This window comes from Brachyhypopomus gauderio, unplaced genomic scaffold, assembly GCF_052324685.1.
Source record: "Brachyhypopomus gauderio isolate BG-103 unplaced genomic scaffold, BGAUD_0.2 sc96, whole genome shotgun sequence".
NCBI lineage: Eukaryota > Metazoa > Chordata > Actinopteri > Gymnotiformes > Hypopomidae > Brachyhypopomus > Brachyhypopomus gauderio.
In genome coordinates this window covers 73572-145660 of record NW_027506917.1, presented here as the reverse complement: position 1 = coordinate 145660, position 72089 = coordinate 73572, and the positions used below count along the sequence as shown (strand labels likewise).

At 41.2% G+C, this 72089-nt stretch overlaps 2 protein-coding genes and 4 long non-coding RNA genes across 6 annotated transcripts in view; 5 read left to right on the top strand and 1 right to left on the bottom strand.

The window, feature by feature from the left end:
* Window positions 1–11214: 11214 nt before the first annotated feature.
* Window positions 11215–13048, bottom strand: LOC143496513 (uncharacterized). The gene is made up of 3 exons (XR_013125622.1): window positions 12928–13048; window positions 11513–11618; window positions 11215–11351 (listed from the first exon to the last, which is right to left on the bottom strand). It is a non-coding gene; the product is annotated as an uncharacterized LOC143496513 (long non-coding RNA).
* Window positions 13049–20179: 7131 nt separating this feature from the next.
* On the top strand, window positions 20180–20707 carry LOC143496538 (uncharacterized). The gene is made up of 2 exons (XR_013125632.1): window positions 20180–20358; window positions 20577–20707. It is a non-coding gene; the product is annotated as an uncharacterized LOC143496538 (long non-coding RNA).
* A 2337-nt stretch (window positions 20708–23044) lies between these two features.
* Window positions 23045–25428, top strand: LOC143496571 (uncharacterized). The gene is made up of 4 exons (XR_013125656.1): window positions 23045–23184; window positions 23692–23749; window positions 23931–24734; window positions 24906–25428. It is a non-coding gene; the product is annotated as an uncharacterized LOC143496571 (long non-coding RNA).
* A 348-nt stretch (window positions 25429–25776) lies between these two features.
* On the top strand, window positions 25777–32763 carry LOC143496523 (serine/threonine-protein kinase pim-2-like). The gene is made up of 7 exons (XM_076992690.1): window positions 25777–28172; window positions 28701–28838; window positions 31041–31214; window positions 31325–31419; window positions 31767–31817; window positions 32083–32458; window positions 32558–32763. The coding sequence occupies exons 1-7, from the start codon at window positions 28085–28087 to the stop codon at window positions 32761–32763; spliced, it is 1128 nt and encodes a 375-aa protein (XP_076848805.1). The 5' UTR covers window positions 25777–28084.
* Window positions 32764–42228: 9465 nt separating this feature from the next.
* Window positions 42229–44061, top strand: LOC143496536 (uncharacterized). The gene is made up of 3 exons (XR_013125630.1): window positions 42229–42291; window positions 42670–42751; window positions 43967–44061. It is a non-coding gene; the product is annotated as an uncharacterized LOC143496536 (long non-coding RNA).
* A 24804-nt stretch (window positions 44062–68865) lies between these two features.
* LOC143496522 (serine/threonine-protein kinase pim-2-like) overlaps window positions 68866–72089 on the top strand; it is a 5802-nt gene continuing 2578 nt past the window's right edge. The window contains exons 1-2 of the mRNA XM_076992689.1: window positions 68866–69987; window positions 70504–70641. Coding sequence (XP_076848804.1) covers window positions 69900–69987; window positions 70504–70641 — 226 coding nt within the window. The 5' untranslated portion in view covers window positions 68866–69899. The remainder of the gene's footprint in view (window positions 69988–70503; window positions 70642–72089) is intronic.

Below are 72089 nucleotides of genomic sequence, written 5' to 3'. Positions count from 1 at the left end.
TGTGGTTGGAGTCATCACCTTTTGAGGTTTTTGGAAGCTGTGTGTGTGTGTGTGTGGTACAGTCGTTACCAGGATAATCATTGAAGGTCTGAAGCCAGTTTTAAGTATATGTATGATAATACTACAATGAGACCTAGCACTGCCAGTACCCCTGTGTTGGTATTTTAACAATTTTTACTTTATTCTAAATTGTGATTTTCTTAAAACCAAGTTATTAATAAAGCTGTGCATTTTAGTGTTATTTCCAATTTTACCTTTAAGTAAAAAGTTGTACACTGAACCAAATTTTACGTCTCTGCCCTTTTCTTTAAATGAACCTGTGTGCTTTTGGGTTATATTTCCTGGGGTGAAACTCCCCAGGTGGCGTAGTCGAGCTTACAGCTCACCTTAACAAGGGTCACATTTGTGGCGTATAGTCGGCAGGATTTGAAACAGAGACGTATTTTTGGGAGTTCAGTTGTATTTCTTTTGGTTATTTTGGTTTAAAGGCAAAACAGCAGTTGGTGTTGGTCCCAAGGATTTTAGTTGGGTACCTGTAGGGAGGTCCTTAAAGCTAACCCAGTGATTTTTATTTCCCACCTCTTCTCTATTCCACTTTTTTTTGTTTTACCATGGCCAGTGAGCTCCAGGAAATGAGAGAGCTGGTAAGACGGCTGCAGGCAGATAATGAGCGCCTGTTGCAGGAGAATGCTGCTTCCCAGTCTCAGCCAGGCCCCGGTAGTGGTGGTGAGTCTCAAGAGACTGTGAGTAACCCTGTTCCAGTTGAGAGGTTGCTGTATATTCCCCGTGAGCGTAAATGCCCAGTGTTTAGGGGCAGGGCTGGTATAAGTATCGAGGAGTGGAGTGAGGAGGTACAGGCTAGCATCCGTGCACGCCGTTTGGCACCCCTTGACCAGGCCTATTTTATGCTAGATCATCTTGAAGGAGAAGCTAAGGATGAAATAAGGTATAGGCCTAGGGTGGAAAGGGAGGACCCACAGAAAATTTTATCTATACTTCAAGAGCTATATGGGTGTTCAAGGTCATATGTTGCCTTGCAGGAGAGCTTCTTTTGCCGTAAGCAACTGGAAGGGGAGTCTTTGCAGGAATACTCGCATGTCCTTTTGGCTCTCATGGATAAAATAAAGCAGTGTGCATCTTATGTAGTGCCTAATGCTGATGTGTTGGTTCGTGACCAATTTGTGGAGAATGTTAATGACTCTGCCCTCCGTAGGGAACTGAAGCAGTTGGTCCGTCAGACACCAGAGCTTTCCATGCTACAGATACGGGCAGCGGCTATCCGATGGGAGCGTGAGAGTAGGCCAGATGATGGGAGAGGTAGGAGCCATTCTGTCCCCTCAATGTGTGCGCTGCAAATGTCTAGGGAGACTTATGGGGTTCGACGTTCTGCAGATAATTTTAAATCTTCTGAGATGACAGAATTAAGAGCTATGCTACTCAAACAACAAGAACAGATTAATCAGTTAACACAGAGTATTGCTAGCTTGTATGCTTCTCCTCGGCCTACTGGTCCTAGCAGCCGGCCTAATGTAATTTGTAGGCGGTGTCAAAAGTCCGGACACTATGCTAGAGACTGTGATAATGAGCGTGTTCCAGCGCACCCAATAGGGGCTTTCCATCCGGGCCGTGTTGCCCCTAGCTCTCAGCCGGCGGAAAACTAGCTCCCTCCAGTGTGCAGAGCCACACATTGGGAGGGGACAGTACTGGCTCTGCCTCACAGCACTCTCCACCTCAGTTTACCGCTCCATCCTTAGTTGGACAGTGTCCAAAAGTGGCTATCCGGTTGGGGGGAGTGGTGGTTAATTGCTTGCTTGACACGGGGTCGATGGTTTCAACCATAGTTGAAAGTTTCTTTCGTCAGCACATTCAGGGAGACTTGCATTCCTGCCAGTGGTTACAGCTTCGTGCCGCTAACGGGCTAGAGATACCTTATGTGGGCTACGTGGAGCTAACTGTGGACGTACTTGGAAAGTCCATTCCTAGAAGGGGTTGGCTGGTAGTTAAGGATCCTCCAGGTTCTAATACGTCACCTATAGTCCCGGGCGTTTTGGGTATGAACGTCATCAGAGAATGCTATCAGGAGCTCTTTTGCCAGCATGGTCCTGCATTGTTTGATCTTCCCCCAGTTGTACATGCGTCCTCACCTTGGCAGCAAGCCCTGCAGTACTGTCATCAGGCTTCTGATGGGCCCTCAACTGTAGACACAGGGGTAGCTAGAGTAAGGGGACGGAGACCTGTTCGAATACCAGCCGGTACGTTTAAGATGGTTGCAGCCACGTGTTCCAGTCAGCTCAGTGAGTGCAGTACAGGGGTCCTAGTTGAACCCTCGGATACTTTGGGTGCCTTACCTGATGGTCTGTTAGTTGCTGTCTCTTTGGTTAAGGTAGTTCGAGGGACCGTCTATGTACCGTTGGTAAATGTGGGTTGCTCCAGTGTTTCTTTGCCTCCACATTGTCCCTTAGCATCACTGACCGGTGTACAGGTTGTGAGTCTGCCGGCTGGAGTTACGGAGGTGAGTGAACCCTCTATGGTGGTTGCCCAAGTTCAGGCCCATACTGTTCAGTCCAGTCCAATACTGGAGCAGATTGAGGCTTTAGATCTGTCTGTGCTGTCTCAAGTAGACCAGGAGAAGGTACGGTCTCTTCTTTGTAAGCATGCGGCAGTGTTTTCCTCCTTCGAAGGTGATATCGGTTGTACTGGGTTAATTTCACATGACATTCCTTTGTTGGATGATGTACCAATAAGACAGAGGTACAGGCGTATCCCTCCATCCGATTATGACTCTGTCAAGGCTCATATTCACCAGCTGCTTGAGAGCCAGGTTATTCAGGAGAGTTGTAGCCCTTATGCTTCACCTATTGTCCTGGTTAAGAAAAAAGATGGTAGCCTCCGCATGTGCGTTGATTATAGGCAACTTAACAACAAAACTAGGAAGGATGCATTCCCTCTGCCTAGGATTGAAGAGACTTTGGATGCACTATCAGGGGCCCAGTGGTTTTCAACCATGGATTTGGCTAGTGGCTACAACCAGATCCCAGTTAATGAGGCTGACCGTCCAAAGACAGCTTTCTGTACTCCCTTTGGCCTATTCCAGTTCAACCGTATGCCTTTCGGGCTGTGTAATGCCCCTAGTACCTTCCAGAGACTGATGGAAAGGATGTTTGGGGACCAAAACTGTCAATCATTGTTGTTATATCTTGACGACATCATTGTATTTTCTTCAGACCTGGATCAGCACCTGAGCCGTTTGGAGTTGGTTTTGAATCGACTAGGTCAAGCAGGCCTGAAGGCCAAGTTGGAAAAATGCTGTTTCTTTCGACGTCAAGTTCGGTACCTGGGCCATCTGGTCTCTGATAAAGGGGTGTCTACCGATCCTGAGAAGGTATCTGCTGTGGCCAACTGGCCCCGTCCCACTTCAGTTTCTGAGCTACGTTCATTTCTTGGCTTCGCCAGTTATTATCGGCGTTTCATTCAGGGCTTTTCAAAGATGGCTGCCCCATTGCATCGCCTAGTAGCTGAAGTGGGAGGGACCAAGATTAGGAAAGGTCATGGGCCTAGGTTGTTAGATCTCTGGGTAGAACAGTGTGAGACCAGTTTTCAGACACTGAAACGTAAGCTTGTGGATGCACCTACACTTGCTTTTGCTAACTTCTCTCTCCCATTTATTTTGGAGGTCGATGCCAGTCACCAGGGCTTGGGAGCTGTATTGTCCCAGGAGCAGGATGGTCGAGTGCGCCCCGTTGCTTATGCGAGTCGTAGTCTAAACCCTAATGAGAAGTTGTACAGCTCAATGAAGTTGGAGTTTTTGGGGTTGAAGTGGGCTATGACGGAGAAATTTCGTGAGTACCTTTGGGGCCAGGAGTGTATTGTCTGGACAGACAATAACCCGTTGAGTCATTTGGACACAGCCAAGTTGGGTGCTACAGAACAGCGTTGGGTTGCCCAACTGTCGGCGTTCCATTATACCATCCGTTACAGACCAGGTCGTGTAAATAAAAATGCTGATTCTTTATCTCGGCAGAGAATTTCCGTTCCAGAGCAGTTGCAGGGTTCAGGATCGACAGGTGTGACCTTGCCTTTGGCCCTTCGGCAGCAAGCTAGTAAAGAAACCTCTATGCAAGCGGTAGCCCAGCTTTCTATGGCTGCTTTTCCGTCCCGTGAGCCGGGGGAGTTGAAGTGTTTACAGGAAGCCGACCCAAGCATTCATTCTTTTAATTCTTTTTGGCAGGGGGGCAGACCACCTAGTCGGGATGAGAGGGAAGACTTGTCAGCCCGGACTCAGGGGTTCCTGCGTCAGTGGGATAGAATTGTGCTGCGTAATGGCCTGCTGTATCGCAAAATCCTGAAGCCGGATGGTGGGGAGGAGGTCTTACAATTTTTGCTTCCGGAATGTCTGCAGGAGGAAGTGTTGCTACAACTGCATGACCATCACGGCCATCAAGGTGTAGAGCGGACCACATTATTAATAAGGGAGCGATGTTATTGGCCTGGAATGGCAAATGATATCAAGCGGTGGTGCCAGCAATGTGAACGGTGCACCCTTGCTAAACCCCCACATAAGCAGTTGCGTGCTCCAATGGGACACCTTTTGGCCTCAAGACCAAATGAGGTAGTAGCCATTGATTTCACTTTTTTGGAGCCTGCTAGGGATGGGACTGAACAGGTTTTAGTTATAACCGATGTGTTCTCCAAGTTTACTCAGGTGATCCCTACTCGAGATCAAAGAGCTCCTACAGTGGCCAGGGTGTTGGTTCAGCACTGGTTTTATCGGTTTGGTGTTCCTGCACGGTTACACTCAGACTGTGGTTCGAGCTTTGAGAGTTCCCTGGTTCGGCAGCTTTGTGATCTGTATGGGATACAGAAGACGCGAACTACCCCATACCACCCGCAAGGGAATGGCCAGTGTGAGCGATTTAATCGCACCATGCATAATCTGCTGCGCACACTATCCCAGGAACAGAAGAGCCGTTGGCCAGATTATCTGCCGCAGCTAGTCTTTAATTACAACTCCTCTATCCATCAGTCTATGGGGGAATCGCCACATTTTCTTTTGTTCGGGCAAGAGCCTCACCTCCCAGTGGATTTCCTGTTGGGTAGGGTTCAGGAAACTGAAGGTAGAACTGTGGGTGATTGGGTTCAGGAACACCAGAGACGTCTTCAGGTTGCTTTTAAAGGGGCAAGGGAGAGGTTGTTGGCTGCAGCACAACGCCGTAAGGAACGTCACGATCATGGCTTATTAGCTGACCAGTTGCAGGTAGGCCAGCTGGTTTATCTACGGGATCATTCAGTTCGTGGACGCACGAAAATTCAGGATGCTTGGAGTCCAGTCATTTACAGGGTGGTAAGGGCACCTGAACCTGGGGGTGTGGTGTATTCTGTGGCCCCGTTGCGAGATTTGGGACAGACCCGGCAGGTACACAGAGTAATGTTAAAGCTAGCTCCTCCAAACCCTTCTGTAGCTTCTCCTCCAGTAGAAATCCCAAGCCTGGTGGGGGATGCAGAACAGGAGGAAGAGTCAGGTCAGTGGCTTGTTGTAGGTGCTCCTCAAGCCCAGTCTCAGGGTTCCCTTCCTATTGTTCCATCAGGGGACAACCCAGTTGAAGTCATTCCCTCCTCTAGTGCCGAAACTAGTTTCGAGGCCCCTGTTGTATCGGAGGTAGAAGTTGGTGATTTGGGGCTAGACACGAGGCGACGAACAGCTCGAGTAACAGCAGGGCAGCATAGGAACCCTCATCGGTTGCCTATGTCCACGGCGCAGGTAGCTCCTAACGCTACACCCTTGGTACCTGGTTCACACAGTATGGCAGTAGCCTGTTTTAGACCTTGGGATTAGTCCCTTGTGTTAAGTTTTCGGCTGTGTTTTGTCGACGGGACGCCGACACAAAAGGTGGGGGCAGAATGTAACAGGCAGAGCTGTCACAGGGCTGCCTAGTGGTTTCTGGGCTTGGGCAGCCACCGTAGTTAGGGAGTGGCTTCCCCCCTCCCCTCTGTGTTGCGCGGGTTGGTTGGTCATTTAGCACCAGTATATATACCCAGTGAGCACGCTTTGGGCTAAGCTCGTGCTTCCCTTATTATTTGGGCCGTGTTACTGCGGGACTTGCTGCTGAGACGGTGTGCTAAGGTATGTCTGTCGTTTCCGTGCCTTGTATATGTTTAATGTGCTTTTAAAGTGACGCGAACCCATTGATGTATAGGGGATTCTGCCGGAAAGCAGGCGTCCTCCCTCTGTTGTCGCACCACGCTGCTAGCCGTTAGCTGCAGCCTAAACGTGGAACGTCGCGTATAAAGTGGCCGTTTACATTGATGTGAGTGCTACTGGCTGAAAGGTAGGCATTTGGAGTTACTTTCCACCTATTTGTTTGGGATTTAACCATTATAGGATGTACAACTTACAGCGAGTTACGTCATGTTTAGGTATATCCCTTGGCGTGCTTGAAAACGGGTGTGCTTAGAAAACCGCGTCGTAAGGCACGGGAATCCTGGTTTTATTATCTCAGACACTGGAAGCATTGCAATTGGAGCAAGGGGTCCTATGTAATGGTAAATCAAGCTTGAAGGTATGTGGGCTCAGTAGATGTGGTTTTTCATATCACTTGTTTAAATATAGCTTATTTTTAATTTACTTAAAATGTCGTTTTTAATTAGGAGTTCTGGAGTGTCGCCACGGGAAGGGCCTAGGTGGCGCTGAGCAGAGCCTCCCCTAGTCTTCTGCTGTTTTGCCTTGGTTGTTTTGTGGGGGTTAAATCAGCGTTATAATGTTTCAGTTATTTTGTTTATTTGATTATAATTAAACTTTTTGTGATTCTTCTGTTTATTTAGTTTAGTTCTCTTGATTTTGTTTCTTTTGAATTAACCCCTGAGCGGTATTGGATTTCTTTTCTTTGTTCTATGTGAACCTGATCTCTCTTTTTTTTAATTAACATTAGGGATACTGGCTGCAGTGAGTTTTAAAGTTATAATAGTGTATTAATCATTCATGTGTTTTATCTGTTCGTCAGAATACTTCTGTGCACGGGTGTTTCCTGGATGGCTGGTTACCCTTCGGGGATAATCATTCACTTTTACACTTGGTCTGCTGTGGTTGGAGTCATCACCTTTTGAGGTTTTTGGAAGCTGTGTGTGTGTGTGTGTGTGTGTGTGGTACAGTCGTTACCAGGATAATCATTGAAGGTCTGAAGCCAGTTTTAAGTATATGTATGATAATACTACAATGAGACCTAGCACTGCCAGTACCCCTGTGTTGGTATTTTAACAATTTTTACTTTATTCTAAATTGTGATTTTCTTAAAACCAAGTTATTAATAAAGCTGTGCATTTTAGTGTTATTTCCAATTTTACCTTTAAGTAAAAAGTTGTACACTGAACCAAATTTTACGTCTCTGCCCTTTTCTTTAAATGAACCTGTGTGCTTTTGGGTTATATTTCCTGGGGTGAAACTCCCCAGGTGGCGTAGTCGAGCTTACAGCTCACCTTAACAAGGGTCACACAAGCATCAAGGTTTTATATCTGATGCGTGCCGCTACTGGAAGCCAGTGAAGAGAGCGTAGCAGAGGAGTCACATGTGAGAACTTGGGGAGATTGAAGACCAGTCATGCTGCAGCATTCTGAATTAGTTGTAGAGGTCTGATGAGGGTGACAGGAGCACTGATAATCAGCTGCTGATAACCAAAAATCCCATAACGGTCGAATCTGAAATCCTGATGGTTGTCCACGGTGATGATGAATAGTCCACGGATGGTGATTCTTTCTGGCTTTCCTCACAGTTCCTTGCACACTGACAATGGTGATTGTTCTAATAATCCCGACGATCAGTTCTTGATGTTGTTAAGTCCTCTGGTCTTGATACTTATAGTCAAGACTCTTCGTTACTTTGATGCAGGCCACGGCACTAGCGCTGGCAAAGTGGTGAAGGGTAAGCTACAAATACAAAGAAAAGATTAGGTTGAAGGGACGTTGACAGTAGCATGTCCATTCTTACTGAAATTGTGAACCTGTTCCCATGACTCACCTCTGCATCTATCCAGTAGAATTGTTGAGCACCCACCAGTGCTCACTCTGCCACCCACTGTAGATGGACTTGTGCTGAAGCTTCACCTCCACCACCTGCATTTTATGGGTTTTGCATCGTCAAAGTAGCAAAAAACTCATTTTGGTCTGGGGGCCGAATACAACTTAATCGGACCTCAAGGGGGCCAGACCAGTAAACTCATTACAAAAAATTACATGGAACTAATAATAATCAATCAATCAATCATCAGTTATTCATATACAGTGTTGCAAATAACAATAATTATTTATAATATAATTATTATTACAATAATAATAATGCATTATTTTTAACAGTGTTAGGTAATGGCGTCATTTTGTCAGTAAAGGGATAATATAATTAATTACTTTTCCTGTCGTTACAACGCCGTTGACGTTACTGGTCATTAAAAGCGGTGCGTTACTATATATTGATATACTAACAGTAATGCGAGCGGACCGCTGCCCAGGCTAGTGAGGAGTAACAGATCTCGATAGGTCACAAGTTCTCGGTGTAACACCTGTTTAACTTAACAAGTCAGTAAGCGATTGGCTAAGGCAGCGTTATGGTAGCCAATCAGAGCCAGTGTTTTTACACGCGTGCCGAAGCACTCCAGTGACACGACACAAACGGAGAAGAGACAGAAATGGCGAGTCAGAAGTAAGCTGAAGAAAAGATGCGGCTTCACAACAATGTATACACTGAAAAGGCCAGGGTTTTCCCCGAAAACATGACTTAACTCCAACGATAGACTTCACCCATTGTTTTTTAATTTGTGCAGCACACACATGAACATAGTCCCTTAAACTGGATAAAACATTGGTAAAACTGTGCAGTAAAAGCTTAGCGGCATGTCTGGCCACACTCGCTGCCCCCGTGAAGTTCTCCCTTGAAAGATCCTATGCTCGGCATTTAAATGAGTAGCCCCGGCCCCAACTTTGTTAGACTCTACCACCTACGTTGGAGCAGGACTACATACGTCGCCATTGAAACATGTACAACATACACAAACATAACTGTATGCTATTGTTTGCTAAACATCACATTCAGCATTACAACTTTTCCTGTCCTCCTCCTACAGGTTCAGTAGGACCTGCCTCCCCCCCTTCTGCCGATGACCGTGGGCTCTACCGGCCAGCACCAGGGAAGCCCTGGAAGACGACCCTCCTCCCCTGAGGACGAAGGACCTCTAGTGAGTTATTCCTCTTATATATACACATACACAGTCCAGGTGATGGGTCAGGTCTCTGACCCCATCAAAGTCTTTATTTTGCTTTTCTGTCTCTTTCTTCCTCTCCATCATGTAGGTCTCCAGTGCTTCTTCCTGGAGTAGAGACCACAGACAGCTGTGCAACCTGATCTTCACCCAGACTTCCAGGAGAAGAGGAGTAATGCAATTTGTGGACCAGGACACAATGCATATTGCCTTCTGTCATGCAGGTATCACAATGAAGCAGTCTGGTTCTCTTTTTTTTCTTCATTTTAATTGAATAACACATTTTCTACTTCCAGCAATGTCACCCAAGTAGGTGTTTTCCCCTCATTTTCTGCAGATCTTGGAGAAAGCCGTTGCCAATCTGGAACGCATCTGTGACGGGCAGGTGTGAGCAACAAAAAGGAAGCGATCACGCCAAGTCTCAGGGAAAAAGGGTGGTTTAATATAAAGTGTGCAAAACCTAAAACCCGTGCAATAGATCCAAATTAAGGATATAATGACCAGCGGTCAACTGGTACAAAGACAAGACATATATAGGCAAACAAACGACCCTCAGGTGAGACGGATCACGGGCTCCGCCCACCTGAGGGACACACATGACGTCACCAGACAATAACAACAACAGCCGCTGTGGACAGAGACGGCCGGTAGGGGGCCGCCTCACCGTGACAGCATCGACTTTCTCCTGAGCTTAGGGATGGTCTTGTCAGAGGTGGATGGTGCTTCAGCACTGGTAGACTGGAAACCTGCAAAGTCAAAGCAAATAGACGGCGTGAGAGGGATGCTGTGTGTAGTCTTCCATGCTGTTGTCATTATTGTTGTTCATGCCCTATTAGTTGTGCAGCAGGAAAGACTACTAAACCATGGAAGACTACTAAACCATGGAAGACTACTAAACCATGGAAGACTCGGTTCTTTATAAATAATACTGTCATGAATTAAACTTCATGAAATACTAAAATGCGTACCATCTGGAATATGTTTGTCCACCACCTGGTCCTCCGTGTGAACATGCACTTAGTTTGTCCGTTTCTTTAAAAAGAGCAGACAATTTGATATTAAAAAATCATTCAAAATATGATTGATGGTAGCATAAATGTATGGTTGAAAATCATTCAGAAGAGCAGAGTCTAAAGCTAATGGTGTGACTGGGAATAAATACATTTTAAAAACAGATACCTTGAATCTCCGCTTCAGAAATCTTGGAAACCTGAACCACCAAGATTTCTTCTCCAGCCCCACGTCCACTGTCTGTGCTGCACTCTGCAGAGCGGAGCCTGTATGGTCCTGTTCTGTCCGAGAGATGGTGATGCCAGCGACATCACCGAACAGAGTGAGGGCAATCAGAGCTGACAGCTCAGAGCAGCATCTCTGTAGTGACAGCTTCACTTCCACGTCAGCCTCCGTCACAGATGCGCTTCTAGAACCGTAGTGATCAGTGTCAGGCTTGGTCCAGGATGTCAACCCAAGGCGTTCTTGGAGAAAAGTTTCTGAAGCAGTCTTCACAAATCTCCTCACGATGCCCGACTGGAGTGCCTCCTCAGAAAGGTCAGACAGCACTGACCGAGTCTCCCTGCAGCTCATTTGTGCCTTTACTCGGTCCAGAGCCGCAATCCTTTCCAGCATCAGGTTCCTCACTATAGGGATGAGGTCCTGAGCAACCACCTCCTTCACTGCCACTTTGACCCATGCTGAGATTTTTTCCAGCACTTCAATCAAATCCTCCATTTTCATCTAGTTAGGTTAAAGGAAAGTGTAAAAAGTTAATCAGTATCCAAAAGCTTAATGATTTTTAATTATTACTTTTTTTAACCTTAAGCTGATTATTTCTTTAAGAAGTAAAATGCTAATGTAAAGAACATCTACTGTTGTGAAGGTCTGACCAGACATGGCCAAAGGCTCATGTTGCTATGGTAACTCAGACACACAGGCAGATAGGAAGACAGATACAGAGATTCGTACTCACATTGCTTGGCAGTGTATTCCTCAGCTCTTCAGTTAGAACAGCTGGATTAATCCCAGAGGTGGATACGACTCCACCACTTTTCCCACATGGAGGAGTGTTGAGATCCTCAATCACTGCCTCCTCCACTCTAGTACAGCAAATAGCTGTGGTGAAAGAAACATTTACTTTAAGCATCTATGAGGCAGAGACTAATGATGCACATAAGCAAATGTCACTAAAAACAAATTGTGGAAAATTATAGTTATGAATAAATAACCTCATAATGCATCACGTTTTGGTAACATGTAATCACGCTAAATCTCACCTGAAAACCATCTGCTACGGTCTTTCTTTGCCTGCTTGTTTTTCACGCTGGGGGCAGACACATCACAGCCCTCAGGAAGCTCTTCTGCTGGCCCAGCTTTCTTAGACTGTAGTAGAGAAAATGAAGAAAAAATGAGTTTCATGATGACTATCGCAGGGGTTCTCAACTGGTCTCAGCCCGGGACCCACTTTTTCCCCCCATTGTCATTAAGTCGCGACCCACTTTTTTAAAAAAGTTGTCAGTTGCCGTACACCATGCACTTTATGTAATACAACTTGTTTGGTGGTCTTATGAAGGACCGTTTATAAGCTATTGAAATTATTACAAAAAACAGTGTGTAGTGCTCTGGGGCCTTCACGACCGCCACTTGCGTCTGTGTTAAGGTCATTTGTAGACGGTGCCTTAGACGTTGCAGTGGTGAAAGTTGCACATTTAAAATACGTCTATTCCTGACGTAAATAAAGTTGTAGATGTTTATCTTGGTTGCCAGAAACAAGAATTTTATTATAGCACTTTTGCCAATACTGTCTTAGTTATTGAAGAAAATTCCGAATACTCGAACGTGAAACAAACTTTACTGAAGTTTCCTAGTATGCATACGAGTGACTTTTGATCCCATTAAAATTAATTTAAAATTATGTACAGTTATAAAGAAGTGTGTCCTCTTTGGGTCCGACAGAGATGTAGACTGTGTGGGAAAAAATGCGATATTTTTCGCTTGGCCATTTTCAACGCTTAGTGCTAAAGTTTCAGCTCCGTTTTGCGAGTCATGCTGGTGATCGGATTCCTGCATTTGTTGATGGGCAGAGACGAACACGTGAGCGGGAGCTGGAGTCTATCGTTTAACTTTTAAAATACAAACTCAAAAGAAAAGGATGGATATTTTTCCAATTACAAAAAATCCTTACCCATAAAAAAATAATGCTGTCGCCAGTGGCGAGTGAAATAATTATAAAGTAAGCTACATTATGCATTAAACACGTTTCTGTGAAAATACAGGCTGCGGACATACGCGCAGACAGGATAGGGGGAATACGAACATTTCATAATTTGATTTTTTTTTCTCAACACCGCTGGACTCTCAAGGAGAGAATATTGATCTATCTTAATGACCTCAGATGGTTAATAACCAATATTAATTGGTTACACATCTTAAATGTGATAAGAGGCCGTAAAATGAAGTAACTGGGATGTAACCGGATAATTAATGTTAATCTGAGTCGCCATTTGTGGTCGAAAGCAATTTAGTTCTATTTTTGTGCAATATTCTACAATCACTGTTGCTACAAAGCAACTTTAGAGAACTGTCTCGACGAGGAATGTCATTTTCAATAAATAGACTGAGAAGCGGCTCTCTCGAACTTACTCGGACTAAAGTGAGATTATGGAAAAAGCTCAAAGGAACATGAACTTACCCTCATCATTTGTTTAAACATGATCACTTGGAATCTTCACTCCTTTACTCGCACAAGATATCGCTGAACCGCTCTACTAGCTACTTCAACCTCGGTGACGATCAAACCATCTGTGGTTAAATTAAACACTGTCTGTGGCGACTTTTATAGGTCTCCTGCATTGTGACTTCATATGCCGTGTTGTCGTAGGGACGCAGTTAGATAATAACTAAAACTACTAATTGGCCGTGTTGTCATAGTGACAGTTAGATAATAACTAAAGCTACTAATTGGCCGAGTCTTCAAGTGCAAATCACATTGAGCTGGCCCATGTTAATCTCAGTAGTTTGGGCTGGGACATTTATCACACCCACTCTGGCCCTGGACGTGTATCAGATCCACTCCGGTGTTATAAAAATCTGTGCTACCCATCGAATGTCCTACTTAGGTATTTTCATGTCAGTGTACAACGTACACCTATAATTTTTCGTTGTCAGCATTTTTTTCTCTTGAATTCACAATGAGGACTGTCCATTTATTTTGCCAATTTACTTTTTTGTCAACAATTATTAAATATTTTTGTGAATATCCTCGGAAAGACCTGAGAAATATCACTACTGCTTTGTTTCTAATACGTGGAGGTTCCAAATGTCTGCTAATCAGTTTGTTTTATCCTTGCCAGTAAATAACTGTGCTCTCTTTTATCATTCCATCCTAAATGGTTTTAGTTGACTGACCTTGAAAATAGCACTTCGACGTTCGTTCAGTTGGGCTATTTTACATTTTGAATCAATTTTATTAAATACAAGTAAATAACCATGAAATGGTAATGACGCTTGCACTCATCGCAGTCATTTCTGCGATACTCAGTTAAACGTGCAATTGAGGAGAAGTGGGACACGATACCTGTTTCTGATAAAGGGGACATACCCAAAGAGCTTCAACAAATCACAGAGGCAAAATCTCAGAAGTCCCTCCAAGTTTCAAATAAAAGGTCAGTAAAGTTCAAACATATGTTAGTCCAAACATGCTTCCAGCATTAATACTGTAGATTTTATGGTCTATATCGGTTCTAGACTGCGTTAACATCGTATTTGGACTGCGCAGACAGATTACATGGAGAAACCTGTGCACTTCACCTGTTCCAAATGCTCAATTCGGATAACCTCATATTAAGGCTCTAACGTTGGAGGATCCGTGGCTCCGTCCGAAATGCCGTGCAGTAGGCATTAGATTTCAATGCATTACGTTCTGCTCAAATCTTAAAGCAGTGCGTTCTTTCAGTAGGCGACTGGGCAGTTTTCATAACCTCGAACATACTACGTCCGTCATTTACCTATATCATATGATATGGCATATAACGTTATACCACCACAGTTTAAGGACCGCTATTAATTAAAAGCGCCATTCCATATTTGTGTTTTATATAGTTATATTGATTTAGAATCAGCATCAAGACGTCGTCGAGGACTAACAGAGTTACAATAACCATTAACCTCGATTTAGCCTTATTAATAATCCCAAAGCTAGATATATTTATATTTGCAAGGGTTATAATTTTCAAGGGGATAATTTGGCATTTCACTAGCATCACTAAAGTGAGGTGAATCCCCAACTTTGTTATATCAGTGTGACAATTAGGCAACCAAGATTTATAATAAACTAAAATAGAATTAACGTAAAATAATTTGACATACAAACCACTTCTAAACCAAATAAAGTTGGTCAAATCTTTAAAATCAAATCTTTAAATCACAGAAAGTAAAAGTGTCTAAAATTGATGTAAGTGTCATCACCATTGTAGTTTTTATTTTGTGGTTGTACAGGGTGTCCGCCGGGTCTTAAAAAGTACTATAAGTTGATAAATCAATATTGGAAAAATGAAGGCCCTTAAAAAGTATTTAAAAGCCTTAGTCGCGATTTTGGAGTAGGGCCTACTGGATTTTCGTTGATATTTTAGCTTTGCAACAAAAAGTATGCAACTATTAAAAATAAGATGTCCCTTTTTTACATCCGGTTTATGTAAAAACTTTTGGGAATCATTTTCACTATCAGTTCGTTTTTAAATTCTCTATTAAGGCTTTATTTTATTATTTTATTTTTCATACAGAAAATAATTCTGGAAATATAATGTGTCGTTTTGCAAATATAACACACGGCAAAGTGAAGGAAAAAAACAATAAAATCCAGTCAGCTCGCGCTCTCCAAATACTTGATTAAAAAAACAAAAATGCTTTGGACGGAACGTACACGTACCATAAGGCCCGTTAGGCTTTTTAAAGGTAAAAATGAGTGGACTAAAGAAAAGAAAGTGGGAACTGAGTGCCGAGTGCTTAAAAAGTGTGTTGAGTGGACAACAAAATATTTTTCTCACTGAGCTTTGATCAACGGCTGTATGTGTGATATGCCAAGAAACGGTTGCAGTTTTCAAAGAGTACGAAATCAGCCGTCACTTTGCTACGATGCATGCAGACCATGCTAGCAAGCAGTCAACAGAAGGACGAACGGCTACTGCTCAGAGGTTGGCAGTTTCTCTACTGTGTTATGAAAAAAAAACATATGGAAAGTTTGGAGGAGCAATGTGCGCATTTACGCACAGCAGGGGTACAGTAGCTTCATTAACTCACCGTACATCGCTCTCAATTTAAAGAGCCCTTTCTAGTTTCTGCTGCTGGCAGGATATTTAATGCAGTCTGTCTCTCAGGACAATCCGTCCATGTTTTTGCGAGGTTTAAAACAATTAGAAATTATTGAGCTTACACTGTAAAAAAAAAAATCCTAATTTTATGTAAAATAACTGTAAATATTTAATGTATTTTAACATTTTTTCCAATTGTATGCAAAACTTTGTAAAATTACAGACATTTGTAATTTGACAAAATGTCTTTTATTTTAAGTATTATGACAATAATTACAAGTTACATGCTTTTCTCGTTTTTTTACGGAAATAATACAGTATTATTTATACGGTATTTTTCTGCTTTCTTAAATTATATACAGATTCATGTATAATTACAGCAATTATCTGCAATTAAACATTCGGTTGATTATATAAAGGTTTATGTCTGTAAGAACTAAAAAGTTTTTTTCTCTGTCATTTTAATCAAAATCTTATGTCTTTTGGCACTGCTGGTTTAAACATGATTTTCAATGTCAGAAATGAATGTGGCTTACATGTATCAATACTCGTATTTTGATTGTTAGGCGTCCTCGTAATTCAGAGGATCCATTGATGTTCAGGAGAAAAATGAACAAAATATATAGGTTCGGACATATTAATTTGCCACAGAACGTGATGGTAATTGAAAATAATTTCTGCAGTTGAAAATGCTCATTTTTATGATGCCTACAGAATGAAGAGTGACTTCCTAATGTCAGTTCAGACATTAGATTTTTACATTGGCATATCTAAAGTATGTAACTGTAGTAATGGCTGTAGGAGATTTCTGTTGATTGTTCCATCTCTATTGATGTCTGTTCTCATTTTAGTTCTTGTGCAGTCAATGGCAATAGAAAATGGCAGTTTGTTTGGGCGCTGGACTTTTAAAAGAAACATTTCTAAACACTGGGTCTATACTTGAACATAACCAAGGAAATAACCTGTAACACACTGAGAGACAGATGAACTGATATACTGGTAGACGTACATTGTAATGGAACAGGCTTTTAAACTTAAAAATGTGTGTGCCTATAGTTACACACTGGAATAAAAACACAAGTTGAACAACCACTTAAATATAAATGTTATCTCTAGGCTAGGGGCATAAACGTGATTTGAGCTCAACGTATTGCTTTTAACCATAATTGGTTAATCTGACTGTCATTCAGGAAACTGGCCAATGACAACTGTTCGCGCCTCTCAGGTCATGTTTGAACATTTCAGTGAGTGTGCTGACGGTCAGCCTACGAGCTGTGGTGGCTAGCTAGCTACCTGGATTATTTTACATCTACCTGCCAAATTATTATTTTGAGCGGATTATCGTTGGATGATTCAACAAAATAAGATGGAAACGGGGCACAGAGGAAGAAAATTTAAGTGAAGCATTATTGGTGACATCAGGTAAGAAAACGTCCTTACTTTATGTAAGCCAACGTTAGCTAGTTAACTAGCTAGTTAGCCCAGTTTAAAAACACATTTCACGTGAATGTTTCATTTGATAAAGATCGCAACACAGCCCAGAGCAGGAGCGCAACACAGCCCAGAGCAGGAGCGCAACACAACTCAGAGCAGGAGCATCACAGCCTAGCTCACAGTACAAATCAATCCGGCCATTATGCACTGAAGAAAGAAAGGGTGAAGGAGACCAGGTATGGTTTGTGTAAAAAATTAAAACACCATTATTGGGATCATTGTGAAGATTTTGTCCATTGCATTTTTACCCTTAGGGAATAAATATGCTTTTCTCATATGTTAAATATGTAAAGCAAAAAAATTATATGCACCAAGTTTGGCCTACATTTTGTTTACTGTACAGAGCTAGAGCGCAACACAGCCCAGAGCAGGAGCGCAACACAGCCCAGAGCAGGAGCGCAACACAGCCCAGAGCAGGAGCGCAACACAGCCCAGAGCAGGAGCGCAACACAGCCCAGAGCAGGAGCGCAACACAGCCCAGAGCAGGAGCATCACAGCCCAGAGCAGGAGCATCACAGCCTAGCTCACAGTACAAATCAATCTGGCCATTATGTTGAGGTGAGTGACTCTCCCTGCTGCACCACTACACTGGATCTTCAGGATCTGCCACCTCCTGAATCCCTCTTCACTGTTTATGTGTTTTCCAAGATTAAGTGCTATCATTGTCATGATTCAACATAACACAGAAGTGTGATCCCTTTTTGAAATGGCTTTGCTATATATTTGTACTATAATATTTGTAATGTTATTGGCACAAAATTAACAGCAGCTAACTTTGGATTTTGTCTGCAACTTTTTAACAGGCAGACTTCAGCTTTTCACTTCTGAGAGGCCAATGACCAGATCCTGCAGATTTCTTCTCTGCAACATACGGAGAATACAACCCTTTCTTTCACAGGAAGCTACCCAGGTGCTTTTACAGTCTCTCATCATCTCAAAGCTGGACTACTGCAACTGCTTACTTACGGATCTTTCTCTATGGGTCATCAGACCTCTACAAACTGATCCAGAATGCAGCTGCATGACTGGTCTTCAATCTCCCCAAGTTCACATGTCACTCCAGTGCTGCATTCTCTTTACTGCCTTCCAGTAGCTGCATACATCAGATCTAAAACCTCGATGCTTGCTTGCAAAGCCAAAAATGGACCAACCCCTCCCTACATGATGGCCATGGTCAAAGCCCCATCCAAACCTTGAGTACTTTGAACCTCAAGTACGGCTTGGCTTAAAACGCCATGCTTAAAGTCTCACGGAAAACAAACTTCAAGACCTGTCCTGGCTCCGAGATAGTGGAATGAGCTTCCATTGACTGTCCAGACTGCAGAGTCCTTAGCAGTCTTCAAATGACTGAAGACTCATCTGTAGAACAGACTAAATCTCTAGCACTTGTCATAGTTGTTTCCGTTGTATGATATAGTACCTATGTGAGTTTGCATTTCTTGTAGGTATCCATTTTAATTTCTGTAGTTTAGCAATATTCAGCCTATGTTTTTGTGTACTTCTAGGTATTTGCATTGATTTCTGTAGTTTAGTAGTATTCTGGTTCGAGGGTATCTTGAATTTTGACCTATCTATGTACTATTTAGAATTAATTCTGTGAACAGATGGCAAAGCACTTCGTAAGGCGCTCTGGATAAGAGTGTCTGCTAAATGTCCTACATGTAAATGAGAAGGAGTGTATCTTTCATGTCACATCAGTGTTATGTGTTTGTAGTTGTGTTCAGGCTACTGATATTGGTGATGGAGAAAGACACTGAGTACAGTCCTGGGGATTTAAATGATTAAAAGTGATGATAGAGGACATTGAGGTGCTCAACATTGGTATAATATACTTTTTCATTTGTATAAAATAACTTTGCAGTTTGCATTCCACATTTGAGTTTGTCCTGGAAGTCACGATGAATATGGACAGGAAAAATCTGTAAAATTACGGTACTTCTCTGCAGAACTTTTTGTGCTGTCACTTTATTGAAAGTGCTTAATTGTACTAATTCAGGGAAAAGTTGTAAAATAAAGGTATTTCTCTGCAAAACTATTAGTGCTGTCACTTTATTAAAAGTGCTAAATCATAATAATCCAGGAAAAATCTGTAAAATAACGGTATTTCTGCAGAATGTTTAATGAATTTTTCTGTAAATTTATTGTTTTTCCACTTAATTTAAATCAGGGTTTTTTACTTTAAAATTAAAGTTTTTGTTTGGCAGCCGCTGCTGCCAGTCGTTTACCGTTTTTTTACGATTTTTTTTTTAGTGTACTGTGCTCCGTTGGTAGTATTGCCAGTGAAATGATATGCCACTACTTGCTTCCACCGTGTTTGTGCTTCCAGCCAGCATAAAGACACAAGCATGCTACTCCTGTGTGACCTGGCAAAGTCACATCACCGTAGAGTTTGCCGGTAAGCATATGCAACTCCACACTTGGTGTGATTGCCATTTCATCCAAGGTCAACACACATTCCCGTTCAATCTCTGTCAACCCATCTACCTTCAGTTTAAGGAAATCAAACACCTCTGTCAGCACACCAGGCTCAAATCTAACGCATTGCATCCTTCTCTGTAGGGTTCTTATTCCTGGCAGGGGAAATTGCAGTTCCTGCAGGGTCTTGTAACCTGTCCCACCAGCAGTAAAGCCAATTTTCAACGCCTTCTTAATTGTCTCATTGCTCTATTTCATCCCTTTTGTGGTTAGTCTGCCTAATGCTTTCATTTGATCTTTTGAAAACGTTTTCTTAAGTTTTGTGTCCCTAACTTTCAGTGTCTCTTGAGAGTGGCATTTTCCTTCCTTATTTTTTGTAGTGCTGCCTTTGTTTTCCTCATGATTCTTTCTTGTCTCTTAAATTTATAAAGCTCTGATTGGCTGGCTTCTGGCTGATGGTTATGCTGACTGGCTGCTGGCTCACTGGGTTGTATTAGCTCTCCCTGTCTCTCCTCACTAGCCATGTTCTCTCTTTGTTCAATCTCACTTTCCCTTCTCTCTGTATCCTCATCCCTTATTTCCTCAGTTTTTGAAACTGCTGGATATAAAAGACATATACTATTTACTGTGATTACCTTTTAAATATTCTATCACTTAAAGAAATAATATAATTATTAGGAGTTCATACTTATTATACCTGGGTCACTTCTAACACTATAGCTATGATCAGCAGCTGTGGGCCCTGTCTTTACAGGTCCAGTGGTGCATCGTAGTGCAGGGGGCTTCCTCTTTCTGAGTGCGGGGCGATGCACAAAAATGGTGGGAACAGCATCTGCTCTCAGCCTGGTCTTGCCCTGTTTGGTTCTGATGAACTGCTCTGCCTCAAAATGTGCCTGCAGAGTGATGTGAGTTTACTCCTCACGTATGACAACTCAGTTTTGTCTACCCATATACATATCCCATAGTGGGTGAATACACAGTATTAGAGAACACTTACTGGATATGTATACACTCATTACACGTATAAAAAACAACCAAGGCTGTGCAACAAGTTCAAATTCATATCACATCAATACTCATAATAATCATTTTCTCCTGTCTTTTTCTCCTCTCTCTCTTTAAGCCAAAGAACCACAGGGGATTCAATGGAGCCTGCAACTAGATAGCACCCTCACCCTGCACCCGAGTCTGTCTGGAGTCTTTGATTTTTTTTGTTCACTATTCTGTATTTTAATAAATCAGGCATTAAGCTTTCCAATAGTGTGTTTATTGTGAAAAGTGCCAATGGAGTGTTTGATGATTACCTCAAATTTTTTTTTTGCTATTCTAATCTTTAGTGAGGGTAAAATTGCTCGTGGTGAGTTGAGCCAACCATTTTTTTCTCCTCTCAGTATCAGTGGGGAAACCATACATTTTTGCTCCTTTCTCGGATCGATTGGAGCATCCCCATGCAGCACAGGAAACCATGGTGGACACTACACTAACAACACGGAGGAAAGGACACACAAAAACTGCTTGACATGATATTCATATTTGAGATTATTAGAGATTTATTTCATGAATTCATTGCTGTAAATAAGTGTGTATTAAAAAGACAAGCTATATATAATTTATCAATGTATTTTAACATGTCATATACCGTCTGGATGTAAATGTAATGTGTTTTAATGTACCCTTTTAAAGCAGATTTCTGCACAATGAAGTCAAAGAATTTCCTTCTGTCGTATCTGAAAGTCAGAAAATGTACGTTAGTCATTTAGATTACTTGGGTCCCCAATACCACGGGATTACAGAAATCACCATGATTTAAAGATATGTTAATGTTGGAAAATTAATCTGATCTGAATTTCTCACCCCTTCCTGTCCCTCTAAATATATAAATGAAAGTAATATATAACAATTATAAAACAATCAAAGCATTAAACAGCAATGTGCTCTCACATTAGCCTAAATTTGCTCGCTATAAGGTCACAATCCTCAAATCGTGATTCTGTCTCTGGGTTTATACGCTCAGATTGAACTTCCTGGAACTATCAGAAGCCTCCGTGAATCACGTGACCATCAAGCTGCCCCCGACTTGCTCAGTACAGTAGTGACTCTCCAGTGGCTCACAAACTGTATCTGATGTCCGTGTGCATTGTGTCTTTACTCTTACACCAGATCCTGGGGAAACACACACACACACACAACATTGCTCACATAAAGCACCATAACACAGTCTGACTCCATTATCAGTGTGTGATGTTCATACATGCAGCTCTAATCCTGTATTTGGCTTGTTGAGGCAGCTCTAGTGACTGTGTTGTTTAAGTCAGTACATGGCCCTCCTCTATCTAGCCAATCAATGCACAGCATGAATACTACCTGGCCAATCACAGTTGTAAGAAGTGACTGATTATTCTCGCAGTGATTCTGGAGCTAAAAAGGTCTGAATTTTGTTAAACTCATATCCAGTATTTTTGTTCAGAAGCTCACCTTTTTAGATAACTTTAAAGCAGCTACATTGACATTGTAAAACAGTCAGTCAAACTCATTTTTGCGCCTTAATGTGACAGCTCTGCTTTTTTGGGGGATGTGTGGACACACAAATCCTATCTTGTCAAAGCAAATTTGAGTCACTTTTGTTTGTGCTCTAGATCAGATTTCTACCAGCCAACACGGGCTTGAAATCATTGAGCACAGTGTACAAAAGTGCACAGCCTGGAGTTTTGTGGTAGCTAAAAACGAATGAAACAAAGTATCCCATGATGATAAGGCCCAATGTGGAGATTACAATTGCGCATTGTAGTAGAAATAACGGTTAGATGCCACCACAAGCAAGGTGGCATCTAACCATGTGTTGCAGGTCACTGGGAGCTCATACCTTCAATCCCATTCCTTCTGAAGGGAGCACACAGCCAGCGCTTCCCTGCAACATGGTTGATGAAGGCCATTTGTACATTATATATAGCACTGGAAATTCATATATGTCTCGATGATGGTATGCCAAAAAGTATATTAACCTAAATATATTTAGGAAACAGAATAGTTCTATATTACATATATATATTTTAGTTCTACATTAACTGTTTAAACATTATTCCATTTTTTCCCTGTGCAAAATAAGATTTCGGTACCACAATGCATTACTATTTTGCATAGTGAGGCTACTAAACCAATCAGCTTGAAGTCGGCATATTACGCCCTCTGACGTTTCTAGGAAGTAAACAGGAAACTAACGAGCTAACTGTGATGTTTCAAATGACAGCAAAACTGACCAATCATCTCTTCCATCTTAATGGGCGGGCTTAACTGTAGCCCGCTGTGGCGACGCTAGCTGTCATTAGCGTACCACCGCTAGCTAGTTCCGATTCAGTCCTTTGATGGCGTCGTGCGTGTTGTTTACATATTCCGCTCCCGAGGAACACGGAGCTGTGAACCTTATTTTGTTGGAACCTTATTTTTGCTTAAGACGTTATCTAGTACATATGTTACTGGTTTATTGCGTTTTTAAAGCTGTAATGTCGTCTCAATCTCAATCTTTTTCCGGGGGGGGGGGGGGGGGGGGGTGAGCGGGCCCAGCAGAGCCATATAGAGAGAGAGTCACGTCAACTCCGTTCACTCCAATGGAGCAGTTTTTTTTACAGCAATGGCAGATCGTGGAGCCTGTCAATAGTTCCCGGAAGTTAGCAGCAAATACGAGCAGCGCAGTCAAACTGGAGCAGTGGACCATCTGTGATACACTTTTACAGGTTAGTACGCTTAAAAAATCAGATTGTGTATTATAAGGACATCAGAATCAAATTAACATGTGCATTAAAATATTTTAGTGAATTATCCACCTCTTAATAAGCAGATTTAGGGAACTAAATGTATGCTAAGGCAACGTGAATACGGTTAGCGAGATTTCACATTAACCACTGACAGCCTATTAATTGTAAATTCCACTCTTAATGCCATTTCACCTAAACGCGATGTTTTTTGCGGGGCAGCTAAGTATTGGTTAAATATAACATTTGAGTGTGATTGTAGAGTGTGTTGGGTCGAGGAGCTGAAATGAGGATATCCATTTTGGAGTACCAGCTAACGTTAAGCTAACGCACAATAAGTAGGAGAGCCATTCTTGTGATACATCACTGCTGATATTGATTAGAATGCATATTTAAGACTTCTAAATAGTACACAACAGTGTAATTTATAGATCAAGTGTTTGTAGATTTTGTTATTCTGTTGACTATTATCTGTATTATGCTCAGCAGACTTTGGATTGATGGCAAAGGGAGAGGGAAGGTCATCAAGAGAGATTGAAAACACAAGGTAAGTTGAAACTAGGGTGGCACTTTTGATCAATGAATCTTACAAGACTAAAGAGGAATACAACATACTAAAATGTTATAGTACAGTATGATATATGTAATCATATGTAACCATACTAGACTTGTATTCTATTATTGTATTATTTATGTTGTATTTAATTTATCTTGTTGGTGTATATTAGTTGCCTGCTGTGGGATAATTGGGTGCTGACCATGATGAGATTGAAAACACAACAAGGTAAGTTTCAAATAGCAATAAGAAATCAATGTTTATTACACTGCCGTATGTTGGCTGTAGGAGTGTAGGAGTAGTGATGTTGGCTGGGGGGGTTGTAGGAGCAATGATTAGTCCAAATGTTTCTGTTGGAGTGACTAATGGGCTTGATGGCACATTTGGAGCTGTTTAGGGGTTGCCGGATTTTGAAGCTTGGCACCTGGAGTTGTTTTTCAACTTTCTGGATTGGCTCTTGCTTCCAAAATGACCATCTTTTAACTGTTTCTTCTTTCTGTCATTTGGTATTGTTGCCGCTTCAATTCTCAACCTTAGCCGTATGAATCTTTTCATGATTTTGTCTTGTACTTCACAGCAAGCTGGAAGCTTACTGTAAAGTGCCTGAGCTTGTTTCTCCAAGACCCTCACTGCATCAGGGAGTTCCATGAGGCAGGAACCAGTCTTGGTCCTAAATAGTTCCTCAATTTGGTGAATGAAATCATATGCGTCTTGGGAAGGATGACAAAGAGCACCTGCCTTGAACTCTTTTAAGTTCAATAAGATGCAATAATAAGCAAAGTCCACATAATCATAATTTCATTGTTTAATAATATTAGTCAAATTAATAATTCTTATAATAACCACACACGACACCTATCACCCGCGCGCCAACCCGCCCTCCCCCGCGTGCTCTGCGCACCTCGTTACTGTTTCTCTGTACACCACAGAATGAGTGACATCTCCCTGTAAAGACCTCAAAAAGGCAGAAAAACAGGTAGTAGTTTTTTTATTTTTATTTTAAATTTATTATTAATATTTAAAAGTTGTTCTCTGCACTACGTTATGTAAAATAGTTTTAAAATATTTTTTGTGCAACACCTTTATATTTATTGCTTGTTATATGGTAATATTTAAGTCATTTGCTTTTTATTTGTTTCTTTAATAGTGACACAATCAACACAATGATTGATGATGCAGGGGGCACCAACCAAAATCTCGCCTAGGGCACCACATTGGTCAGGGCCGGCTCTGGACATCAGGCATGAAATAAAGTTGTCTGTCTGGTGTTGATGGATGTGGCCCAGATGTTTTATTGAGGTTGACCCCAAAGGATCTCCACATGGCCTGCTTAGGGCTACCCATGTCAGTGGTGACGTTGAACACATGTAGCCCTATGGATGCTGCCCTTTGTATTAATTCAATAATTATTGGCCTGTACTGTGCTCTGTTGGTAGTATTGCCAGTGAAATGATATGCCACTACTTGCTTCCACCGTGTTTGTGCTTCCAGCCAGCATAAAGACACAAGCATGTGTTGCTACTCCTGTGTGACCTGGCAAAGTCACATCACCGTAGAGTTTGCCGGTAAGCATATGCAACTCCACACTTGGTGTGATTGCCATTTCATCCAAGGTCAACACACATTCCCGTTCAATCTCTGTCAACCCATCTACCTTCAGTTTAAGGAAATCAAACACCTCTGTCAGCACACCAGGCTCAAATCTAACGCATTGTATCCTTCTCTGTAGGGTTCTTATTCCTGGCAGGGGAATTTGCAGTTCCTGCAGGGTCTTGTAACCTGTCCCACCAGCAGTAAAGCCAATTTTCAACGCCTTCTTAATTGTCTCATTGCTCAATTTCATCCCTTTTGTGGTTAGTCTGCCTAATGCTTTCATTTGATCTTTTGAAAACGTTTTCTTAAGTTTTGTGTCCCTAACTTTCTGTGTCTCTTGAGAGTGGCATTTTCCTTCCTTATTTTTTGTAGTGCTGCCTTTGTTTTCCTCATGATTCTTTCTTGTCTCTTAAATTTTTTCAATAGCTCTGATTGGCTGGCTTCTGGCTGATGGTTATGCTGACTGGCTGCTGGCTCACTGGGTTGTATTAGCTCTCCCTGTCTCTCCTCACTAGCCATGTTCTCTCTTTGTTCAATCTCACTTTCCCTTCTCTCTGTATCCTCATCCCTTATTTCCTCAGTTTTTGAAACTGCTGGATATAAAAGACATATACTATTTACTGTGATTACCTTTTAAATATTCTATCACTTAAAGAAATAATATAATTATTAGGAGTTCATACTTATTATACACTGCTCAAAAAAATAAAGGGAACACTCAAATAACACATCCTAGATCTGAATGAATGAAATATTCTCATTGAATACTTTGTTCTGTACAAAGTTGAATGTGCTGACAACAAAATCACACAAAAATCATCAATGGAAATCACATTTATTAACCAATGGAGGCCGTCATTTGGAGCCACACACAAAATTAAAGTGGAAAAACACACTACAGGCTGATCCAACTTTGATGTAATGTCCTTAAAACAAGTCAAAATGAGGCTCAGTATTGTGTGTGGCCTCCACATGCCTGTATGACCTCCCTACAACGCCTGGGCATGCTCCTGATGAAGTGGCGGATGGTCTCCTGAGGGATCACCTCCCAGACCTGGACTAAAGCATCCGCCAACTCCTGGACAGTCTGTGGTGCAACGTGACGTTGGTGGATGGAGTGAGACATGATGTCCCAGATGTGCTCAATCAGGTCTGGGGAACGGGCGGGCCAGTCCATAGCTTCAATGCCTTCACATTGCAGGAACTGCTGACACACTCCAGCCACATGAGGTCTAACATTGTCCTGCATTAGGAGGAACCCAGGGCCAACCGCACCAGCATATGGTCTCACAAGGGGTCTGAGGATCTCATCTCGGTACCTAATGGCAGTCAGGCTACCTCTGGTGAGCACATGGAGGGCTGTGTGGCCCTCCAATGAAATGCCACCCCACACCATTACTGACCCACTGCCAAACCGGTCATGCTGAAGGATGTTGCAGGCAGCATATCGCTCTCCACGGCGTCTCCAGACTCTGTTATGTCTGTCACGTGCTCAGTGTGAACCTGTTTTCATCTGTGAAGAGCACAAGGTGCCAGTGGCGAATTTGCCAATCCTGGTGTTCTCTGGCAAATGCCAAGCGTGCTGCACGGTGTTGGGCTGTGAGCACAACCCCCCATCTGTGGACGTCGGTCTCTCATACCATCCTCATGGAGTCGGTTTCTAACCGCTTGTGCAGACACATGCACATTTGTGGCCTGCTGGAGGTCATTTTGCAGGGCTCTGGCAGTGTTCCTCCTGTTCCTGCTTGCACAAAGGCGGAGGTAGTGGTCCTGCTGCTGGGTTGTTGCCCTCCTACGGCCTCCTCCACGTCTCCTGGTGTACTGGCCTGTCTCCTGGTAGCGCCTCCAGCCTCTGGACACTACGCTGACAGACATAGCAAACCTTCTTGCCACAGCTCGCATTGATGTGGCATCCTGGATGAGCTGCACTACCTGAGCCACTCGTGTGGGTTGTAAAGTCCGTCTCATGCTACCACGAGTGTGAAAGGACCACCAACATTCAAAAGTGACCAAAACATCAGCCAGAAAGCATAGGTACTGAGAAGTGGTCTGTGGTCCCCACCTGCAGAACCACTCCTTTATGGGGGGGTCTTGCTAATTGCCTCTCATTTCTACCTGTTGTCTATTCCATTTGCACAACAGCAGGTTAAATTGATTCACAATCAGTGTTGCTTCCTAACTGAACAGGTTGGTTTCACAGAAGTGTGGTTGACTTGGAATTATATTGTGTTGTTTAAGGGTTCCCTTTATTTTTTTGAGCAGTGTATATTTGTAACCCCGTTTTGTCCCTTGTCTCAAGAATCACTGATTTGTAATTACACCTAAGCTGTAAGGTACTGGAAAATATTGAAAATAGAAATTGAAAGAAAATAGACATTGAAAGTGCCTGACTTTGACCAGGGAAAAGGTGTATGAAAGGTGTATACAAGCCAGGCTGCATCAGGTTATTGTAGCAGCCTGGCTGATTTGGTGTTTTGGTTAAAAAATTGGAAGTTGTGATATTACATGTGCTACTCAACTTTGGAATGTTTGGTTTAGAATGTTTGGTTGGGAAGGTGGAATGTTTTGATTTCAATTTTGATGCTGAAAAGCTCAGAATTGGTTGTATGAGATTTTGCTCTGTGACTTACAACCCTTACAAATTTTACAAATCTTACAAATAAGATCTGATTTACTTTCTATTTTTTGTAGATCTTTCTATCCTTTCTATCCTTTCTATTTTTCACCTTGAGAATGAGTTTTTACCCCTGCAGAATTGACCAGCCAAGGCCTGGGCAGGAACAAAACAACTTCATAGACACACCAGGTTGTACCACTCATGGTGAGAAAAATACATTTTCATATACTGTACATAATTTTATACTTCTATGTAAGACAGTATATTTAGTTCTTATGAGTATGGATTTCCATAGGCTTATTCATAATAATAAAAAATTAAATATACACATTTATGTAGTAGGTTTCTAAGGTTCAGAAAAATAACATGTATATTTATTCTATTGATGACTGTCAAGCTCTTTATTTCATGTGTACAGGATAATATAATTAATGGAGCATGGGTTATTTCTTTGATTTCTTTGACTCAGCACAATTTTCATAAATCCCACCATGTTACATATATGTGTTAACATTATGTGGCCATGAATAAAGCAAATAAAAATAAACATTTTTAAAAAGAAACAGATTTCCAACATCACAAATTCTTAAGCATTCTCCCCACATTCTAATGACATCACATGGCACCATAGCCCTTCTTATAATTACTTGTTCATTGGGAAACACTTACAAGGCATTTGAGCCTCACTGTGAGGCGTGCTGGGGTTCACTTTACCTGCTGTGGGATTTTCAGGTGTGTCCTACAACCCCCAAGAGCCAGTGATCCACGGCGGAAGTACGGCCGGACCCTTAAATGTCAGCCATGTTAGCATGCCTGCAGAAGGACCATCTATATGGGACATCCACCAGCCCACAGGTCCACTCCACACTGGTACTGTGTAACACTGAAGATTACATGCATATTCAACAAACCAAACAACCATGCATGATAAAGTAGAAAAAAAAACATTTATTTGTTTGTAAGGTCTGGCAGAGGTGCAGAACCATCAGCTTTCTGCACATGACCTGACCAGTAAAACATCAGTTTTATCAGAAAATGAGACATCACATAGTCTTCAACATTGTAATGAATTCACATGGCACTGTAGCCCTTCTTATAGACCTGATGATCTTAACAGTACACGCTCATGCATCTTCTGTGCCCTGGGTTGGTGTTTTGCATTTAGGCCCTGACATGGAGAGGCAGAGACACCTTGCTCAACCCCATGTTCAAGGCGAGGTTCTGAGGCAGATCCTCTTCTTTCATATAGACATTGATAAGATATTTTTACTAGGCACGCGTACTGTTTTTACAAACATTTGTGAATGGGTCACTCTCAGGAGCTCAGTGCTTTCCAGCGTGGAACTGTGACAATATGCCACCTGTGCAACAAATCCAGTCATGAAATTTCCTTGCTCCTAAACATTCGACAGTCAGCTGTATTATTATAAGGGAATGTGAATAACAACAACTCAGCCATGACTGCCAAGTGACCATGACTGCATATTTGTATTATGAAACATGTGGACAGTATTTATTACAAACAGGGGAAGACAAATGAACGAACCAGATGGACCAGAGGAAGACAAATGAATTTGAATGTATTTCATTTTTCACTATTTTAGTACACCCCCAAACAATCTAAACAAAACATTGTCATGCTGCTTTGCTGGCTTCTGATACCTCATCTGGACTGCTGCCAAAGCATATATCTATTAATCTTTGTAATCTATGTAACATGGCTTATTTAAGTATTGGGTATCACCTGGCCAGTTTTAAACAGTGGCATGCAGCAGCAGTCTGTGTGATATAAGGAGTTTGTGCTTTGTACCCACTTCTGTGGGCAAGGACAATGTGAGCTTACAAGCAAGACTAGACTTGAATGTTTTATTGCAGTCAGTTGATTGTGCTGGACCTCCGTGAAAAAATATTTTGTTGTCCACTCTTTTTTAGACACTCGGCATTCCGTGTCCACTTTTCTTTTCTTTTCTTTGCTCCTCTCATTTTTACCGAAGGGCAAAACGGCAGCAGGAAAGTTACACTCCAACGGAGGTCAATGTGTCTGGATTAATGCGCCATCTATTGGGGAAATGATGGTATTGCAGATGAAAGGGTAAAAAGGGAAAATGAATGACGTTCTTACTATCATTTAGACAGGTTTGGCGGGTCGGATTAAAAAGCCTAAGGGGCCGTAGTTTGGCCTATACAAACTAAATTGTGTTGGGTAATTTCCACTTCCACTGAGCTAACACATCCTACCTTGCATGTATCTTGCGATCGGAATTACTACTACAAATAAGGATACACACACTATATTTGCTCATATATATAATTCTCAGATATAATTATCGGGTGTGTTAGTAATGAAAGGCGTGGGAGTTTAAAATAAACTCTAGCTTCCGAACAAAGGCCTTATTCAACAAAATTCCACACTAGAGCCAACGGATGGGACTATTAACTTTTTTTAATCCACCTCGCAAGTAGGAGCAATCCACCGAACACAACGCGAGCTGTAATCTCGCCACTCCACAAAACACAAACCCCCCAAATGTCAAAATAAAAGACCCCCAATATAAATGATGCATTAACACAAAATGGTCTCTAAAATTACAACTAAAATTGCTGTCTCTCAGTAGTTTGTGTTTTGATACTGCCTATGTATCCTATGGTTTTAAAGCAAGCATTGAAGGAGTGCCTACATTTACTCCCTCTGTGGTTTACTGGCGAGATTGGCATAGGCTTCTGCAGTCTAATGTCTAAACAAAGAAAGATGAAATTGTATTTACAGTGCATATAGTACATATACATTTTCTTCAAGCACACGAGTTACATTTTCTTCAAAGAAATGATTTAGAAATGATTGAGGATGAGAAAGAGAGGATGCAGAAAAACATGGGGAAACAGCAGTGATTCATATTTCAACTAGTATTTCTATTTCAATTAAATTTATTTGTATTTGATTATATTCTGTTTGAAATGTGGAATATGTTTTTTTTTACTTGTATAATTCAGATGTGTCAACCATTGGTTAATGTTAAAATAATCCTAACGTTACTTAAAGGTTACATAAACATTGTGTTCTCTTCATTTTAGCTGAGCGCAAGGTGAGCAGAAGCTGCAAGTTGTCTGCAAAGCGAGGGCGAGAAGAGGAACCTCTGAGGCGGAGTAGGAAGAGGAAAGGGGATGCTCCTCAAGACTTGACACCCCACCCCATGGAGACGCGGGCAAAGAAGAAGAAGAGAGAGAAGAAAGAGGAGGAGTGCAAAGGTCTGTCTAGAATAGCACCCTCAACACTACCAGCATTTTACACCTGCTGAAATTTATTTTGACTGAATCTTATGTTGTACAATGATGTAACTTGTTTTTGTTTCATGTAGTGAGCTTCAATTCACGCTACACTGTGGGAGATCTCCTGGGCACAGGAGGATACGGCTCAGTGTATGCAGGAGTCCGCAAGGCTGATGGAAAACAGGTGAGCATCAGCACACAATACAAGAATGATTTTGGGACTTAATTTCTATTTTAGATTGTGATTAGAACTTTGAAAGGAGCTATTTTCCCTAGAGAGCCTTTGTTATTCACATGGCAATCAAGTGGTCAAATCTAATGTGCCTTGACCTTTTTCCACTTTTTGAACACAAAGATCCTGATTATACAATGTAATAAGCTTGACAATCTGTGGATGAGTATTTATCAGACTCCAGATTTATGAGTTACCTGAGAAGCTGTGGCTACCATCTGCAAGCCCTTAGATATATGTTAAATGTACTGACTGTTTTGTGTAAACAACTTCACTTGCTGTGTTTTTTATGTGACCAGATCGCCATTAAATTTGTGCCGAAGCATCACACAGAACGGTTCATCACTGTTGTAAGTTCAATATCTTTACTTATGTAATATTGCAACAATGTCTGGAACTTTTTAGATGGGTAAAACTGCAAAGGGACTATAAACGCAAAGCTGTTAATTTTCCATTCAGTGACTCCTCCCAACACGAATGGAAAACAGTTCACTTTTAGATTCAGGTTTCATCTAATGATTGGTACCAATCCAGATCCCTTTCATGTTAACCTGCTAACCATAATTCCACTATAAAACTTCAAACCCATACTAACCATGTGTTCCCTAATTTTAGCCCGGCGAAACTCGCAGTCTCCCCTTAGAGGTGGCTTTAATGGAGATGGTGTGCAAGCCACCTCGTTGTCAGCATATTGTGGAGCTGCTAGAATGGTTTGATTGCGACTGCTTCATCTTGATTCTGGAGCGACCCATCCCCTGCATGGACCTGTTTGATTTCTTGGACTTGCATCAATACCAACTACCTGAGCCACTGGCACGATTGATCATGCGTCAGGTGGTTCAGGCTGTCCTTCACTGCCGTGACCGTGGAGTTCTGCATAGAGACGTCAAGGAAGAAAACCTTCTGGTCAACACCGACACCCTTGACGTCAAGTTGATCGACTTTGGTTGTGGCGATCTGCTTAAGACCGGACCCTACAGGCGCTTTGAAGGTTATTCACCATAGGAATGAAATGTGCACCTCAAGTTAAAAAATGGGATCAAATTAGAGACTTAGTATTTTGTTACTGATGATTCTCTCGTTGTCTCAGGCACCAAGGTATACCGCCCACCTGAATGGCTGATTGACAGGACGTATGAGGGCCGTCAAGCCACCATCTGGAGTCTGGGTGTGCTCCTCTACAGCATTATCTGTGGAGATGTGCCCTTTGAGAAGGAGGAGGACATTGTTGAGGCACACCTCTGCTTCAAGGGAAACCCATCCAGAGGTGAAAAGGCAGAAGCATCTTCAAGATAACTAGAAATTCTAAATTGCAAAATGATCATTTATGTAATTATTTCATCTGGTAATGTAATACACAACCACAGATTGATAAAATGTACTAATGAAGAATGGAGAATTGGCAATACAACATTTTGTAACCGTCTTAAAATTATAAAAAAGACTTGTTCAGTCTTTTTAGTTTTTGTTAGTGATGAAGGTTTCTGTACAGTTCTGTCATTTAAAAACTTTGAATAAGCCATTAGAACAGTCAGATCAGAAGTTTCAGATGGTAACTGATTTTCTTTCTCAACTAATCCCGTTGCTACACACACAGACTGCCGCCATCTGCTAACATGGTGTCTGCAAAAGGACCCTGAAAAACGTCCTGTGCTCGAGGATGTTCTGGCACATCAGTGGTTTTCAGAAGGCCTTCAGAACTAAGTCAAGTTAGTAAATGGAACTGGGCATGAGACTAGAGGACAGCCACCAAATTACATAGTCTGGGCCACTGATATTGAGTAATAAGCAAGGTGCAATGTAATATTGGATGAGCTTATCAAGTTGTTGCTTATGGACCAGAAAAATCTGGGTCAGGCATAGTGTACTATATAACAATTGAATGCTCTAAGTGGTATATGCTTATATGTAGTACTTTATTAATCAAAAATGCAATTTAGGATTGTTCTATCTGTACTGTTCCTCTATTTATTCTGAGTTCTAAATGGGTTTTTTTTCCCCTATTCCATAGATTCAGTTTTGAGGGCAGCAGACGGAGGCAGTAAAGGTGTACCAAACACACTAGCTCCCCTAATGATGCCTTGCTGGCTGTGTCAGGGCTGGCTTGGATGCCACACCTTCTACCTCCATAAGAGGCACCGAGTCAGTCCTAGTGCGTTCCCGTGTGAATGTTTCTCTCCACCTTACTCTCTTTCTCTTGTTCTCTCTCTCTACCTTTTACTTTTACTTATTCGAGTATCTACCTCCTGCGCCACTTCTGGCCCATCTCAAGTTTTCCTCCAGTCTTATCTCTTCCTGTCAGTTACTCTTTTATTTTGGGAAGGGTTTTGTTTTGTTGCGGCGTTCGTCTGTTGCCGGTCACTTCCCCTGGCGTCCTTGGTTTCATTTTACGCGTTGAGTTTCTTCCGCGTTCTTTTCGTTGCCTTTGTTATTTTCCTCCCGTGTCTATACGGTTTAGTTTTGCCTTTTCACATGTTGAGTATTCCACGTTGTTTTCCATTCTACGGTTGTGCTTTATTTTTACGCGTTGAGTTTTCCGCATCATTTTGAGTTTCGTTTTGCCACTGTGTGTATGCATAGTGGTTTTATGCTGTGCTTTCTGTTTGTTCGCGTGTGTTTTATTTCATACACACAGTCCCAGTGATAAGCATTCATCCTTATTGGTTTCTAACGGCATTTGGGTTCAATTCTCCCTTCATATACGGTGTGTACCGGTCTGTACATTACAGTGGCCGTGAAGTGCCAACCACAACGATACTTACTAAGCACAATTACAAATGACAAAAACACAATGTCATTAACAAAAACACAACGACATTAACTAAACACAATTACAAATAACAAAAACCCAATCACATTAACAAAATCACAACATTAACTAAGCACAATTACAAATTACAAAAACACAGTGACATTAACTAAGCCCAATTACAAATTACAAAAACACAACAACATTAACAAAAACACGACATTAACAAACCGGAAAAGGTAGGTCCCAGTGGGAAAGCCTGGGAAATCGTTGATTGGACAACGCCACCCAGTAGCGGTAATAACACGGAAAGGCATACGCTTACGTAAAGGTTACGCTGGCATATGTCATTAACATCGACATCTTACGTACAGATGTCAGTGGCATATGCCACTGTGATTCCCTGATCCGTACACTCTGCCCGATCCGTACCGAGCATGCGTGAGAAAATGTGCGCATGCGTGTTGCGATTGGCCCAGGGACGTATCGGGCAGATATTTTGCGCATGCAAACTTTGCGTTAACACTTTACGACACTACTGCTACATTTTACGACACCTTTGTAAACAGTTTAAAATAATAACAATAGTAATAATAATAATTAAATAATAATAGTAATATAAATAATAATAATATAAATTATTATAATTATTATAATTGTACCTGCGGATATATACATACAGTTAGGGCTAGAAATATTTGGACAGTGACACAATTTTCGAGTTGGGCTCTGCATGCCACCACATTGGATTTGAAATGAAACCTCTACAACAGAATTCAAGTGCAGATTGTAACGTTTAATTTGATGGGTTGAACAAAAATATCTGATAGAAAATGTAGGAATTGTACACATTTCTTTACAAACACTCCACATTTTAGGAGGTCAAAAGTAGTTGGACAAATAAACATAACCCAAACAAAAGATTTTTATTTTCAATATTTTGTTGCAAATCCTTTGGAGGCAATCACTGCCTTAAGTCTGGAACCCATGGACATCACCAAACGCTGGGTTTCCTCCTTCTTAATGCTTTGCCAGGCCTTTACAGCCGCAGCCTTCAGGTCTTGCTAGTTTGTGGGTCTTTCCGTCTTAAGTCTGGATTTGAGCAAGTGAAATGCATGCTCAATTGGGTTAAGATCTGGTGATTGACTTGGCCATTGCAGAATGTTCCACTTTTTTGCACTCATGAACTCCTGGGTAGCTTTGGCTGTATGCTTGGGGTCATTGTCCATCTGTACTATGAAGCGCCGTCCGATCAACTTTGCAGCATTTGGCTGAATCTGGGCTGAAAGTATATCCCGGTACACTTCAGAATTCATCCGGCTACTCTTGTCTGCTGTTATGTCATCAATAAACACAAGTGACCCAGTGCCATTGAAAGCCATGCATGCCCATGCCATCACGTTGCCTCCACCATGTTTTACAGAGGATGTGGTGTGCCTTGGATCATGTGCCGTTCCCTTTCTTCTCCAAACTTTTTTCTTCCCATCATTCTGGTACAGGTTGATCTTTGTCTCATCTGTCCATAGAATACTTTTCCAGAACTGAGCTGGCTTCTTGAGGTGTTTTTCGGCAAATTTAACTCTGGCCTGTCTATTTTTGGAATTGATGAATGGTTTGCATCTAGATGTGAACCCTTTGTATTTACTTTCATGGAGTCTTCTCTTTACTGTTGACTTAGAGACAGATACACCTACTTCCCTGAGAGTGTTCTGGACTTCAGTTGATGTTGTGAACGGGTTCTTCTTCACCAAAGAAAGTATGCGGCGATCATCCACCACTGTTGTCATCCGTGGACGCCCAGGCCTTTTTGAGTTCCCAAGCTCACCAGTCAATTCCTTTTTTCTCAGAATGTACCTGACTGTTGATTTTGCTACTCCAAGCATGTCTGCTGTCTCTCTGATGGATTCTTTCTTTTTTTTCAGCCTCAGGATGTTCTGCTTCACCTCAATTGAGAGTTCCTTTGACCGCATGTTGTCTGGTCACAGCAACAGCTTCCAAATGCAAAACCACACACCTGGAATCAACCCCAGACCTTTTAACTACTTCATTGATTACAGGTTAACGAGGGAGACGCCTTCAGAGTTAATTGCAGCCCTTAGAGTCCATTGTCCAATTACTTTTGGTCCCTTGAAAAAGAGGAGGCTATGCATTACAGAGCTATGATTCCTAAACCCTTTCTCCGATTTGGATGTGGAAACTCTCATATTGCAGCTGGGTGTGTGCACTTTCAGCCCATATTATATATATAATTGTATTTCTGAACATGTTTTTGTAAACAGCTAAAATAACAAAACTTGTGTCACTGTCCAAATATTTCTGGCCCTAACTGTACATACACATACATTTTATATATATAGTAGGGGTCTCAAAATCCTCGTACCTGGGGGCCGCTGGAGGTAGAGTCTGGGTGAGGCTGGGCCGCATCAAATATTCCACAATAAAAGAACAATCCAATCTTCTCTAACTTAACTAACAATAATAACAATTCAGAACATGAACAGTTCTTCAGAACATTGGCTCCTCTTTCTTCCTCCTACTCCTTGCTACCAGAGACCTGGCAGCACTTCATCTTACACAGCTGAGCCACATCTGGCTTGAGGGAAGAAGCAACTGAGACCCTCAGTATGGCTTGAAGATGCTCATCAGTAAGTTTGGACCGGAACTTTGACTTATTAAAGTTCATGGTGGAGAAGAGCTTTCCACAGAGATAGGTACTTCCAAAAAGGCACATGGTCCGCTTGAACATCTTGGAAAGCTCAGGGAAGGTGGGGGGGCAATTCTCTCAAAAATTGTCCAAGGTTCTCTGCTTTTCCACTCACCTCCCTGAACTTGGCTTTGAGTTCAGAATTGCACTGCAGGTCAATTAGCTCCATTTGAAGCTCAGGAGGAGCATCTTTCACATCGAAGGAGAAGGGATCAGAATTCTTCCTGGAGCTTTACAATGGCATCAGCATACTTCTCACCACTGAATGGTGTGCCTGAATCCATGAGTGCCTTGCATGCTGGGAAATGGCAGAGGTTTGTCTGAGAAAGCTGGGCTTTTCACAACCCAAGTTTTGTGGAGAATGCTCTGATGTTGTCATAGGCAGCACTCACAAGCTGCCCCTGGCCTTGTAATTTCTTGTTCAGTACATTCAGCTCCGGTGTGATGTCAACCAGAAAAGCTAAGTCCATGATCAACTTGGGATCACTAAGTACAGGAACAGCCATCCCATCCTTCTCCATGAAGGCTTTCACTTCTGCTCTCAACTCAAAAAACCTCTTCAAGACGTTTCCCCTGCTAAGCCAGCGTATCTCTGTGAAGTAGAGCACATCCTCATATGATGAGTCTATTTCCCCCCAAAAGGCACAGAACTGACGGTGCTTCAAGCCCCTGGTTCTGATATGGTTGATGCATTTCACAACATCAAACATCACACTGTCAAACTTCAGGCATTTGCTGCAAAGGGCCTGCTGATGGATAATGCAATGGAGAGCAATAGCCTCTTCCACACCTTCTTCCTCCAGTTTTCTTTGAACAAGTCCCACGAGTCCATTCTTCCTCCCTGTCGTTGTTGGTGCTCTGTCGGTTGTTATTCCAGCAAAACTCTTCCATAGCAAGCCAGCATCCACAATGGCATCACACAGCTTCCAAAATATCTCCTGAGCAGTGGTCTGGCCATGCATTGGAATCACTGTGAGCAACTCCTCCATTACTTCAAAACAACCGTCAACACCACGGACATAAATTGCGAGCTGCGCAGTGTCAGTGACATCTGTGCTCTCATCAAGAACAACAGAGTATACATGGAAATGTTTAGCTTTCTCACGCAGCTGATCATAAATGTTACCTGACAGGTCAGAAATGCGCTCTGCCGCTTTGTTGGCTGAAAGGCTGATGTTACTAAACTGACCCTTCTTTTCTGGACAGACTACTTGCAGCATTATTGATGAACTCGCCATCTTTGAATGGCTTTCCAGCCTTAGCAATCACCTCACTCATCACGTAGCTAACTTCGACAGCAGCATCACTTTCTTTGCTTGCCTTCTTGAAAAAATCTTGTTGCCGCAGTAGACATGTTTTAAGCTTGGCGGCACAGCACTTTCTCTCTTCTCCCTGATATTTTGCATATTCCTCAGCATGTTTAGTTGTGTAATGACGTCTGATATTGTACTCCTTGTGCACAGCAACTTTATCTGAGCATATAAGACATGTCGGAATGCCCCTGAGCTCTACGAAAAAGTTGTCTATCTCCCACTTCTCCAGATATTGTCTGTGCTCATTGCTAACCTTTCTGTTCACAGCAGGTTTTGAGAAAGACATGACATGAGCCATAAAACAAGGCTCTTAAACCCTGAGCCATAGAGGCAATAAAGTAAATTAAGTTTTACTTCAGTAAATATTATTTGTTCTGTAGGCCTCATCTCCAAAACCATCAGGCAGTAAAGAGTCTAGAAAAATGATCTCTTTCTCTGCTACCAGTAAAACCTGCATTGGGCATATTTAAAAATGACCAGATAGGCAACTTATTATTTTGTTCTATCAGAATCAGAAAAGAATCTCTGAATATCTATCTTAATAGTTGTAACTCAACGCATAGCAAAAAGTGATATGCCTGATCCTTTTGCCTATTCCATGCAGGAAACAAAATAGCATCCTTGGAGCACTGACTGTCCTGGTATTGTAGAGAAATACATATAAAAAGATTACTTTGTATTTGTACAAAATTATGGACATTTATGAGTGTGACTTATATATGCCTTATATAAGTGCCTTATAACAATATTACCGGTAAGCTTGACAGTGGGTCCACATCCGATGTCTTCCACGTGGGAATGACATACATGTCCACAATGTGAACATCTTTGCCCTATTTAAAAAATAATTAGGAACTGAATAAAAATACCCATACAAAAAAAAAGGACATTAATCTGTAACGAGATTCGTTGGTAACCGGAGGCAGACACACATGCAAGGAGTCAGGGGTTTTATTTAAACATTCCACATTAACGGGGGTAGAATCCAGTGATACACATTCAACAGACAAACTTAGAGACGCACCACTGACAGACAATCTGTTGACTAGAACAGAACAACTCACAGCTAAAGGACAAAACATTACAAACAAAAACACCCGGAACAACCAAGACAACAATCGGCTAGGGACGAGGGGCGGGAAATTCTAAGAAATCGTAACTCACACCAAGCACAAACAACGACCAGCAAAGACGGTATCACAACTAAGGATTTAAATAGAAGATCTAAATGAGGAAAACGAGACACAGGTGATGCACTTACAAAAAGGGGGCGGATCTAGATGGAGAAAGGAAAACCCACTAAAACAGAAGAACGAAAATCATTGACAGGAGGGCAGGACGATGTGTTACATAAACCCACAAAACAATTTGACTCTTGATTACATGTCTTCGAGCAGCAGTGATGAGCTTAAAACATGCATTCCCAATCTATAAAAACAAAACGGAGTAAAATGCAAACAAAATCAATTTAGTTAGATTTTTCTTAGAGTAAACATTCTGCAACATATATAATATATATAGTAGATTCCATGCATCGGTTTAATCCGAGACTCCAGAAGTCCTCACGTCTTAGACAGACATCACCATCTTTAATGATAAGCTCTGTTTCTGGACGGCTAGTGTCCAAAATGTATTTCAGCTGAAATTAATAATAATTTAAATCAGTTACTTAATTTAGAGTGTGAGACACGGTGCTTGATAGTGTGAGAGTGAGAGTTAAGTAATGTGAGGAAGCGAAGGTCACATGACGAGTTTAGATAAAAGTGTCAGTTGCCAGTTTTTCTTCAATAGGACCCAAGTCTTTTTCCCATTTCTCCCCAGAGAAAGCATATAAATGCTCAGAATTTTTAGGTGTCCAGTATTCATGATCATTTTCTGTGTTTTTTATTGGGGTTTTGGAATATCAACACCTCATCACCTGCACTCGAAACTGCATGTTTAACATTGCGAGCTGCAAATATGTTCTCGTTCAGCTGTGTAAATATCAAAGTAAAAATGTAAATATAAAATGTGATATGGTAAATATGATAATATAAAAGTTAAGTTATACGTAGTTGTATGTACATATACATACATTATATATAAAATGTAAATAAAAATGTAATTGTGCCATATTTTGTCAATTGTGATTTTTCACCGCAATCGAAATTTGTCCTCCGCTTTTTACCCATCTGTGCAGTTAGAACACACACACAAACACTAATGATTACTAGGGGGCTGTGGATCACATGTGCCCAGAGCAGTGAGCAGCCCTAGCCCGGGGAGCAGTTAGGGTTAGGTGCCTTGCTCAAGGGCACCTCAGTCATGGCCTCAGGTCTGTGAATCGAACCCACGACTCTCCGGTCACAAGACCAGTTCCCTACCACCAGGCCATGACTGCCCTGTATATACATAATAATAAAATATATATATATATATATATATATATATATATATATATATATATATATATATATATATATATATATATATATATATATATTATACATGCACACACACACACATATATATATGTTCTTAGGGCTTGGAGATAAATTTATCAGAAATTGGTTATCAGTTTCTCAGAAATCTCCCATAATTCCAAAAGACTGCTGCATGAGAGTATGAACCCTTAACTATCATCACAGTAAGTTTGCACAGATTGCACTGTACCATTTCCTCATAAATCTATTTTAGGTTCATAATGCATTTAGGCGAATTAAAGCACTCATGTCAAATAGGCTGAATTAGGACATCAATATCAGAAATCATCCACTATAGTTTGTGACCCTCTCTTTATTTTCCCTAATCAACTATGTGCATAAGACAATCAATTTGTAAAAATTAAAAATCAGGTTACTCAAATGATATTTTTTGCTTGCTGTGGAACTTTGATCATCATTACAATGACAAAGAACTCTAGAAGCTTCTCTGGCCTTATATACCCATGATGCCTTGCAGAGATATGCCAGAGAAAGGCTCTAGATAGAACATGCTGATGTAGGTTCACCAGCAAAAGACCAACTGGCCACATATCTGCATATTCCCACTGAGGCCAACTCTGATATGGGCAGAAATGTATTTAAATGGTTAAATACATGAGTACATGCCACACTGTGTACAGTGGAAAAGAAGAGGAAATTGCAAAACTAGCATCCACTTCTAAAACATGCCGTTTCAGACTTAAGGTAAGAAGTTTCAAGGAATACGTCACCTATAAACACAAAAAACAAAACATCAACTAACTAGTCAGGAGCAGCCAGCATAATTTCAGCCAGCTCTGATTTCATTATTTCTAGGTGGAGGACTCCTACAATGTTCCTTGCCAAATGCTGGATGTGTTCAAAACATTCTTTCAGAGGACATACTGTAAACCCAAAGAATCATGGATAAAATAAGACCACCGTAGCTGCACCTCTCCAGGTGACCAGTAAGCTGTTGAGAACCTGACAAAAGAAGCTTCTGCAGGTCATTTCCTAGACATTGACCTACAATCTCATAAGCACAAAACCTGCTGGCACCCAAATGGGGCGTGTGATGGAGCTACCCTTCACCACAATGTACACAACATAAGTATTGACATTGATTTCATTATGTAAGTTAATAACTAAATGAAGACACATAGGATGCAATTTACTTTTTATTGAGTAATATTAATCAGCTTACCAAGGGAGAACCTGCACAGAAAAAAGGAAAGGTTATATAATGTATGTAATGAAAAATGTTCATTTTATTTGAGCAATACCGGTGACTGGTATGCAGAGAAAGGCAGCCATGTTGTTTTGTTGAGAAAACAGATTGGGTTCTGTAGAGACAGGGTTGCCAGGTCCTACAAAAATATCCCGCACAAAACCAGCCCAATTTGGCGTGAAAACTGCGAACCTGGCAACTATGTGTAGAGTGCTTTTATGGGTTGGGTTTTACCACCAAAAATCCAGGAAGTGACATCACACCACTTCCTGTGTAGCACTATAAAAGGCCTGATGAGAATTGTTTGAGCAGGTTTTTGGTGGGAGAGTATGTAATGCTGAAAGTAAGAAATGATCTTGACGCTTGAACTGTGCAGTGTGACAATTGATGTGAGGAACTTGTGAACTATCACATTTTGGGTTTTTTATGTCTTGGTTTGTTTCTGTAAATAGTTTTCTTGCCTCTACATGGGGATTAAATAAACACATGCTACTTCTTGACACCCTACCTGAACCAGACCCTGTGCCTTGTCTGCCGGTCACTCACAGGGCGAACAGATCAAGGCCATGCAGAAGTGTCAGAATGTTATGTTTCTGTGCGGGATGCAGGATTTGATGTTCCTGTGTTAAACCATGAGTGGTAACAGAGGGTGGTCTTTCCCTGGAGGTCATACATAGGCATAGTGGGGGAAGTGTGACTCAAGGAGTCCCCATTGAAATGGGCTAAAACTGACCGTTTGTGTTTTGGTTTATCTGTGTATTTGCCAGGCTTGCTTGGACTCATTTTGCAGCATGTTGTGTAGTGGGAAAGACTACGTCTTCAGTTCAGAAAGAAGGTAGAGACACAGAGGTGGGGCTCCTGTGTGTAAATGTACTATGTTGGTTATATCATCAAACAGATTCCCACAGATTAACCTGTTGTTGATAACTGCGGTTCCTTTGATATGCGCTGGGTGTTATAGGAAGAGGAGTTTGGTGTAGGGTCTCTTCTGTTTTCCTCTCTTCCCCTCTGCTTTCTTGCACATTGAGACACCCTGCACTGGTCTGTATAACTGTTTCCATGAGAATAACTACCTTTTCATACATTGATTTAGAATAGTACTGTTTGATAATAAATTAATCTAGTTGTTAATAGATAAATCTAGTTAATTGCTTAACCAACTTTTCTTAGTTATATCCATAGCAGGCCAGATTAACTCCTAATAAGTATCAGATAAAGGTAAATGTATAATAACACCTATTCCTTATAAAATACTTAATCTGTTGCATACGTTTTATATGCCAACCCCTTAGTAACTGTAGCTGTATAGTAAACCTCTGACAAAGCAGGCTACTGTTTATAGCAAGGAACTTTGTGAAGTTGGTTAGTTATATCCCGTAACCTACAGTGAGCTATTGGATAAGTCAGTTCCCTTAACCTTTATTTAAACCTTAACCAAAACTATTACATATTATGCACATTAGTCCTTCATCTGCACCTATTTCCATCTTTAGTTGTAGGTAAGCAGGGTTGAGGAGTTAAGCATCAAAACAAAAACCCATACAGCCAACCAAGATGAGCTCTGTTCAGGCAGAAGACTGAGATGCAGTAGTAGAGATGGTGTACAGGAACCCAACCCTTTCTCCAAGACACAGCACACGCCCCCTACTGGCCTCCATAGGACCAGGACAGACTCCATCACATTTTCCTCCAAGATCTCCTGGTACTGAAGGGAATTCATGGTACCCTGCACACGTTGAAGCTTTCCTGTACCATTAGAAGCAAAACAGCCCCAAGGCATAATTGACCCTCTGTCGTGCTTCACAGTAGGCAAGGTGTTCTTTTGTTCATAAGCCTGGTTCTTCCTCCTTCAAACATAGCGCTGGTCCATTGGCCCACACAGTTCTAATTTAGTTTCATCTGACCACAGTACACTGTCCAAAAACTTTTGTGGCTTGTCCTCATGACTTTTGGCATACTGCAGTCAACTTTTCTTGTTCTTTGGAGTCAGTCAGTAATAAAAACTTTTTTTCGGCGATGATGAATAGTCCATGATTGGAGATTTTTTCTGCCTTTCCTCCATAGTTCCTTGCACGCTGGTGATGGTACTAATAATCCAGATGATTGGTTATTGATGGCGATCATCATCATCTGTCCTGATGCACAAACTGCAGTAGTCCTCTTGTGCTAGGAGCCTGGTTGAAGTTCATGTTGCACAGCTGCCCGTGGTCTCTACTCCAGGATGAAGCACAGGAGACCTACATGATGGACAGATCGAGAGACAGAAAAGCAGAACAAAGACTAAACACAGTTCAATGTATTCTTGTGAAATCTGGGAGATGTGTTAGGGAGATGTGAACCGATGGAGTCTCCCTTAAACATCACGGAAACCCCCCTTTGCTGTGTCGTTGACGTTTTGAACCTTAGTGATGAGCAAGAATAGTCAGAAGCAAAGATATCAAAGTAAAATAAATTTTATTACATTTTATTAAAGATCAATCCAGAAATCTCCATTACAGAGTACACTGTATGGTTGCCTTTTATTGGTCTCAATAACATCCCTCAGTGTCCAGAAGTAGTCTGCTGACAAAGAGGGTATTAGTAGTTTCTTTGTGTGATTTTGAATAAGTGTGACATGTTGCATGTAGGAGGATGCTCCTCTATAAAACTGAAGTAACAGGGGAATCTTAACAGGTCTTTAATGTTTTGGTGATGTTAAAGAATGGTGAAGAATATGTTGCATCTGTTCCTACATCATCATGTGAGAGCTTCAGGATCACTCCTGAAATATTCAAATAAGAATACATGTCGGTTATTTCTCAAAATGGACTGAAGCTCTTCCTGTGTGAGTGAAGAACCTTGGCAGTGTTCTCATATGTGGTGATGGCATGTAGAAGTGACATCCATGTAAATAGGAGGGTTTAAGCCCTCCCTCCTGCTGCTTGGACAAGAACCAATTCTTTCAGTGTTTGCAGTGTTGAGGACAGAGAATAGGGAGCTGTAAATCTCTACTGGTGATGACGGATAAAAATTAAGGATTATATCATCTGAAATAAATGTGCTGATTTCAGGTATAAAATCAATTCTGATTTGAATCTGTGGGCATCTGAAATGCTGTTCCAACTATTGCCAATGGATGGGGGTGTGGAGAAAGATGATTCTTAATGAATCATGATTCTTAATTCTTAATGAATCATGATTCTTAATTCTTAATGAATCATCTCCTACGATTGGACGACAGAAACAGACAGGAGTAGACCTGAACTGAACTGAGCAGATGTGTAGCCTGTTTTGTTAAGTGTGGATGTAGGTACTTACATGTGTATCCTCACTTGGACCTGGCATGGAGTTGGGTATAGGGGGATACTGCCCCTACTGTACCTCAGTGAGAAGGTGAGCTCCTACCTTTGCATGTAGAAGAGCAGGTAGGCTGTTCTTGCCCTGCGCTTAAGGATTGCTGGCTCATTCATTTTTGAAACCTTTGAATCATTGAATGTTAACCAGCTTTCTCCTTTCTCCTCAGCTACGTCACTGATGTAGTGCCTTGTCAGGGTAGAGAGATGTCATTAGTCACTTTAGTTTCTACTGCATGTTTGTGGATAATGTCAGACTGCTCACCACTGAAAAATTTGCAACAGGGCAGATGTAAGAGAAGGAGGAAACCCTGAGTGTCTCTCCCTCCTTTTTCAGCTGAAGCAAACACATCATCAGGAACTCATGGGCATCCTGTGGAAGACAGTACATCAGAAGAGAATTGCTCCTGGACTTCAGCAGCAACAGAGTGAGAAAATAAAGAAGGTTGTGTGCAGTTCCTGCAGGCTACTGCATGTGGTTCTGATGTGTTCTGAATGGCTCAGAGGGTTGTTTAGCTGAACCTGTTGGTAGTCCTCTCCAAACGCAGGGCATCTGACTGAAATACAGGCATTCAGGGCTCTCAGCAGCTTCTTCTTCTGTGAAGAACTACAACTAGTGAGCCTGCCTTGCTGCAAATCTGCAAAACATCTACGCATGGTAACAGGGAGACCAATGTGGTTTATTTCTCTCAGCATCACAACACCTCCCTAAGCACTCATAATTGAACAGTTCATTTAGACACGTGAATCCTCTGTTCCTGATCCGGTACCTGAGCATCTGGCAGCTGGATGTCCGCTTAGCAATCGACCCCCCCCCCCCCCCCCCCCCCCCCCCCAACAACTTTCGTTCCATTGATGTGTATCAATCTGGTAGCCCTCCGCTATAATTGGTATCCAAGAAGTAGCTCCCAGTTTCAAAAATGTTGGTGACCCCTGCAGTGGACACTGCAGGATTCAAGATACCATTGAGTCAGACTACTACTAAACTACAGGAGTCCATGTCATTATCTAGTGTTTTTGTAAGTTAGACATTTGCCAAGAAGCACAAATAACCATCGACAGACATACCATTTAAAGAACAACCTCAAGTGGTATCAGCTGAGTTAGTGCTCTGGTAAGAACTCAACAAACAGGTGGGTCTTCAGTCTACGCTTGAAGATAGCAATAGACTCTGCAGTCCTAGCAGCTAATGGAATATCGTTCCACCATCTTGGAGCCAGGAAGGAGAATAGTCTGGAGCTTTGTCTTCCATGAGACTTTAAGCATGGAGTTTCGAGTCGAGCCATCTTGAGTTTCTGAGTATTCGCTGTACGGATCGGCTTTTGACCATGGACATCATGTAGGGAGGGGTTGGTCCATTTTTGGCTTTGTAAGCAAGCATCAATGTTTTATATCTGATGCGTGCCGCTACTGGAAGCCAGTAAAGAGAGCGTAGCAGAGGAGTCACATGTGAGAACTTGGGGAGATTGAAGACCAGTCGTGCTGCAGCATTCTGAGTTAGTTGTAGAGGTCTGATGAGGGTGACAGGAGCACTGATAATCAGCTGCTGATAACCAAAAATCCCATAACGGTCGAATCTGAAATCCTGATGGTTGTCCACGGTGATGATGAATAGTCCACGGATGGTGATTCTTTCTGGCTTTCCTCACAGTTCCTTGCACACTGACGATGGTGATTGTTCTAATAATCCCGACGATCAGTTCTTGATGCTGTTAAGTCCTTTGGTCTTGTCTCTGTTCTCTGGCGTGGACCATAAAGTCTCTCATTATCTTGATGCACATCTCATCAAGGCTTATTATTCTGTCCTGGTCCACAAACTGCAGTAGTCCTCTTGTCCTGGGAGCCTGCGTGAAATTCAGGTTGCACAGCTGTCGGTAGTCTTTAATCCAATAAGAAGCACAGGAGACCTACATGATGGACAGTACGAAAGAGACAGAAAAGAAGAATAAAGACTACACACAGCTTTATGTTTTCATGAGAAATCTGGAAGATGTGTTAGGTTTACACAAACCTCAAAAGAACCTCAAAACAGAGTGTGAGGGGAAAGAGAAGAATGGGCGGATGTAAAATTATCAGTCCATGTGATGTTCTGCTTCTGTGTCCCAAAAGAACAACATCTAGTCCTCATGTGATTATGGGAATACCTTCAGCATCTGAAAAACACACATGCAAACAAAAATATTAAATTACGTGGAACAATAAAACGCATGCCACACAGTCAAATCATGATGTGTGGGTGTTTAAAAGCCTGGAGGTGGACGTTGATGGGGTGCTCTTGGTGGGTATGGACTGGAGGAAAAAACAGCTGGGTTTGGTGTCTCCAGGGTCTGGGTGTGACTAGATTCGGATGATCTGAAAATGTCATCCGAGCCGATGGAGACACCCTTAAACCAAGTGGACACCTGTGTTTGCTACAACACACACACAGTAAAAATGCCTTTAGATATCATTTTCTAAAAACCTCACCACAAATAAGTCTAAATGCAATCAGAAAGGAAGAAGCACTGACCAGAAAAATATTCTGCGCCGATGTCGATTTTGAACAGGTGCGCAGGTAAATGTTTGCCTCCGTGATGCTGGTTCCCCTCCGCTGAATTAACAGAGGACATGCAGATGAGTGTAATTCAGAATGGGACAAGCTAGTTAAAGATGCTTATAGTCAAGACTCTTCGTTACCTTGATGCAGGCCACGGCACTAGCGCTGGCAAAGTGGTGAAGGGTAAGCTACAAATACAAAGAAAAGATTAGGTTGAAGGGACGTTGACAGTAGCATGTCCATTCTTACTGAAATTGTGAACCTGTTCCCATGACTCACCTCTGCATCTATCCAGTAGAATTGTTGAGCACCCACCAGTGCTCACTCTGCCACCCACTGTAGATGGACTTGTGCTGAAGCTTCACCTCCACCACCTGCATTTTATGGGTTTTGCATCGTCAAAGTAGCAAAAAACTCATTTTGGTCTGGGGGCCAAATACAACTTAATCGGACCTCAAGGGGGCCAGACCAGTAAACTCATTACAAAAAATTACATGGAACTAATAATAATCAATCAATCAATCAATCATCAGTTATTCATATACAGTGTTGCGAATAACAATAATTATTTATAATATAATTATTATTACAATAATAATAATGCGTTATTTTTAACGGCGTTAGGTAACGGCGTCATTTTGTCAGTAATGGGATAATATAATTAATTACTTTTCCTGTCGTTACAACGCCGTTGACGTTACTGGTCATTAAAAGCGGTGCGTTACTATATATTGATATACTAACAGTAATGCGAGCGGACCGCTCCCCAGGCTAGTGAGGAGTAACAGATCTCGATAGGTCACAGTTCTCGGTGTAACACCTGTTTAACTTAACAAGTCAGTAAGCGATTGGCTAAGGCAGCGTTATGGTAGCCAATCGGAGCCAGTGTTTTTACACGCGTGCCGAAGCACTCCAGTGACACGACACAAACGGAGAAGAGACAGAAATGGCGAGTCAGAAGCAAGCCGAAGAAAAATTTGCATATTCAAGTTGGCGATATAAACATTATTTAAGAAAATACTTGAAGTTTCTGAATGTCTACCAGACTGGGTATTTGATTTATTTAATTAAGAATAGAGGTTTAATTGTTAAGTTTACTTCTGTTGTGAACAAACCAGTTGTCTCAGGTTGAGAGAATTTAATTTAATTTGATAGATGTAAATGCACTTTATATAGTGTAACTGTTTACTTTTGTTTCTTTTTTTTTCAAAGATTTGGGATTATAAAGGATTTTATCCTGCACTGGTATGGTGATGTGCAATAAATGTCAAAATTTAAACACCTTTATGATCTACTCATTTCAACTGACTGAAAACTGCTTTTTCAAAAAATCCTTATTCATTGGCATACAATTTTTTTTTTACTGTAATGCAAATAGTTACTTTCCCTGGTAACGAGTTACTTTTATTATAGAGTTATTCAGTTACTAACTCAGTTACTTTTTTGAACAAGTAGTGAGTAACTATAATTACTTTTTTAAAGTAACGTTCCCAACACTGCTCATACCTGAATACATTTAGACTTACTTATGGGGAATTTAGAAAATGATTCCTAAAGGCATCTTCACTTATTTTTATTCTTATTTGTGGTTTTCAGCAATCAGAATTTTCTGTGACGTATAAGGGTGTCTCCATCGATTCAGATGGCCTTTTCAGGTCACATGAGTCTAATCACACCCAGACCCTGGAGACACCGGACCCTGCTGTTTTCTCCACCAGTCCAGACCCACCAAGAGGACCCCCTCCACGCCCACCTCCAGGCTTTTAATCACCTACACAGCATTTTAATAGATTCTTATACAAAGTTCTAATCTCACTATATATCATGCTTTTTACTTTTCCACATAAAAACAAAATGTTTTGAACTATGTTTAGTCTTTGTGGAGATGCCTTGGGGGGGGGGGGGGTGGTGGATGTGGCTTCACAACAATGTATACACTGAAAAGGCCAGGGTTTTCCCCGAAAACATCAGGCTTAACTCCAACAATAGACTTCACCCATTGTTTTTTAATTTGTGCAGCACACACATGAACATAGTCCCTTAAACCGGATAAAACATTGGTAAAACTGTGCAGTAAAAGCTTAGCGGCATGTCTGGCCACACTCGCTGCCCCCGTGAAGTTCTCCCTTGAAAGATCCTATGCTCGGCATTTAAATGAGTAGCCCCTGCCCCAACTTTGTTAGACTCTACCACCTACGCTGGAGCAGGACTACATACGTCGCCATTGAAACATGTACAACATACACAAACATAACTGTATGCTATACATCACATTCAGCATTACAACTTTTCCTGTCCTCCTCCTACAGGTTCAGTAGGACCTGCCTCCCCCCCTTCTGCCGATGACCGTGGGCTCTACCGGCCAGCACCAGGGAAGCCCTGGAAGACGACCCTCCTCCCCTGAGGACGAAGGACCTCTAGTGAGTTATTCCTCTTATATATACACATACACAGTCCAGGTGATGGGTCAGGTCTCTGACCCCATCAAAGTCTTTATTTTGCTTTTCTGTCTCTTTCTTCCTCTCCATCATGTAGGTCTCCAGTGCTTCTTCCTGGAGTAGAGACCACAGACAGCTGTGCAACCTGATCTTCACCCAGATTTCCAGGAGAAGAGGAGTAATGCAATTTGTGGACCAGGACACAATGCATATTGCCTTCTGTCATGCAGGTATCACAATGAAGCAGTCTGGTTCTCTTTTTTTTCTTCATTTTAATTGAATAACACATTTTCTACTTCCAGCAATGTCACCCAAGTAGGTGTTTTCCCCTCATTTTCTGCAGATCTTGGAGAAAGCCGTTGCCAATCTGGAACGCATCTGTGACGGGCAGGTGTGAGCAACAAAAAGGAAGCGATCACGCCAAGTCTCAGGGAAAAAGGGTGGTTTAATATAAAGTGTGCAAACCTAAAACCCGTGCACTATCTCCAAATTAAGGATATAATGACCAGCGGTCAACTGGTACAAAGACAAGACATATATAGGCAAACAAATGACCCTCAGGTGAGACGGATCACGGGCTCCGCCCACCTGAGGGACGCACATGACGTCAACAGACAATAACAACAACAGCCGCTGTGGACAGAGACGGCCGGTAGGGGGCCGCCTCACCGTGACAGCATCGACTTTCTTCTGAGCTTAGGGATGGTCTTGTCAGAGGTGGATGGTGCTTCAGCACTGGTAGACTGGAAACCTGCAAAGTCAAAGCAAATAGACGGCGTGAGAGGGATGCTGTGTGTAGTCTTCCATGCTGTTGTCATTATTGTTGTTCATGCCCTATTAGTTGTGCAGCAGGAAAGACTACTAAACCATGGAAGACTACTAAACCATGGAAGACTCAGTTCTTTATACATAATACTGTCATGAATTAAACTTCATGAAAGAAATACTAAAATGCGTACCATCTGGAATATGTTTGTCCACCACCTGGTCCTCCACCTGGTCCTGGACATGCACTTAGTTTGTCCGTTTCTTTAAAAAGAGCAGACAATTTGATATTAAAAAATCATTCAAAATATGATTGATGGTAGCATAAATGTATGGTTGAAAATCATTCAGAAGAGCAGAGTCTAAAGCTAATGGTGTGACTGGGAATAAATACATTTTAAAAACAGATACCTTGAATCTCCGCTTCAGAAATCTTGGAAACCTGAACCACCAAGATTTCTTCTCCAGCCCCACGTCCACTGTCTGTGCTGCACTCTGCAGAGCGGAGCCTGTATGGTCCTGTTCTGTCCGAGAGATGGTGATGCCAGCGACATCACCGAACAGAGTGAGGGCAATCAGAGCTGACAGCTCTGAGCAGCATCTCTGTAGTGACAGCTTCACTTCCACGTCAGCCTCTGTCACAGATGTGCTTCTAGAACCGTAGTGATCAGTGTCAGGCTTGGTCCAGGATGTCAACCCAAGGCGTTCTTGGAGAAAAGTTTCTGAAGCAGTCTTCACAAATCTCCTCACGATGCCCGACTGGAGTGCCTCCTCAGAAAGGTCAGACAGCACTGACTGAGTCCCCCTGCAGCTCATTTGTGCCTTTACTCGGTCCAGAGCCGCAATCCTTTCCAGCATCAGGTTCCTCACTATAGGGATGAGGTCCTGAGCAACCACCTCCTTCACTGCCACTTTGACCCATGCTGAGATTTTTTCCAGCACTTCAATCAAATCCTCCATTTTCATCTAGTTAGGTTAAAGGAAAGTGTAAAAAGTTCATCAGTATCCAAAAGCTTAATGATTTTTAATTACTTTTAACCTTAAGCTGATTATTTCTTTAAGAAGTAAAATGCTAATGTAAAGAACATCTACTGTTGTGAAGGTCTGACCAGACATGGCCAAAGGCTCATGTTGCTATGGTAACTCAGACACACAGGCAGATAGGAAGACAGAGATACAGAGATTCGTACTCACATTGCTTGGCAGTGTATTCCTCAGCTCTTCAGTTAGAACAGCTGGATTAATCCCAGAGGTGGATTTGACTCCACCACTTTTCCCACATGGAGGAGTGTTGAGATCCTCAATCACTGCCTCCTCCACTCTAGTACAGCAAATAGCTGTGGTGAAAGAAACATTTACTTTAAGCATCTATGAGGCAGAGACTAATGATGCACATAAGCAATTGTCACTAAAAACATAAATTGTGGAAAATTATAGTTATGAATAAATAACCTCATAATGCATCATGTTTTGGTAACATGTAATCACGCTAAATCTCACCTGAAAACCATCTGCTATGGTCTTTCTTTGCCTGCTTGTTTTTCACGCTGGGGGCCGACACATCACAGAACTCAGGAAGCTCCTCTGCTGGCCCAGCTTTCTTAGACTGTAGTAGAGAAAATGAAGAAAATATGAGTTTCATGATGACTATCGCAGGGGTTCTCAACTGGTCTCAGCCCGGGACCCACTTTCTCTCATTGTCATTAAGTCGCGACCCACTTTAAAAAACGTTGTCGGTTGCCGTACACCATGCACTTTATGTAATACAACTTGTTTGGTGGTCTTATGAAGGACCGTTTATAAGCTATTGAAATTATTACAAAAAACAGTGTGTAGTGCTCTGGGGCCTTCACGACCGCCACTTGCGTCTGTGTTAAGGTCATTTGTAGACGGTGCCTTAGACGTTGCAGTGGTGAAAGTTGCACAGTTAAAATACGTCTATTCCTGACGTAAACAAAGTTGTAGATGTTTGTCTTGGTTGCCAGAAACAAGAATTTTATTATAGCACTTTTGCCAATACTGTCTTAGTTATTGAAGAAAATTCCGAATACTCGAACGTGAAACAAACTTTACTGAAGTTTCCTAGTATGCATACGAGTGACTTGATCCCATTAAAATTAACTTAATTATGTACAGTTATAAAGAAGTGTGTCCTCTTTGTGTCCGACAGAGATGTAGACTGTGTGGGGAAAAATGCGATATTTTTCGCTTGGCCATTTTCAACGCTTAGTTTTAGCTCCGTTTTGCGAGTCATGCTGGTGATCGGATTCCTGCATTTGTTGGTGGGCAGAGACGAACACGTGAGCGGGAGCTGGAGTCTATCGTTTAACTTTTAAAATACAAACTCAAAAGAAAATGATGGATATTTTTCCAATTACAAAAAATCCTTACCCATAAAAAAATAATGCTGTCGTATCGGCTGTCGCCAGTGGTGAGTGAAATAATTATAAAGTAGGCTACATTATGCATTAAACACGTTGTAGAATGCTACCCTTTTCTGTGAAAATACAGGCTGCGGACATACGCGCAGACAGGATAGGGGGAATACGAACATTTCATAATTTTATTTTTTTTCTCAACACCGCTGGACTCTCAAGGAGAGAATATTGATCTATCTTAATGACCTCAGATGGTTAATAACCAATATTAATTGGTTACACATCTTAAATGTGATAAGAGGCCGTAAAATGAAGTAACTGGGATGTAACCGGATAATTAATGTTAATCTGAGTCGCCATTTGTGGTCGAAAGCAATTTAGTTCTATTTTTGTGCAATATTCTACAATCACTGTTGCTACAAAGCAACTTTAGAGAACTGTCTCGACGAGGAATGTCATTTTCAATAAATAGACTGAGAAGCGGCTCTCTCGAACTTACTCGGACTAAAGTGAGATTATGGAAAAAGCTCAAAGGAACATGAACTTACCCTCATCATTTGTTTAAACATGATCACTTGGAATCTTCACTCCTTTACTCGCACAAGATATCGCTGAACCGCTCTACTAGCTACTTCAACCTCGGTGACGATCAAACCATCTGTGGTTAAATTAAACACTGTCTGTGGCGACTTTTATAGGTCTCCTGCATTGTGACTTCATATGCCGTGTTGTCGTAGGGACGCAGTTAGATAATAACTAAAACTACTAATTGGCCGTGTTGTCATAGTGACAGTTAGATAATAACTAAAGCTACTAATTGGCCGAGTCTTCAAGTGCAAATCACATTGAGCTGGCCCATGTTAATCTCAGTAGTTTGGGCTGGGACATTTATCACACCCACTCTGGCCCTGGACGTGTATCAGATCCACTCCGGTGTTATAAAAATCTGTGCTACCCATCGAATGTCCTACTTAGGTATTTTCATGTCAGTGTACAACGTACACCTATAATTTTTCGTTGTCAGCATTTTTTTCTCTTGAATTCACAATGAGGACTGTCCATTTATTTTGCCAATTTACTTTTTTGTCAACAATTATTAAATATTTTTGTGAATATCCTCGGAAAGACCTGAGAAATATCACTACTGCTTTGTTTCTAATACGTGGAGGTTCCAAATGTCTGCTAATCAGTTTGTTTTATCCTTGCCAGTAAATAACTGTGCTCTCTTTTATCATTCCATCCTAAATGGTTTTAGTTGACTGACCTTGAAAATAGCACTTCGACGTTCGTTCAGTTGGGCTATTTTACATTTTGAATCAATTTTATTAAATACAAGTAAATAACCATGAAATGGTAATGACGCTTGCACTCATCGCAGTCATTTCTGCGATACTCAGTTAAACGTGCAATTGAGGAGAAGTGGGACACGATACCTGTTTCTGATAAAGGGGACATACCCAAAGAGCTTCAACAAATCACAGAGGCAAAATCTCAGAAGTCCCTCCAAGTTTCAAATAAAAGGTCAGTAAAGTTCAAACATATGTTAGTCCAAACATGCTTCCAGCATTAATACTGTAGATTTTATGGTCTATATCGGTTCTAGACTGCGTTAACATCGTATTTGGACTGCGCAGACAGATTACATGGAGAAACCTGTGCACTTCACCTGTTCCAAATGCTCAATTCGGATAACCTCATATTAAGGCTCTAACGTTGGAGGATCCGTGGCTCCGTCCGAAATGCCGTGCAGTAGGCATTAGATTTCAATGCATTACGTTCTGCTCAAATCTTAAAGCAGTGCGTTCTTTCAGTAGGCGACTGGGCAGTTTTCATAACCTCGAACATACTACGTCCGTCATTTACCTATATCATATGATATGGCATATAACGTTATACCACCACAGTTTAAGGACCGCTATTAATTAAAAGCGCCATTCCATATTTGTGTTTTATATAGTTATATTGATTTAGAATCAGCATCAAGACGTCGTCTAGGACTAACAGAGTTACAATAACCATTAACCTCGATTTAGCCTTATTAATAATCCCAAAGCTAGATATATTTATATTTGCAAGGGTTATAATTTTTAAGGGGATAATTTGGCATTTCACTAGCATCACTAAGGTGAGGTGAATCCCCAACTTTGTTATATGTGACAATTAGGCAACCAAGATTTATAATAAACTAAAATAGAATTAACGTAAAATAATTTGACATACAAACCACTTCTAAACCAAATAAAGTTGGTCAAATCTTTAAAATCAAATCTTTAAATCACAGAAAGTAAAAGTGTCTAAAATTGATGTAAGTGTCATCACCATTGTAGTTTTTATTTTGTGGTTGTACAGGGTGTCCGCCGGGTCTTAAAAAGTACTATAAGTTGATAAATCAATATTGGAAAAATGAAGGCCCTTAAAAAGTATTTAAAAGCCTTAGTCGCGATTTTGGAGTAGGGCCTACTGGATTTTCGTTGATATTTTAGCTTTGCAACAAAAAGTATGCAACTATTAAAAATAAGATGTCCCTTTTTTACATCCGGTTTATGTAAAAACTTTTGGGAATCATTTTCACTATCAGTTCGTTTTTAAATTCTCTATTAAGGCTTTATTTTATTATTTTATTTTTCATACAGAAAATAATTCTGGAAATATAATGTGTCGTTTTGCAAATATAACACACGGCAAAGTGAAGGAAAAAAAAGCAATAAAATCCAGTCAGCTCGCGCTCTCCAAATACTTGATTTAAAAAACAAAAATGCTTTGGACGGAACGTACACGTACCATAAGGCCCGTTAGGCTTTTTAAAGGTAAAAATGAGTGGACTAAAGAAAAGAAAGTGGGAACTGAGTGCCGAGTGCTTAAAAAGTGTGTTGAGTGGACAACAAAATATTTTTCTCACTGAGCTTTGATCAACGGCTGTATGTGTGATATGCCAAGAAACGGTTGCAGTTTTCAAAGAGTACGAAATCAGCCGTCACTTTGCTACGATGCATGCAGACCATGCTAGCAAGCAGTCAACAGAAGGACGAACGGCTACTGCTCAGAGGTTGGCAGTTTCTCTACTGTGTTATGAAAAAAAGCATATGGAAAGTTTGGAGGAGCAATGTGCGCATTTACGCACAGCAGGGGTACAGTAGCTTCATTAACTCACCGTACATCGCTCTCAATTTAAAGAGCCCTTTCTAGTTTCTGCTGCTGGCAGGATATTTAATGCAGTCTGTCTCTCAGGACAATCCGTCCATGTTTTTGCGAGGTTTAAAACAATTAGAAATTATTGAGCTTGAGTACACTGTAAAAAAAATCCTAATTTTATGGAAAATAACTGTAAATATTTAATGTATTTTAACATTTTTTCCAATTGTATGCAAAACTTTGTAAAATTACAGACATTTGTAATTTGACAAAATGTCTTTTATTTTAAGTATTATGACAATAATTACAAGTTACATGCTTTTCTCGTTTTTTTACGGAAATAATACAGTATTATTTATACGGTATTTTTCTGCTTTCTTAAATTATATACAGATTCATGTATAATTACAGCAATTATCTGCAATTAAACATTCGGTTGATTATATAAAGGTTTATGTCTGTAAGAACTAAAAAGTTTTTTTCTCTGTCATTTTAATCAAAATCTTATGTCTTTTGGCACTGCTGGTTTAAACATGATTTTCAATGTCAGAAATGAATGTGGCTTACATGTATCAATACTCGTATTTTGATTGTTAGGCGTCCTCGTAATTCAGAGGATCCATTGATGTTCAGGAGAAAAATGAACAAAATATATAGGTTCGGACATATTAATTTGCCACAGAACGTGATGGTAATTGAAAATAATTTCTGCAGTTGAAAATGCTCATTTTTATGATGCCTACAGAATGAAGAGTGACTTCCTAATGTCAGTTCAGACATTAGATTTTTACATTGGCATATCTAAAGTATGTAACTGTAGTAATGGCTGTAGGAGATTTCTGTTGATTGTTCCATCTCTATTGATGTCTGTTCTCATTTTAGTTCTTGTGCAGTCAATGGCAATAGAAAATGGCAGTTTGTTTGGGCGCTGGACTTTTAAAAGAAACATTTCTAAACACTGGGTCTATACTTGAACATAACCAAGGAAATAACCTGTAACACACTGAGAGACAGATGAACTGATATACTGGTAGACGTACATTGTAATGGAACAGGCTTTTAAACTTAAAAATGTGTGTGCCTATAGTTACACACTGGAATAAAAACACAAGTTGAACAACCACTTAAATATAAATGTTATCTCTAGGCTAGGGGCATAAACGTGATTTGAGCTCAACGTATTGCTTTTAACCATAATTGGTTAATCTGACTGTCATTCAGGAAACTGGCCAATGACAACTGTTCGCGCCTCTCAGGTCATGTTTGAACATTTCAGTGAGTGTGCTGATGGTCAGCCTACGAGCTGTGGTGGCTAGCTAGCTACCTGGATTATTTTACATCTACCTGCCAAATTATTATTTTGAGCGGATTATCGTTGGATGATTCAACAAAATAAGATGGAAACGGGGCACAGAGGAAGAAAATTTAAGTGAAGCATTATTGGTGACATCAGGTAAGAAAACGTCCTTACTTTATGTAAGCCAACGTTAGCTAGTTAACTAGCTAGTTAGCCCAGTTTAAAAACACATTTCACGTGAATGTTTCATTTGATAAAGATCGCAACACAGCCCAGAGCAGGAGCGCAACACAGCCCAGAGCAGGAGCGCAACACAGCCCAGAGCAGGAGCATAACACAACTCAGAGCAGGAGCATCACAGCCTAGCTCACAGTACAAATCAATCCGGCCATTATGCACTGAAGAAAGAAAGGGTGAAGGAGACCAGGTATGGTTTGTGTAAAAAATTAAAACACCATTATTGTGATCATTGTGAAGATTTTGTCCATTACATTTTAACCCTTAGGGAATAAATATGCTTTTCTCATATGTTAAATATGTAAAGCAAAAAAATTATATGCACCAAGTTTGGCCTACATTTTGTTTACTGTACAGAGCTAGAGCGCAACACAGCCCAGAGCAGGAGCGCAACACAGCCCAGAGCAGGAGCGCAACACAGCCCAGAGCAGGAGCGCAACACAGCCCAGAGCAGGAGCGCAACACAGCCCAGTGCAGGAGCACCACACAGCCCAGAGCAGGAGTGCAACACAGCCCAGAGAAGGAGCGCAACACAGCCCAGAGCAGGAGCATCACAGCCCAGAGCAGGAGCATCACAGCCTAGCTCACAGTAGCCTACAAATCAATCTGGCCATTATGTTGAGGTGAGTGACTCTCCCTGCTGCACCACTACACTGGATCTTCAGGATCTGCCACCTCCTGAATCCCTCTTCCCTGTTTATGTGTTTTCCAAGATTAAGTGCTATCATTGTCATGATTCAACATAACACAGAAGTGTGATCCCTTTTTGAAATGGCTTTGCTATATATTTGTACTATAATATTTGTAATGTTATTGGCACAAAATTAACAGCAGCTAACTTTGGATTTTGTCTGCAACTTTTTAACAGGCAGACTTCAGCTTTTCACTTCTGAGAGGCCAATGACCAGATCCTGCAGATTTCTTCTCTGCAACATACGGAGAATACAACCCTTTCTTTCACAGGGAGCTACCCAGGTGCTTTTACAGTCTCTCATCATCTCAAAGCTGGACTACTGCAACTGCTTACTTACGGATCTTTCTCTATGGGTCATCAGACCTCTACAAACTGATCCAGAATGCAGCAGCATGACTGGTCTTCAATCTCCCCAAGTTCACATATCACTCCAGTGCTGCATTCTCTTTACTGCCTTCCAGTAGCTGCATACATCAGATCTAAAACCTCGATGCTTGCTTGCAAAGCCAAAAATGGACCAACCCCTCCCTACATGATGGCCATGGTCAAAGCCCCATCCAAACCTTGAGTACTTTGAACCTCAAGTACGGCTTGGCTTAAAACGCCATGCTTAAAGTCTCACGGAAAACAAACTTCAAGACCTGTCCTGGCTCCGAGATAGTGGAATGAGCTTCCATTGACTGTCCAGACTGCAGAGTCCTTAGCAGTCTTCAAATGACTGAAGACTCATCTGTAGAACAGACTAAATCTCTAGCACTTGTCATAGTTGTTTCCGTTGTATGATATAGTACCTAGTGAGTTTGCATTTCTTGTAGGTATCCATTTTAATTTCTGTAGTTTAGCAATATTCAGCCTATGTTTTTGTGTACTTCTAGGTATTTGCATTGATTTCTGTAGTTTAGTAGTATTCTGGTTCGAGGGTATCTTGAATTCTGACCTATCTATGTACTATTTAGAATTAATTCTGTGAACAGATGGCAAAGCACTTCGTAAGGCGCTCTGGATAAGAGTGTCTGCTAAATGCCCTACATGTAAATGAGAAGGAGTGTATCTTTCATGTCACATCAGTGTTATGTGTTTGTAGTTGTGTTCAGGCTACTGATATTGGTGATGGAGAAAGACACTGAGTACAGTCCTGGGGATTTAAATGATTAAAAGTGATGATAGAGGACATTGAGGTGCTCAACATTGGTATAATATACTTTTTCATTTGTATAAAATAACTTTGCAGTTTGCATTCCACATTTGAGTTTGTCCTGGAAGTCACGATGAATATGGACAGGAAAAATCTGTAAAATTACGGTACTTCTCAGCAGAACTTTTTGTGCTGTCACTTTATTGAAAGTGCTTAATTGTACTAATTCAGGGAAAAGTTGTAAAATAAAGGTATTTCTCTGCAAAACTATTAGTGCTGTCACTTTATTGAAAGTGCTTAATTGTAATAATTTAGGGAAAAGTTGTAAAATAAAGGTATTTCTCTGCAAAACTTTTAGTACTGTCACTTTATTGAAAGTGCTTAATTGTAATAAATCAGGGAAAAGTTGTAAAATAACGATATTTCTCTGCAAAAATATTACTGCTGTCACTTTGCTAAATCTAAAAGTGCTAAATCATAATAATCCAGGAAAAATCTGCAGAATGTTTAATGAATTTTTCTGTAAATTTATTGTTTTTCCACTTAATTTAAATCAGGGTTTTTTACTTTAAAATTAAAGTTTTTGTTTGGCAGCCGCTGCTGCCAGTCATTTACCGTTTTTTAACACTTTTGCAGGTTAGTACGCCTAAAAAATCAGATTGTGTATTATAAGGACATCAGAATCAAATTAACATGTGCATTAAAATATTTTAGTGAATTATCCACCTCTTAATAAGCAGATTTAGGGAACTAAATGTATGCTAAGGCAACGTGAATACGGTTAGCGAGATTTCACATTAACCACTGACAGCCTATTAATTGTAAATTCCACTCTTAATGCCATTTCACCTAAACGCGATGTTTTTGCGGGGCAGCTAAGTATTGGTTAAATATAACATTTGAGTGTGATTGTAGAGTGTGTTGGGTCGAGGAGCTGAAATGAGGATATCCATTTTGGAGTACCAGCTAACGGTAAGCTAACGCACAATAAGTAGGAGAGCCATTCTTGTGATACATCACTGCTGATATTGATTAGAATGCATATTTAAGACTTCTAAATAGTACACAACAGTGTAATTTATAGATCAAGTGTGTAGATTTTGTTATTCTGTTGACTATTATCTGTATTATGCTCAGCAGACTTTGGATTGATGGCAAAGGGAGAGGGAAGGTCATCAAGAGAGATTGAAAACACAAGGTAAGTTGAAACTAGGGTGGCACTTTTGATCAATGAATCTTACAAGACTAAAGAGGAATACAACATACTAAAATGTTATAGTACAGTATGATATATGTAATCATATGTAACCATACTAGACTTGTATTCTATTATTGTATTATTTATGTTGTATTTAATTTATCTTGTTGGTGTATATTAGTTGCCTGCTGTGGGATAATTGGGTGCTGACCATGATGAGATTGAAAACACAACAAGGTAAGTTTCAAATAGCAATAAGAAATCAATGTTTATTACACTGCCGTATGTTGGCTGTAGGAGTGTAGGAGTAGTGATGTTGGCTGGGGGGGCTGGAGCACTTGTAGGAGCAATGATTAGTCCAAATGTTTCTGTTGGAGTGACTAATGGGCTTGATGGCACATTTGGAGCTGTTTAGGGGTTGCCGGATTTTGAAGCTTGGCTCTTGGAGTTGTTTTTCAACTTTCTGGATTGGCTCTTGCTTCCAAAATGACCATCTTTTAACTGTTTCTTCTTTCTGTCATTTGGTATTGTTGCCGCCTCAATTCTCAACCTTAGCCGTATGAATCTTTTCATGATTTTGTCTTGTACTCCACAGCAAGCTGGAAGCTTACTGTAAAGTGAGCTTCCTGCTTTCCTCCTACTTCCTGCTTTCCTCCTGTACAGACGCTTTTCTGCCAGCTCTGCCTGTCCTTTACTGTTTTTTCATTTATTGGAGTTATAACTACAAGTTAAGTTATTTTTACAAGTTAAAAGGATCCATTACTCATTACTTCACTTGGTAAGCTTTTTTACATTTATCTGTAAAGGATAATTTAGCATTTTTGATACTCCGACAGTCCGACACTGCGAGTGAACTGTTTTTGTGCCTCAACCTTGTGAGTTAGTGGTTTTAGTGCACCGTTCTATCAGTAACTGATACTTTCCCAGCTGTGAAATACCTGCCAGAACTTCTTGGGTGTTAATTTTGCACTTGATTTTTAACTTGGATATTTGAGCCTTGTGTGCCCAGTTCTCTTGATATTGCCTCGATTATGGCTCATGCTTCCACATCATCTATTTGCTCTGAGTGTATCAAACTGTCTCAGAGGGTGGCGGAACTTCAGGAAAGAATCCATACCTTACATTCTATAAGGGAGGATGAGGAATATCTGGACTCGATTCTTGCCACACAAGCTGCTGATAAAACCGTCCCTGTAACTGGCAAAGAAAGAGACGTTTCTCTGCATTGTCGCAACACTACAGTCTGCAGTCTTGTAGGAACTCACTTACTTCTCCTGCACACTCAGTGACTCAGGTCTGACACACTAGAACCCATGCTCCTAGTAAGTGCTACATTCCAGTTATTTTAAATAGCCGGTGGCATGGCTCTCAGAATCGAAATAAAAATGTAATCAGAAGAAAACACAAGGGCACAAAACATTGTAACAAACAAAATTTGATCCCAGTGAAATCCACAAGTGATGTAAGTGATGCCGATCAAACACATCAAGTCTTCAAAGTCTCCTTACTAAACGACCTCTCACTCACAAACAAGACTTTTATAATAGCTAAATTAATTGAAGATTATTGTCTGGACTTTCTTTTTCTAACAGAGACTTGGCTTGATAGCAATGGAGCAATAGTGCTAAATGAAGCTTCGCCTCCTGACTTTAACTATTTTAATGTCTCTAGAGTAAATAAGAGAGGTGGTGGTGTTGCATGTTTTTACCATAAAGCATTCCGCTGTAAGCAGATCTCATTAGGGGAACATCCTACGTTTGAATATCTGGCAGTACAACTCAACAGTACTTATTCAGTTCTTTTGATTGTTATCTATCATCCTCCCAGACTACATGCAGACTTTCTTGAAGATTTTGAAGAAATGCTTGAAACCATGTCACTTTTCAATCTGGTTTCAGAGCTCTCCACAGCACTGAAACAGCCCTTGAATAAGGATGCAGGCAAACTCTCAGTCCTTTTTCTGCTGGATTTAAGCGCCGCTTTTGACACGGTTGATCATGAAATTCTTCTTGATCGACTACAGAGTTGGGTAGGCCTTAGTGGCTTAGTCTTAGACTGGTTTAGATCGTACCTAACTGGGCGTGATTACTATGTAGCATTAGGTACCTCTTCCTCCACACGTCAAAAAATAACTTGTGGCGTCCCCCAAGGATCAATTCTTGGGCCGTTACTATTCAACCTATATATGCTTCCGCTACCATATATCATTAATAAACATGGTATTAGTTATCATCAATATGCAGATGACACTCAACTTTACATTTCTCTAGAACCTAAGGCCCTAAAATCAATTTGCTCACTGTTTGACTGCATAGATGATATACAGACATCGATGTCTGACAATTTTCTGCAATTAAATAAACAGAAGACAGAGGTTCTTGTTCTTGGCAGTGATTCACAAAGGAATGATGTCCAGACCTATTTAAATAAAATGAATCTGAATGCCAGACAATGTGTTAAGAACCTGGGCGTCACCTTTGATAATGAGCTCAGCTTCAAATCACACATCATGACTACATGCAAGACAGCTTATTTTCACCTTCGAAACATTGCTAAGATCCGGGATATGCTCACTCCTGCTGACAGTGAAAAACTTGTCCATGCATTTATCACATCAAGGCTAGATTATTGTAACGCTGTTCTATCTGCTCTTCCAAAGAGCTCTATTTCGCACCTACAGCGAGTTCAGAACGCGGCTGCAAGGGTTCTGACCCGCAGGAGAAAGAGAGATCATATTACACCTGCACTCCACTCACTGCACTGGTTACCTGTCAGCTTTAGGATAGATTTTAAGGTTCTAGTCATGGTTTTTAAATGTCTTCATGGTCTTGCCCCTCTTTACCTCAGTGAAATGATGGTTAGATATGTTCCAGTCAGGTCTCTGAGGTCTTCAAACAGTAAATCTACTGGTGATTCCTAGATGCCGATTAAAGATTGGCGAGGGTGCTTTTAGCCACTATGGCCCAAAGCTCTGGAATTCTCTTCCTGAAGAGCTCAGATGCATTTCATCCCTGAATAGTTTCAAGAACAGTCTCAAAACTTTCCTGTTTAGATCTGCTTTTAGTTAAGAAATTCTAGTCTATTATTTTATAATTTGTCACTTTATTTAATTATTTCTTTTTATCTTTAATTTTAATATTTTATTTTTATCTTCTTATATTTACTTATCTTAATTAGTTTTATTTACTTTACTTTTTTATTATATTGTTTACTTTACTTTTTTACATTTTATGTTATTTTACTTTAATTTCTTTAACATTTTCTTTTTGTCTTCTTTTTATGTTTATTTTATTTATACTGTAAAGCACTTTGAGTTGCATGTATGTATGAAAGGTGCTATATAAATAAAGATTATTATTATTATTATTATTATTATAAAGTGCCTGAGCTTGTTTCTCCAAGACCCCTCACTGCATCAGGGAGTTCCATGAGGCAGGAACCAGTCTTGGTCCTAAATAGTTCCTCAATTTGGTGAATGAAATCATATGCGTCTTGGGAAGGATGACAAAGAGCACCTGCCTTGCTCTTTTAAGTTCAATAAGATGCTGTTTTCTCCAGCAGGACTGTCATCACTGTGCTGTGCTGCAATTTTGCATTTTTCACAGATGCTGGCAAACCTAATGACCTTGTGGACGATGTAGCCAGCAAGATGGAAGAGAATGCATTTCCCGCTCTTTGTGAGGTCAGGTGCAGCTCTGTTGACCGCCATTAGCTGTTCCACTCTGACTGATGGTATGACATTTTGCTCCACTGTGTCCAAGAAGTCTGCCAAAAAGCTACTGTTGTCTTCCAGGTAGCTCCCAAACCTGATGGCTGTGAGGAACTGTCCCACAGATATGATCCTCAGTGCACGATGGAATTCCACTGGAGTTGGGACAGGATTTTTAGACCTCACACAGCTGAAGGTATTTTCAAGGCAGTCTTGTGTGAATCTTGATGTTAACACAAACCTGTGTCCTCTAGTCAGCATCTCTTCTCGTATGGCTAAAATTGATGTTGTTGCCATTATCACCCCAGTCTGAACAGGCTTCCAGTGTCCCTTCTGACCAATCTTCATCCCACGGAACAGATGGACAATGTCCTGGAGGAAGGTGATGGCCTTTTGCTACTCCTCCATCTTCAGTCTGCTCAAGGCCCTAATTGGATGACGAGATGACATTAGATTGAACCAATGATCAACTTGCTCCAGGAGCCACGCTGTAGTTGTGTAGGACAGAGGGCGTTTTTCTTGCTGCACCATGTGTTTCAGCCCAGCACTTGTTGCCTTACTGAATACATTTAGAGCAGGACCAACCTTCATCTTGTCAAAGTGACTTGGCTCGATGGCTGCAGCTGACGGATGTGGAGCTATTTTTAATGCCATCCCTTCCTGAAAGGCCACTAGGTCTTTAATAGGGACCACTGAAACCTCATTAGAGAGGAGGTTCTCTTTGTTTACAATGTCCTCAGGAATTTTGAACACATGTCCACGGACAAGGGCACTTTTCAAGCTCTTTACCAGATGTGGGACATCAGCAGGGCCGGCCCTTCCATTAGGCGACATAGGCAAATGCTAGGGGCGCCGGCTGTCCAGGGAGACGCTCACGTGCATGTGGTTTTTATTTTTATTTTTAACAAATGAACAATTAATAAATGTGAAAACAAGCAAAGTCCACATAATCATAATTTCATTGTTTAATAATATTAGTCAAATTAATAATTCTTATAATAACAACACACGACACCTATCACCCGCACGCCAACCCGCCCTCCCCCGCGCGCTCTGCGCACCTCGTTACTGTTTCTCTATACACCACAGAATGAGTGACATCTCCCTGTAAAGACCTCAAAAAGGCAGAAAAACAGGTAATATAATGGTAATATGTGGTGAATTAACACTATACCATTGGCGAATCGTCAGGGACTTCAACGCCTTCTCTGAAGGTTAATTGATCTTAAAAAGGATGCTTTATCTATTATATGTAATATATGTTAATAACACTTCATCAATAATTTGTATTTTTCCTATAAATCGGCTTTCAAATCCACTTTTCGTACTTGTGCTGGAAAAAAACCTCAGCAGTGAAATAAAAAATCTACCAATCAGAATATTTCACACCGTTGTTTCTAGGTAAAAGAGAGAAAGGCCCTTTTACATTGAGAGCTTTTATTATAGATTGGCAGTTTTATCAACCAATCATATTATCGAATTAAAATCGTGGGGGCGTGCTCCAATGGTCTCCTTTTTATTTGAAACAAATCCAAAATGTTGCCAATCTGTAGCTGTTGTGTTTTTCTTTGAAACCAGCTTGCTTGACTCACAACACTCAATCGTCATTGTGGCTTTTTCCCCTCTGTATGATCTTAGTGAAAAGAGTCATCATACTGCCCAATCCTAGGAGGTGCTATGATTAGCTTAGCTTAAAATAAATACATACTAACCCTCTGTTCATTGCGAATGCACTTTTGAAATAATAATGTTGCAGTAGGCAAATTGCCCTGATTTGCACTGGTGGTAGTTTTTTTATTTTTATTTTAAATTTATTATTAATATTTAAAAGTTGTTCTCTGCACTACGTTATGTAAAATAGTTTTAAAATATTTTTTGTGCAACACCTTTATATTTATTGCTTGTTATATGGTAATATTTAAGTCATTCGCTTTTTATTTGTTTCTTTAATAGTGACACAATCAACACAATGATTGATGATGCAGGGGGCACCAACCAAAATCTCGCCTAGGGCACCACATTGGTCAGGGCCGGCTCTGGACATCAGGCATGAAATAAAGTTGTCTGTCTGGTGTTGATGGATGTGGCCCAGATGTTTTATTGAGGTTGACCCCAAAGGATCTCCACATGGCCTGCTTAGGGCTGCCCATGTCAGTGGTGACGTTGAACACATGTAGCCCTATGGATGCTGCCCTTTGTATTAATTCAATAATTATTGGCCTGTACTGTGCTCTGTTGGTAGTATTGCCAGTGAAATGATATGCCACTACTTGATATGCCACTACTTGCTTCCACCATGTTTGTGCTTCCAGCCAGCATAAAGACACAAGCATGTGTTGCTACTCCTGTGTGACCTGGCAAAGTCACATCACCGTAGAGTTTGCCGGTAAGCATATGCAACTCCACACTTGGTGTGATTGCCATTTCATCCAAGGTCAACAGACATTCCCGTTCAATCTCTGTCAACCCATCTACCTTCAGTTTAAGGAAATCAAACACCTCTGTCAGCACACCAGGCTCAAATCTAACGCATTGCATCCTTCTCTGTAGGGTTCTTATTCCTGGCAGGGGAAATTGCAGTTCCTGCAGGGTCTTGTAACCTGTCCCACCAGCAGTAAAGCCAATTTTCAACGCCTTCTTAATTGTCTCATTGCTCCATTTCATCCCTTTTGTGGTTAGTCTGCCTAATGCTTTCATTTGATCTTTTGAAAACGTTTTCTTAAGTTTTGTGTCCCTAACTTTCAGTGTCTCTTGAGAGTGGCATTTTCCTTCCTTATTTTTTGTAGTGCTGCCTTTGTTTTCCTCATGATTCTTTCTAGTCTCTTTAATTTTTTCAATAGCTCTGATTGGCTGGCTTCTGGCTGATGGTTATGCTGACTGGCTGCTGGCTCACTGGGTTGTATTAGCTCTCCCTGTCTCTCCTCACTAGCCATGTTCTCTCTTTGTTCAATCTCACTTTCCCTTCTCTCTGTATCCTCATCCCTTATTTCCTCAGTTTTTGAAACTGCTGGATATAAAAGACATATACTATTTACTGTGATTACCTTTTAAATATTCTATCACTTAAAGAAATAATATAATTATTAGGAGTTCATACTTATTATACACTGCTCAAAAAAATAAAGGGAACACTCAAATAACACATCCTAGATCTGAATGAATGAAATATTCTCATTGAATACTTTGTTCTGTACAAAGTTGAATGTGCTGACAACAAAATCACACAAAAATCATCAATGGAAATCACATTTATTAACCAATGGAGGCCGGGATTTGGAGCCACACACAAAATTAAAGTGGAAAAACACACTACAGGCTGATCCAACTTTGATGTAATGTCCTTAAAACAAGTCAAAATGAGGCTCAGTATTGTGTGTGGCCTCCACATGCTTGTATGACCTCCCTACAACGCCTGGGCATGCTCCTGATGAAGTGGCGGATGGTCTCCTGAGGGATCACCTCCCAGACCTGGACTAAAGCATCCGCCAACTCCTGGACAGTCTGTGGTGCAACGTGACGTTGGTGGATGGAGTGAGACATGATGTCCCAGATGTGCTCAATCAGGTCTGGGGAACGGGCGGGCCAGTCCATAGCTTCAATGCCTTCACATTGCAGGAACTGCTGACACACTCCAGCCACATGAGGTCTAACATTGTCCTGCATTAGGAGGAACCCAGGGCCAACCGCACCAGCATATGGTCTCACAAGGGGTCTGAGGATCTCATCTCGGTACCTAATGGCAGTCAGGCTACCTCTGGTGAGCACATGGAGGGCTGTGTGGCCCTCCAATGAAATGCCACCCCACACCATTACTGACCCACTGCCAAACCGGTCATGCTGAAGGATGTTGCAGGCAGCAGATCGCTCTCCACGGCGTCTCCAGACTCTGTTATGTCTGTCACGTGCTCAGTGTGAACCTGTTTTCATCTGTGAAGAGCACAAGGTGCCAGTGGCGAATTTGCCAATCCTGGTGTTCTCTGGCAAATGCCAAGCGTGCTGCACGGTGTTGGGCTGTGAGCACAACCCCCCATCTGTGGACGTCAGTCCCTCATACCATCCTCATGGAGTCGGTTTCTAACCGCTTGTGCAGACACATGCACATTTGTGGCCTGCTGGAGGTCATTTTGCAGGGCTCTGGCAGTGCTCCTCCTGTTCCTGCTTGCACAAAGGCAGAGGTAGCGGTCCTGCTGCTGGGTTGTTGCCCTCCTACGGCCTCCTCCACGTCTCCTGGTGTACTGGCCTGTCTCCTGGTAGCGCCTCCAGCCTCTGGACACTGCGCTGACAGACATAGCAAACCTTCTTGCCACAGCTCGCATTGATGTGGCATCCTGGATGAGCTGCACTACCTGAGCCACTCGTGTGGGTTGTAGAGTCCGTCTCATGCTACCACGAGTGTGAAAGGACCACCAACATTCAAAAGTGACCAAAACATCAGCCAGAAAGCATAGGTACTGAGAAGTGGTCTGTGGTCCCCACCTGCAGAACCACTCCTTTATGGGGGGGTCTTGCTAATTGCCTCTCATTTCTACCTGTTGTCTATTCCATTTGCACAACAGCAGGTTAAATTGATTCACAATCAGTGTTGCTTCCTAACTGAACAGGTTGGTTTCACAGAAGTGTGGTTGACTTGGAATTATATTGTGTTGTTTAAGGGTTCCCTTTATTTTTTTGAGCAGTGTATATTTGTAACCCCGTTTTGTCCCTTGTCTCAAGAATCACTGATTTGTAATTACACCTAAGCTGTAAGGTACTGGAAAATATTGAAAATAGAAATTGAAAGAAAATAGACATTGAAAGTGCCTGACTTTGACCAGGGAAAAGGTGTATGAAAGGTGTATACAAGCCAGGCTGCATCAGGTTATTGTAGCAGCCTGGCTGATTTGGTGTTTTGGTTAAAAAATTGGAAGTTGTGATATTACATGTGCTACTCAACTTTGGAATGTTTGGTTTAGAATGTTTGGTTGGGAAGGTGGAATGTTTTGATTTCAATTTTGATGCTGAAAAGCTCAGAATTGGTTGTATGAGATTTTGCTCTGTGACTTACAACCCTTACAAATCTTACAAATCTTACAAATAAGATCTGATTTACTTTCTATTTTTTGTAGATCTTTCTATCTTTCTATCCTTTCTATTTTTCACCTTGAGAATGAGTTTTTACCCCTGCAGAATTGACCAGCCAAGGCCTGGGCAGGAACAAAACAACTTCATAGACACACCAGGTTGTACCACTCATGGTGAGAAAAATACATTTTCATATACTGTACATAATTTTATACTTCTATGTAAGACAGTATATTTAGTTCTTATGAGTATGGATTTCCATAGGCTTATTCATAATAATAAAAAATTAAATATACACATTTATGTAGTAGGTTTCTAAGGTTCAGAAAAATAACATGTATATTTATTCTATTGATGACTGTCAAGCTCTTTATTTCATGTGTACAGGATAATATAATTAATGGAGCATGGGTTATTTCTTTGATTTCTTTGACTCAATTTTCATAAATCCCACCATGTGTTAACATTGTCCATGTGGCCATGAATAAAGCAAATAAAAATAAACATTTTTAAAAAGAAACAGATTTCTAACATCACAAATTCTTAAGCATTCTCCCCACATTCTAATGACATCACATGGCACCATAGCCCTTCTTATAATTACTTGTTCATTGGGAAACACTTATAAGGCATTTGAGCCTCACTGTGAGGCGTGCTGGGGTTCACTTTACCTGCTGTGGGATTTTCAGGTGTGTCCTACAACCCCCAAGAGCCAGTGATCCACGGCGGAAGTACGGCCGGACCCTCAAATGTCAGCCATGTTAGCATGCCTGTAGAAGGACCATCTATATGGGACATCCACCAGCCCACAGGTCCACTCCACACTGGTACTGTGTAACACTGAAGATTACATGCATATTCAACAAACCAAACAACCATGCATGATAAAGTATAAAAAAAACATTTATTTGTTTGTAAGGTCTGGCAGAGGTGCAGAACCATCAGCTTTCTGCACATGACCTGACCAGTAAAACATCAGTTTTATCAGAAAATGAGACATCACATAGTCTTCAACATTGTAATGAATTCACATGGCACTGTAGCCCTTCTTATAGACCTGATGATCTTAACAGTACACGCTCATGCATCCTCTGTGCCCTGGGTTGGTGTTTTGCATTTAGGCCCTGACATGGAGAGGCAGAGACACCTTGCTCAACCCCATGTTCAAGGCGAGGTTCTGAGGCAGATCCTCTTCTTTCATATAGACATTGATAAGATATTTTTACTAGGCACGCGTACTGTTTTTACAAACATTTGTGAATGGGTCACTCTCAGGAGCTCAGTGCTTTCCAGCGTGGAACTGTGACAATATGCCACCTGTGCAACAAATCCAGTCATGAAATTTCCTTGCTTCTAAACATTCGACAGTCAGCTGTATTATAAGGAAATGTGAATAACAACAACTCAGCCATGACTGCCAAGTGACCATGACTACATATTTGTATTATGAAACATGTGGACAGTATTTATTAGAAACAGGGGAAGACAAATGAACGAACCAGATGGACCAGAGGAAGACAAATGAATTTGAATGTATTTCATTTTCCATTCATTACTTTGTTGTGATATGTTTGGTGTAGAGTAGAGCACTTTAGAGTGGGCACCTTGACGACCCACATACAGTGTGGGTGTACTGTGACACTCGTTATCTGCTAGGTGGGTGTGTTTAGTCTAAGGTGATAATGCTTCGAATCATTGTTATACCAGCATAGTATAATACTGATAATACGGGTAATACTGATAATATGGATTACAGATGTCATTTTTCACTATTTTAGTACACCCCCAAACAATCTAAACAAAACATTGTCATGCTGCTTTGCTGGCTTCTGATACCTCATCTGGACTGCTGCCAAAGCATATATCTATTAATCTTTGTAATCTATGTAACATGGCTTATTTAAGTATTGGGTATCACTTGGCCAGTTTTAAACAATGCAGCAGCAGTCTGTGTGATATAAGGAGTTTGTGCTTTGTACCCACTTCTGTGGGCAAGGACAATGTGAGCTTACAAGCAAGACTAGACTTGAATGTTTTATTGCAGTCAGTTGATTGTGCCGGACCTCCGTGAAAAAATATTTTGTTTTCCACTCTTTTTTAGACACTCGGCACTCCGTGTCCACTTTTCTTTTCTTTTCTTTGCTCCTCTCATTTTTACCAAAGGGCAAAACGGCAGCAGGAAAGTTACACTCCAACGGAGGTCAATGTGTCTGGATTAATGCGCCATCTATTGGGGAGACGATGGTATTGCAGATGAAAGCGTGAAAAGGGGAAA

Bases quoted from the DNA above. Each gene is read 5' to 3' on its own strand.
- LOC143496523 (XM_076992690.1), top strand. From the start codon at position 28,085: ATGAGTTTTTACCCCTGCAGAATTGACCAGCCAAGGCCTGGGCAGGAA. The intron at 31,420-31,766 runs GTGAGCATCAGC...TTATGTGACCAG, and splicing joins GCAAGGCTGATGGAAAACAG to ATCGCCATTAAATTTGTGCC. The intron at 31,818-32,082 runs GTAAGTTCAATA...CCCTAATTTTAG, and splicing joins CAGAACGGTTCATCACTGTT to CCCGGCGAAACTCGCAGTCT.